Below are 72,089 nucleotides of genomic sequence, written 5' to 3' on the forward strand. Positions count from 1 at the left end.
GGTAGGCCTAGCGCCCGCGACAGGAAATGCCCCAAAACGCAACATGGACACATCACATTTTTTGAAAGAAAACAGAGGTGTTTTTTGCAAAATGCCTATCTGTAGATTTTGGCTTCTAGCTCAGCCGGCACATAGGGAAACCTACCAAACCTATGCATTTTTTTAAACTAGAGACCTAGGGAAATCAAAGATGGGGTGACTTGTGCGGCTCTGACCAGGTTTTGTTGCCCAGAATCCTTTGCAAACCTCAAAATTTGGCTAAAAAAACACATTTTCCTCACATTTTGGTGACAGAAAGTTCTGGAATCCTAGAGGAGCCACAAATTTCCTCCCAGCCAGCGTTTCCCCAAGTCTCCCGATAAAAATGATACCTCACTTGTGTGGGTAGGCCTAGCGCCCGCGACAGGAAATGCCACAAAATGCAACATGCACACATCACATTTTTTTAAAGAAAACAGAGGTGTTTTTTGCAAAGTGCCTACCTGTAGATTTTGGCGTCTAGCTCAGCCGGCACCTAGCGAAACCTACCAAACCTGTGCATTTCTGAAAACTAGGGACCTAGGGGAATCAAAGATGGGGTGACTTGTGGGGCTCTGACCAGGTTTTGTTACCCAGAATCCTTTGCAAACCTCAAAATTTGGCTAAAAAAAAGACATGTTCCTCACATTTTGGTGACAGAAAGTTCTGGAATCAGAGAGGAACCACAAATTTCCTTCCACCCAGCGTTCCCCCAAATCTCCCGATTAAAATGATACCTCACTTGTGTGGGTAGGCCTAGCGCCCGCGACAGGAGATGCCCCAAAATGCAACATGGACACATCACATTTTTTTAAAGAAAACAGAGGTGTTTTTTGCAAAATGCCTATCTGTAGATTTTGGCCTCTACCTCAGCCGGCACCTAGGGAAACCTACCAAACCTATGCATGTTTTTAAACTAGAGACCTAGGGAAATCCAAGATGGGGTGACTTGTGGGGCTCTGACCAGGTTTTGTTGCCCAGAATCCTTTGCAAACCTCAAAATTTCGCTAAAAAAGCACATTTTCCTCATATTTTGGTGACAGAAAGTTCTGGAATCCTAGAGAAGCCACAAATTTCCTTCCACCCAGCGTTTCCCCAAGTCTCCCAATAAAAATGAAACCTCACTTGTGTGGGTAGGCCTAGCGCCCGCAACAGGAAAGGCCACGAAACGCAACATACACACATCACATTTTTTGAAAGAAAACAGAGGTGTTTTTTGCAAAGTGCCTACCTGTAGATTTTGGCCTCTAGCTTAGCCGGCACCTAGGGAAACCTACCAAACCTGTGCATTTCTGAAAACTAGGGACCTAGGGGAATCAAAGATGGGATGACTTGTGGGGCTCTGACCAGGTTTTGTTACCCAGAATCCTTTGCAAACCTCAAAATTTGGCTAAAAAAACACATGTTCCTCACATTTTGGTGACAGAAAGTTCTGGAATCAGAGAGGAGCCACAAATTTCCTTCCACCCAGCGTTCCCCCAAGTCTCCCGATAAAAATTATACCTCACTTGTGTGGGTAGGCCTAGCGCCCGCGACAGGAAATGCCCCAAAACGCAACATGGACACATCACATTTTTTTAAAGAAAACAGAGGTGTTTTTTGCAAAATGCCTATCTGTAGATTTTGGCCTCTAGCTCAGCCGGCACCTAGGGAAACCTACCAAACCTATGCATTTTTTTAAACTAGAGACCTAGGGAAATCCAAGATGGGGTGACTTGTGCGGCTCTGACCAGGTTTTGTTGCCCAGAATCCTTTGCAAACCTCAAAAGTTGGCTAAAAAAAAAAAAATTCCTCATATTTTGGTGACAGAAAGTTCTGGAATCCTAGAGAAGCCACAAATTTCCTCCCACCCAGCGTTTCCCCAAGTCTCCCGATAAAAATGATACCTCACTTGTGTGGGTAGGCCTAGCGCCCGCGACAGGAAATGCCACGAAACGCAACATGCACACATCACATTTTTTTAAAGAAAACAGAGGTGTTTTTTGCAAAGTGCCTACCTGTAGATTTTGGCCTCTAGCTTAGCCGGCTCCTAGGGAAACCTACCAAACCTGTGCATTTCTGAAAACTAGGGACCTCGGGGAATCAAAGATGGGGTGACTTGTGGGGCTCTGACAAGGTTTTGTTACCCAGAATCCTTTGCAAACCTCAAAATTTGGCTAAAAAAAACACATGTTCCTCACATTTTGGTGACAGAAAGTTCTGGAATCAGAGGAGCCACAAATTTCCTTCCACCCAGCGTTCCCCCAAGTCTCCCGATTAAAATGATACCTCACTTGTGTGGGTAGGCCTAGCGCCCGCGACAGGAAATGCCCCAAAACGCAACGTACACACATCACATTTTTTGAAAGAAAACAGAGGTGTTTTTTGCAAAGTGCCTACCTGTAGATTTTGGCCTCTAGCTCAGCCGGCACCTAGGGAAACCTACCAAACCTTTGCATTTCTGAAAACTAGAGACCTAGGGGAATCCAAGATGGGGTGACTTGTGGGGCTCTGACCAGGTTCTGTTACCCAGAATCCTTTGCAACCCTCAAAATTTGGCTGAAAAAACACATTTTCCTCACATTTTGGTGACAGAAAGTTCTGGAATCAGAGAGGAGCCACAAATTTCCTTCCATCCAGCGTTTCCCCAAGTCTCCCGATAAAAATGATACCTCACTTGTGTGGGTAGGCCTAGTGCCCGCGACAGGAAATGCCCCAAAACGCAACGTGCACACATCACATTTTTTGAAAGAAAACAGAGGTGTTTTTTGCAAAATGCCTACCTGTAGATTTTGGCCTCTAGCTCAGCCGGCACCTAGGGAAACCTACCAACCCTGTGCATTTCTGAAAACTAGAGACCTAGGGGAATCCAAGATGGGGTGACTTGTGGGGCTCTGACCAGGTTCTGTTACCCAGAATCCTTTGCAAACCTCAAAATTTGGCTAAAAAAACAAATTTTCCTCACATTTTGGTGACAGAAAGTTCTGGAATCAGAGAGGAGCCACAAATTTCCTTCCACCCAGCGTTCCCCCAAGTCTCCCGATTAAAATGATACCTCACTTGTGTGGGTAGGCCTAGCGCCCACGACAGGAAATGCCCCAAAACGCGACATGGACACATCACATTTTTTTAAAGAAAACAGAGGTGTTTTTTGCAAAGTGTCTACCTGTAGATTTTGGCCTCTAGCTCAGCCGGCACCTAGGGAAACCTACCAAACCTATGCATTTTTTAAAACTAGAGATCTAGGGAAATCCAAGATGGGGTGACTTGTGGGGCTCTGACCAGGTTTTGTTGCCCAGAATCCTTTGCAAACCTCAAAATTTGGCTAAAAAAACACATTTTCCTCATATTTTGGTGACAGAAAGTTCTGGAATCCTAGAGAAGCCACAAATGTCCTTCCACCCAGCATTTCCCCAAGTCTCCCGATAAAAATGATACCTCACTTGTGTGGGTAGGCCTAGCGCCCGCAACAGGAAATGCCACGAAACGCAACATGCACACATCACATTTTTTTAAAGAAAACAGAGGTGTTTTTTGCAAAGTGCCTACCTGTAGATTTTGGCCTCTAGCTTAGCCGGCTCCTAGGGAAACCTACCAAACCTGTGCATTTCTGAAAACTAGGGACCTCGGGGAATCAATTATGGGGTGACTTGTGGGGCTCTGACCAGGTTTTGTTACCCAGAATCCTTTGCAAACCTCAGAATTTGGCTAAAAAAACACATGTTCCTCACATTTTGGTGACAGAAAGTTCTGGAATCAGAGAGGAGCCACAAATTTCCTTCCACCCAGCGTTCCCCCAAGTCTCCCGATAAAAATGATACCTCACTTGTGTGGGTAGGCCTAGCACCCGCGACAGGAAATGCCCCAAAACGCAACGTACACACATCACATTTTTTGAAAGAAAACAGAGGTGTTTTTTGCAAAGTGCCTACCTGTAGATTTTGGCCTCTAGCTCAGCCGGCACCTAGGGAAACCTACCAAACCTTTGCATTTCTGAAAACTAGAGACCTAGGGGAATCCAAGATGGGGTGACTTGTGGTGCTCTGACCAGGTTCTGTTACCCAGAATCCTTTGCAACCCTCAAAATTTGGCTGAAAAAACACATTTTCCTCACATTTTGGTGACAGAAAGTTCTGGAATCAGAGAGGAGCCACTAATTTCCTTCCATCCAGCGTTTCCCCAAGTCTCCCGATAAAAATGATACCTTACTTGTGTGGGTAGGCCTAGCGCCCGCGACAGGAAATGCCCCAAAACGCAACGTGCACACATCACATTTTTTGAAAGAAAACAGAGGTGTGTTTTGCAAAGTGCCTACCTGTAGATTCTGGCCTCTAGCTCAGCCGGCACCTAGGGAAACCTACCAAACCTGTGCATTTCTGAAAAGTAGAGACCTAGGGGAATCCAAGATGGGGTGACTTGTGGGGCTCTGACCAGGTTCTGTTACCCAGAATCCTTTGCAACCCTCAAAATTTGGCCAAAAAAACACATTTTCCTCACATTTTGGTGACAGAAATTTCTGGAATCAGAGAGGAGCCACAAATTTCCTTCCATCCAGCGTTCCCCCAAGTCTCCCGATAAAAATGATGCCTCACTTGTGTGGGTAGGCCTAGCGCCCGCAACAGGAAATGCCACGAAACGCAACATACACACATCACATTTTTTTAAAGAAAACAGAGGTGTTTTTTGCAAAGTGCCTACCTGTAGATTTTGGCCTCTAGCTTAGCCGGCACCTAGGGAAACCTACCAAACCTGTGCATTTCTGAAAACTAGAGACCTAGGGGAATCAAAGATGGGGTGACTTGTGGGGCTCTGACCAGGTTTTGTTACCCAGAATCCTTTGCAAACCTCAAAATTTGGCTAAAAAAACACATGTTCCTCACATTTTGGTGACAGAAAGTTCTGGAATCAGAGAGGAGCCACAAATTTCCTTCCACCCAGCGTTCCCCCAATTCTCCCGATAAAAATGATACCTCACTTGTGTGGGTAGGCCTAGCGCCCGCGACAGGAAATGCCCCAAAACGCAACATGGACACATCACATTTTTTGAAAGAAAACAGAGGTGTTTTTTGCAAAATGCCTATCTGTAGATTTTGGCTTCTAGCTCAGCCGGCACATAGGGAAACCTACCAAACCTATGCATTTTTTTAAACTAGAGACCTAGGGAAATCAAAGATGGGGTGACTTGTGCGGCTCTGACCAGGTTTTGTTGCCCAGAATCCTTTGCAAACCTCAAAATTTGGCTAAAAAAACACATTTTCCTCACATTTTGGTGACAGAAAGTTCTGGAATCCTAGAGGAGCCACAAATTTCCTCCCAGCCAGCGTTTCCCCAAGTCTCCCGATAAAAATGATACCTCACTTGTGTGGGTAGGCCTAGCGCCCGCGACAGGAAATGCCACAAAATGCAACATGCACACATCACATTTTTTTAAAGAAAACAGAGGTGTTTTTTGCAAAGTGCCTACCTGTAGATTTTGGCGTCTAGCTCAGCCGGCACCTAGCGAAACCTACCAAACCTGTGCATTTCTGAAAACTAGGGACCTAGGGGAATCAAAGATGGGGTGACTTGTGGGGCTCTGACCAGGTTTTGTTACCCAGAATCCTTTGCAAACCTCAAAATTTGGCTAAAAAAAAGACATGTTCCTCACATTTTGGTGACAGAAAGTTCTGGAATCAGAGAGGAACCACAAATTTCCTTCCACCCAGCGTTCCCCCAAATCTCCCGATTAAAATGATACCTCACTTGTGTGGGTAGGCCTAGCGCCCGCGACAGGAGATGCCCCAAAATGCAACATGGACACATCACATTTTTTTAAAGAAAACAGAGGTGTTTTTTGCAAAATGCCTATCTGTAGATTTTGGCCTCTACCTCAGCCGGCACCTAGGGAAACCTACCAAACCTATGCATGTTTTTAAACTAGAGACCTAGGGAAATCCAAGATGGGGTGACTTGTGGGGCTCTGACCAGGTTTTGTTGCCCAGAATCCTTTGCAAACCTCAAAATTTCGCTAAAAAAGCACATTTTCCTCATATTTTGGTGACAGAAAGTTCTGGAATCCTAGAGAAGCCACAAATTTCCTTCCACCCAGCGTTTCCCCAAGTCTCCCAATAAAAATGAAACCTCACTTGTGTGGGTAGGCCTAGCGCCCGCAACAGGAAATGCCACGAAACGCAACATACACACATCACATTTTTTGAAAGAAAACAGAGGTGTTTTTTGCAAAGTGCCTACCTGTAGATTTTGGCCTCTAGCTTAGCCGGCACCTAGGGAAACCTACCAAACCTGTGCATTTCTGAAAACTAGGGACCTAGGGGAATCAAAGATGGGATGACTTGTGGGGCTCTGACCAGGTTTTGTTACCCAGAATCCTTTGCAAACCTCAAAATTTGGCTAAAAAAACACATGTTCCTCACATTTTGGTGACAGAAAGTTCTGGAATCAGAGAGGAGCCACAAATTTCCTTCCACCCAGCGTTCCCCCAAGTCTCCCGATAAAAATTATACCTCACTTGTGTGGGTAGGCCTAGCGCCCGCGACAGGAAATGCCCCAAAACGCAACATGGACACATCACATTTTTTTAAAGAAAACAGAGGTGTTTTTTGCAAAATGCCTATCTGTAGATTTTGGCCTCTAGCTCAGCCGGCACCTAGGGAAACCTACCAAACCTATGCATTTTTTTAAACTAGAGACCTAGGGAAATCCAAGATGGGGTGACTTGTGCGGCTCTGACCAGGTTTTGTTGCCCAGAATCCTTTGCAAACCTCAAAAGTTGGCTAAAAAAAAAAAAATTCCTCATATTTTGGTGACAGAAAGTTCTGGAATCCTAGAGAAGCCACAAATTTCCTCCCACCCAGCGTTTCCCCAAGTCTCCCGATAAAAATGATACCTCACTTGTGTGGGTAGGCCTAGCGCCCGCGACAGGAAATGCCACGAAACGCAACATGCACACATCACATTTTTTTAAAGAAAACAGAGGTGTTTTTTGCAAAGTGCCTACCTGTAGATTTTGGCCTCTAGCTTAGCCGGCTCCTAGGGAAACCTACCAAACCTGTGCATTTCTGAAAACTAGGGACCTCGGGGAATCAAAGATGGGGTGACTTGTGGGGCTCTGACAAGGTTTTGTTACCCAGAATCCTTTGCAAACCTCAAAATTTGGCTAAAAAAACACATGTTCCTCACATTTTGGTGACAGAAAGTTCTGGAATCAGAGGAGCCACAAATTTCCTTCCACCCAGCGTTCCCCCAAGTCTCCCGATTAAAATGATACCTCACTTGTGTGGGTAGGCCTAGCGCCCGCGACAGGAAATGCCCCAAAACGCAACGTACACACATCACATTTTTTGAAAGAAAACAGAGGTGTTTTTTGCAAAGTGCCTACCTGTAGATTTTGGCCTCTAGCTCAGCCGGCACCTAGGGAAACCTACCAAACCTTTGCATTTCTGAAAACTAGAGACCTAGGGGAATCCAAGATGGGGTGACTTGTGGGGCTCTGACCAGGTTCTGTTACCCAGAATCCTTTGCAACCCTCAAAATTTGGCTGAAAAAACACATTTTCCTCACATTTTGGTGACAGAAAGTTCTGGAATCAGAGAGGAGCCACAAATTTCCTTCCATCCAGCGTTTCCCCAAGTCTCCCGATAAAAATGATACCTCACTTGTGTGGGTAGGCCTAGTGCCCGCGACAGGAAATGCCCCAAAACGCAACGTGCACACATCACATTTTTTGAAAGAAAACAGAGGTGTTTTTTGCAAAATGCCTACCTGTAGATTTTGGCCTCTAGCTCAGCCGGCACCTAGGGAAACCTACCAACCCTGTGCATTTCTGAAAACTAGAGACCTAGGGGAATCCAAGATGGGGTGACTTGTGGGGCTCTGACCAGGTTCTGTTACCCAGAATCCTTTGCAAACCTCAAAATTTGGCTAAAAAAACAAATTTTCCTCACATTTTGGTGACAGAAAGTTCTGGAATCAGAGAGGAGCCACAAATTTCCTTCCACCCAGCGTTCCCCCAAGTCTCCCGATTAAAATGATACCTCACTTGTGTGGGTAGGCCTAGCGCCCACGACAGGAAATGCCCCAAAACGCGACATGGACACATCACATTTTTTTAAAGAAAACAGAGGTGTTTTTTGCAAAGTGTCTACCTGTAGATTTTGGCCTCTAGCTCAGCCGGCACCTAGGGAAACCTACCAAACCTATGCATTTTTTAAAACTAGAGATCTAGGGAAATCCAAGATGGGGTGACTTGTGGGGCTCTGACCAGGTTTTGTTGCCCAGAATCCTTTGCAAACCTCAAAATTTGGCTAAAAAAACACATTTTCCTCATATTTTGGTGACAGAAAGTTCTGGAATCCTAGAGAAGCCACAAATGTCCTTCCACCCAGCATTTCCCCAAGTCTCCCGATAAAAATGATACCTCACTTGTGTGGGTAGGCCTAGCGCCCGCAACAGGAAATGCCACGAAACGCAACATGCACACATCACATTTTTTTAAAGAAAACAGAGGTGTTTTTTGCAAAGTGCCTACCTGTAGATTTTGGCCTCTAGCTTAGCCGGCTCCTAGGGAAACCTACCAAACCTGTGCATTTCTGAAAACTAGGGACCTCGGGGAATCAATTATGGGGTGACTTGTGGGGCTCTGACCAGGTTTTGTTACCCAGAATCCTTTGCAAACCTCAGAATTTGGCTAAAAAAACACATGTTCCTCACATTTTGGTGACAGAAAGTTCTGGAATCAGAGAGGAGCCACAAATTTCCTTCCACCCAGCGTTCCCCCAAGTCTCCCGATAAAAATGATACCTCACTTGTGTGGGTAGGCCTAGCACCCGCGACAGGAAATGCCCCAAAACGCAACGTACACACATCACATTTTTTGAAAGAAAACAGAGGTGTTTTTTGCAAAGTGCCTACCTGTAGATTTTGGCCTCTAGCTCAGCCGGCACCTAGGGAAACCTACCAAACCTTTGCATTTCTGAAAACTAGAGACCTAGGGGAATCCAAGATGGGGTGACTTGTGGTGCTCTGACCAGGTTCTGTTACCCAGAATCCTTTGCAACCCTCAAAATTTGGCTGAAAAAACACATTTTCCTCACATTTTGGTGACAGAAAGTTCTGGAATCAGAGAGGAGCCACTAATTTCCTTCCATCCAGCGTTTCCCCAAGTCTCCCGATAAAAATGATACCTTACTTGTGTGGGTAGGCCTAGCGCCCGCGACAGGAAATGCCCCAAAACGCAACGTGCACACATCACATTTTTTGAAAGAAAACAGAGGTGTGTTTTGCAAAGTGCCTACCTGTAGATTCTGGCCTCTAGCTCAGCCGGCACCTAGGGAAACCTACCAAACCTGTGCATTTCTGAAAAGTAGAGACCTAGGGGAATCCAAGATGGGGTGACTTGTGGGGCTCTGACCAGGTTCTGTTACCCAGAATCCTTTGCAACCCTCAAAATTTGGCCAAAAAAACACATTTTCCTCACATTTTGGTGACAGAAATTTCTGGAATCAGAGAGGAGCCACAAATTTCCTTCCATCCAGCGTTCCCCCAAGTCTCCCGATAAAAATGATGCCTCACTTGTGTGGGTAGGCCTAGCGCCCGCAACAGGAAATGCCACGAAACGCAACATACACACATCACATTTTTTTAAAGAAAACAGAGGTGTTTTTTGCAAAGTGCCTACCTGTAGATTTTGGCCTCTAGCTTAGCCGGCACCTAGGGAAACCTACCAAACCTGTGCATTTCTGAAAACTAGAGACCTAGGGGAATCAAAGATGGGGTGACTTGTGGGGCTCTGACCAGGTTTTGTTACCCAGAATCCTTTGCAAACCTCAAAATTTGGCTAAAAAAACACATGTTCCTCACATTTTGGTGACAGAAAGTTCTGGAATCAGAGAGGAGCCACAAATTTCCTTCCACCCAGCGTTCCCCCAATTCTCCCGATAAAAATGATACCTCACTTGTGTGGGTAGGCCTAGCGCCCGCGACAGGAAATGCCCCAAAACGCAACATGGACACATCACATTTTTTGAAAGAAAACAGAGGTGTTTTTTGCAAAATGCCTATCTGTAGATTTTGGCTTCTAGCTCAGCCGGCACATAGGGAAACCTACCAAACCTATGCATTTTTTTAAACTAGAGACCTAGGGAAATCAAAGATGGGGTGACTTGTGCGGCTCTGACCAGGTTTTGTTGCCCAGAATCCTTTGCAAACCTCAAAATTTGGCTAAAAAAACACATTTTCCTCACATTTTGGTGACAGAAAGTTCTGGAATCCTAGAGGAGCCACAAATTTCCTCCCAGCCAGCGTTTCCCCAAGTCTCCCGATAAAAATGATACCTCACTTGTGTGGGTAGGCCTAGCGCCCGCGACAGGAAATGCCACAAAATGCAACATGCACACATCACATTTTTTTAAAGAAAACAGAGGTGTTTTTTGCAAAGTGCCTACCTGTAGATTTTGGCGTCTAGCTCAGCCGGCACCTAGCGAAACCTACCAAACCTGTGCATTTCTGAAAACTAGGGACCTAGGGGAATCAAAGATGGGGTGACTTGTGGGGCTCTGACCAGGTTTTGTTACCCAGAATCCTTTGCAAACTTCAAAATTTGGCTAAAAAAAAGACATGTTCCTCACATTTTGGTGACAGAAAGTTCTGGAATCAGAGAGGAACCACAAATTTCCTTCCACCCAGCGTTCCCCCAAATCTCCCGATTAAAATGATACCTCACTTGTGTGGGTAGGCCTAGCGCCCGCGACAGGAGATGCCCCAAAATGCAACATGGACACATCACATTTTTTTAAAGAAAAAAGAGGTGTTTTTTGCAAAATGCCTATCTGTAGATTTTGGCCTCTACCTCAGCCGGCACCTAGGGAAACCTACCAAACCTATGCATGTTTTTAAACTAGAGACCTAGGGAAATCCAAGATGGGGTGACTTGTGGGGCTCTGACCAGGTTTTGTTGCCCAGAATCCTTTGCAAACCTCAAAATTTCGCTAAAAAAGCACATTTTCCTCATATTTTGGTGACAGAAAGTTCTGGAATCCTAGAGAAGCCACAAATTTCCTTCCACCCAGCGTTTCCCCAAGTCTCCCAATAAAAATGAAACCTCACTTGTGTGGGTAGGCCTAGCGCCCGCGACAGGAAATGCCCCAAAACGCAACATGGACACATCACATTTTTTTAAAGAAAACAGAGGTGTTTTTTGCAAAATGCCTATCTGTAGATTTTGGCCTCTAGCTCAGCCGGCACCTAGGGAAACCTACCAAACCTATGCATTTTTTTAAACTAGAGACCTAGGGAAATCCAAGATGGGGTGACTTGTGCGGCTCTGACCAGGTTTTGTTGCCCAGAATCCTTTGCAAACCTCAAAAGTTGGCTAAAAAAAAAAAAATTCCTCATATTTTGGTGACAGAAAGTTCTGGAATCCTAGAGAAGCCACAAATTTCCTCCCACCCAGCGTTTCCCCAAGTCTCCCGATAAAAATGATACCTCACTTGTGTGGGTAGGCCTAGCGCCCGCGACAGGAAATGCCACGAAACGCAACATGCACACATCACATTTTTTTAAAGAAAACAGAGGTGTTTTTTGCAAAGTGCCTACCTGTAGATTTTGGCCTCTAGCTTAGCCGGCTCCTAGGGAAACCTACCAAACCTGTGCATTTCTGAAAACTAGGGACCTCGGGGAATCAAAGATGGGGTGACTTGTGGGGCTCTGACAAGGTTTTGTTACCCAGAATCCTTTGCAAACCTCAAAATTTGGCTAAAAAAACACATGTTCCTCACATTTTGGTGACAGAAAGTTCTGGAATCAGAGGAGCCACAAATTTCCTTCCACCCAGCGTTCCCCCAAGTCTCCCGATTTAAATGATACCTCACTTGTGTGGGTAGGCCTAGCGCCCGCGACAGGAAATGCCCCAAAACGCAACGTACACACATCACATTTTTGGAAAGAAAACAGAGGTGTTTTTTGCAAAGTGCCTACCTGTAGATTTTGGCCTCTAGCTCAGCCGGCACCTAGGGAAACCTACCAAACCTTTGCATTTCTGAAAACTAGAGACCTAGGGGAATCCAAGATGGGGTGACTTGTGGGGCTCTGACCAGGTTCTGTTACCCAGAATCCTTTGCAACCCTCAAAATTTGGCTGAAAAAACACATTTTCCTCACATTTTGGTGACAGAAAGTTCTGGAATCAGAGAGGAGCCACAAATTTCCTTCCATCCAGCGTTTCCCCAAGTCTCCCGATAAAAATGATACCTCACTTGTGTGGGTAGGCCTAGTGCCCGCGACAGGAAATGCCCCAAAACGCAACGTGCACACATCACATTTTTTGAAAGAAAACAGAGGTGTTTTTTGCAAAATGCCTACCTGTAGATTTTGGCCTCTAGCTCAGCCGGCACCTAGGGAAACCTACCAACCCTGTGCATTTCTGAAAACTAGAGACCTAGGGGAATCCAAGATGGGGTGACTTGTGGGGCTCTGACCAGGTTCTGTTACCCAGAATCCTTTGCAAACCTCAAAATTTGGCTAAAAAAACAAATTTTCCTCACATTTTGGTGACAGAAAGTTCTGGAATCAGAGAGGAGCCACAAATTTCCTTCCACCCAGCGTTCCCCCAAGTCTCCCGATTAAAATGATACCTCACTTGTGTGGGTAGGCCTAGCGCCCACGACAGGAAATGCCCCAAAACGCGACATGGACACATCACATTTTTTTAAAGAAAACAGAGGTGTTTTTTGCAAAGTGTCTACCTGTAGATTTTGGCCTCTAGCTCAGCCGGCACCTAGGGAAACCTACCAAACCTATGCATTTTTTAAAACTAGAGATCTAGGGAAATCCAAGATGGGGTGACTTGTGGGGCTCTGACCAGGTTTTGTTGCCCAGAATCCTTTGCAAACCTCAAAATTTGGCTAAAAAAACACATTTTCCTCATATTTTGGTGACAGAAAGTTCTGGAATCCTAGAGAAGCCACAAATGTCCTTCCACCCAGCATTTCCCCAAGTCTCCCGATAAAAATGATACCTCACTTGTGTGGGTAGGCCTAGCGCCCGCAACAGGAAATGCCACGAAACGCAACATGCACACATCACATTTTTTTAAAGAAAACAGAGGTGTTTTTTGCAAAGTGCCTACCTGTAGATTTTGGCCTCTAGCTTAGCCGGCTCCTAGGGAAACCTACCAAACCTGTGCATTTCTGAAAACTAGGGACCTCGGGGAATCAATTATGGGGTGACTTGTGGGGCTCTGACCAGGTTTTGTTACCCAGAATCCTTTGCAAACCTCAGAATTTGGCTAAAAAAAACACATGTTCCTCACATTTTGGTGACAGAAAGTTCTGGAATCAGAGAGGAGCCACAAATTTCCTTCCACCCAGCGTTCCCCCAAGTCTCCCGATAAAAATGATACCTCACTTGTGTGGGTAGGCCTAGCACCCGCGACAGGAAATGCCCCAAAACGCAACGTACACACATCACATTTTTTGAAAGAAAACAGAGGTGTTTTTTGCAAAGTGCCTACCTGTAGATTTTGGCCTCTAGCTCAGCCGGCACCTAGGGAAACCTACCAAACCTTTGCATTTCTGAAAACTAGAGACCTAGGGGAATCCAAGATGGGGTGACTTGTGGTGCTCTGACCAGGTTCTGTTACCCAGAATCCTTTGCAACCCTCAAAATTTGGCTGAAAAAACACATTTTCCTCACATTTTGGTGACAGAAAGTTCTGGAATCAGAGAGGAGCCACTAATTTCCTTCCATCCAGCGTTTCCCCAAGTCTCCCGATAAAAATGATACCTTACTTGTGTGGGTAGGCCTAGCGCCCGCGACAGGAAATGCCCCAAAACGCAACGTGCACACATCACATTTTTTGAAAGAAAACAGAGGTGTGTTTTGCAAAGTGCCTACCTGTAGATTCTGGCCTCTAGCTCAGCCGGCACCTAGGGAAACCTACCAAACCTGTGCATTTCTGAAAAGTAGAGACCTAGGGGAATCCAAGATGGGGTGACTTGTGGGGCTCTGACCAGGTTCTGTTACCCAGAATCCTTTGCAAACCTCAAAATTTGGCTAAAAAAACACATTTTCCTCACATTTTGGTGACAGAAAGTTCTGGAATCAGAGAGGAGCCACAAATTTCCTTCCACCCAGCGTTCCCCCAAGTCTCCCGATTAACATGATACCTCACTTGTGTGGGTAGGCCTAGCGCCCGCGACAGGAAATGCCCCAAAACGCGACATGGACACATCAAATTTTTTTAAAGAAAACAGAGGTGTTTTTTGCAAAATGCCTATCTGTAGATTTTGGCCTCTAGCTCAGCCGGCACCTAGGGAAACTTACCAAACCCGTGAATTTCTGAAAACTAGGGACCTCGGGGAATCAAAGATGGGGTGACTTGTGGGGCTCTGACCAGGTTCTGTTACCCAGAATCCTTTGCAAACCTCAAAATTTGGCTAAAAAAACACATTTTCCTCACATTTTGGTCACAGAAAGTTCTGGAATCAGAGAGGAGCCACAAATTTCCTTCCACCCAGCGTTCCCCCAAGTCTCCCGATTAAAATGATACCTCACTTGTGTGGGTAGGCCTAGCGCCCTCGACAGGAAATGCCCCAAAACGCAACGTACACACATCACATTTTTTGAAAGAAAACAGAGGTGTTTTTTGCAAAGTGCCTACCTGTAGATTTTGGCCTCTAGCTCAGCCGGCACCTAGGGAAACCTACCAAACCTTTGCATTTCTGAAAACTAGAGACCTAGGGGAATCCAAGATGGGGTGACTTGTGGGGCTCTGACCAGGTTCTGTTACCCAGAATCCTTTACAACCCTCAAAATTTGGCTGAAAAAACACATTTTCCTCACATTTTGGTGACAGAAAGTTCTGGAATCAGAGAGGAGCCACAAATTTCCTTCCATCCAGCGTTTCCCCAAGTCTCCCGATAAAAATGATACCTCACTTGTGTGGGTAGGCCTAGTGCCCGCGACAGGAAATGCCCCAAAACGCAACGTGCACACATCACATTTTTTGAAAGAAAACAGAGGTGTTTTTTTTGCAAAATGCCTACCTGTAGATTTTGGCCTCTAGCTCAGCCGGCACCTAGGGAAACCTACCAAACCTGTGCATTTCTGAAAACTAGAGACCTAGGGGAATCCAAGATGGGGTGACTTGTGGGGCTCTGACCAGGTTCTGTTACCCAGAATCCTTTGCAAACCTCAAAATTTGGCTAAAAAAACACATGTTCCTCACATTTTGGTGACAGAAAGTTCTGGAATCAGAGAGGAGCCACAAATTTCCTTCCACCCAGCGTTCCCCCAAGTCTCCCGATAAAAATTATACCTCACTTGTGTGGGTAGGCCTAGCGCCCGCGACAGGAAATGCCCCAAAACGCAACATGGACACATCACATTTTTTTAAAGAAAACAGAGGTGTTTTTTGCAAAATGCCTATCTGTAGATTTTGGCCTCTAGCTCAGCCGGCACCTAGGGAAACCTACCAAACCTATGCATTTTCTTAAACTAGAGACCTAGGGAAATCCAAGATGGGGTGACTTGTGCGGCTCTGACCAGGTTTTGTTGCCCAGAATCCTTTGCAAACCTCAAAAGTTGACTAAAAAAAAAAATGTTCCTCATATTTTGGTGACAGAAAGTTCTGGAATCCTAGAGAAGCCACAAATTTCCTCCCACCCAGCGTTTCCCCAAGTCTCCCGATAAAAATGATACCTCACTTGTGTGGGTAGGCCTAGCGCCCGCGACAGGAAATGCCACGAAACGCAACATGCACACATCACATTTTTTTAAAGAAAACAGAGGTGTTTTTTGCAAAGTGCCTACCTGTAGATTTTGGCCTCTAGCTTAGCCGGCTCCTAGGGAAACCTACCAAACCTGTGCATTTCTGAAAACTAGGGACCTCGGGGAATCAAAGATGGGGTGACTTGTGGGGCTCTGACAAGGTTTTGTTACCCAGAATCCTTTGCAAACCTCAAAATTTGGCTAAAAAAACACATGTTCCTCACATTTTGGTGACAGAAAGTTCTGGAATCAGAGGAGCCACAAATTTCCTTCCACCCAGCGTTCCCCCAAGTCTCCCGATTAAAATGATACCTCACTTGTGTGGGTAGGCCTAGCGCCCTCGACAGGAAATGCCCCAAAACGCAACGTACACACATCACATTTTTTGAAAGAAAACAGAGGTGTTTTTTGCAAAGTGCCTACCTGTAGATTTTGGCCTCTAGCTCAGCCGGCACCTAGGGAAACCTACCAAACCTTTGCATTTCTGAAAACTAGAGACCTAGGGGAATCCAAGATGGGGTGACTTGTGGTGCTCTGACCAGGTTCTGTTACCCAGAATCCTTTGCAACCCTCAAAATTTGGCTGAAAAAACACATTTTCCTCACATTTTGGTGACAGAAAGTTCTGGAATCAGAGAGGAGCCACAAATTTCCTTCCATCCAGCGTTTCCCCAAGTCTCCCAATAAAAATGATAGCTTACTTGTGTGGGTAGGCCTAGCGCCCGCGACAGGAAATGCCCCAAAACGCAACGTGCACACATCACATTTTTTGAAAGAAAACAGAGGTGTGTTTTGCAAAGTGCCTACCTGTAGATTCTGGCCTCTAGCTCAGCCCGCACCTAGGGAAACCTACCAAACCTGTGCATTTCTGAAAAGTAGAGACCTAGGGGAATCCAAGATGGGGTGACTTGTGGGGCTCTGACCAGGTTCTGTTACCCAGAATCCTTTGCAAACCTCAAAATTTGGCTAAAAAAACACATTTTCCTCACATTTTGGTGACAGAAAGTTCTGGAATCAGAGAGGAGCCACAAATTTCCTTCCACCCAGCGTTCCCCCAAGTCTCCCGATTAACATGATACCTCACTTGTGTGGGTAGGCCTAGCGCCCGCGACAGGAAATGCCCCAAAACGCGACATGGACACATCAAATTTTTTTAAAGAAAACAGAGGTGTTTTTTGCAAAATGCCTATCTGTAGATTTTGGCCTCTAGCTCAGCCGGCACCTAGGGAAACTTACCAAACCCGTGAATTTCTGAAAACTAGGGACCTCGGGGAATCAAAGATGGGGTGACTTGTGGGGCTCTGACCAGGTTCTGTTACCCAGAATCCTTTGCAAACCTCAAAATTTGGCTAAAAAAACACATTTTCCTCACATTTTGGTCACAGAAAGTTCTGGAATCAGAGAGGAGCCACAAATTTCCTTCCACCCAGCGTTCCCCCAAGTCTCCCGATTAAAATGATACCTCACTTGTGTGGGTAGGCCTAGCGCCCTCGACAGGAAATGCCCCAAAACGCAACGTACACACATCACATTTTTTGAAAGAAAACAGAGGTGTTTTTTGCAAAGTGCCTACCTGTAGATTTTGGCCTCTAGCTCAGCCGGCACCTAGGGAAACCTACCAAACCTTTGCATTTCTGAAAACTAGAGGCCTAGGGGAATCCAAGATGGGGTGACTTGTGGGGCTCTGACCAGGTTCTGTTACCCAGAATCCTTTACAACCCTCAAAATTTGGCTGAAAAAACACATTTTCCTCACATTTTGGTGACAGAAAGTTCTGGAATCAGAGAGGAGCCACAAATTTCCTTCCATCCAGCGTTTCCCCAAGTCTCCCGATAAAAATGATACCTCACTTGTGTGGGTAGGCCTAGTGCCCGCGACAGGAAATGCCCCAAAACGCAACGTGCACACATCACATTTTTTGAAAGAAAACAGAGGTGTTTTTTGCAAAATGCCTACCTGTAGATTTTGGCCTCTAGCTCAGCCGGCACCTAGGGAAACCTACCAAACCTGTGCATTTCTGAAAACTAGAGACCTAGGGGAATCCAAGATGGGGTGACTTGTGGGGCTCTGACCAGGTTCTGTTACCCAGAATCCTTTGCAAACCTCAAAATTTGGCTAAAAAAAACACATTTTCCTCACATTTTGGTGACAGAAAGTTCTGGAATCAGAGAGGAACCACAAATTTCCTTCCACCCAGCGTTCCCCCAAGTCTCCCGATTAAAATGATAGCTCACTTGTGTGGGTAGGCCTAGCGCCCACGACAGGAAATGCCCCAAAACGCGACATGGACACATCACATTTTTTTAAAGAAAACAGAGGTGTTTTTTGCAAAGTGTCTACCTGTAGATTTTGGCCTCTAGCTCAGCCGGCACCTAGGGAAACCTACCAAACCTATGCATTTTTTAAAACTAGAGATCTAGGGAAATCCAAGATGGGGTGACTTGTGGGGCTCTGACCAGGTTTTGTTGCCCAGAATCCTTTGCAAACCTCAAAATTTGGCTAAAAAAACACATTTTCCTCATATTTTGGTGACAGAAAGTTCTGGAATCCTAGAGAAGCCACAAATTTCCTTCCACCCAGCATTTCCCCAAGTCTCCCGGTAAAAATGATACCTCACTTGTGTGGGTAGGCCTAGCGCCCGCAACAGGAAATGCCACGAAACGCAACATGCACACATCACATTTTTTTAAAGAAAACAGAGGTGTTTTTTGCAAAGTGCCTACCTGTAGATTTTGGCCTCTAGCTTAGCCGGCTCCTAGGGAAACCTACCAAACCTGTGCATTTCTGAAAACTAGGGACCTCGGGGAATCAATTATGGGGTGACTTGTGGGGCTCTGACCAGGTTTTGTTACCCAGAATCCTTTGCAAACCTCAGAATTTGGCTAAAAAAACACATGTTCCTCACATTTTGGTGACAGAAAGTTCTGGAATCAGAGAGGAGCCACAAATTTCCTTCCACCCAGCTTTCCCCCAAGTCTCCCGATAAAAATGATACCTCACTTGTGTGGGTAGGCCTAGCACCCGCGACAGGAAATGCCCCAAAACGCAACGTACACACATCACATTTTTTGAAAGAAAACAGAGGTGTTTTTTGCAAAGTGCCTACCTGTAGATTTTGGCCTCTAGCTCAGCCGGCACCTAGGGAAACCTACCAAACCTTTGCATTTCTGAAAACTAGAGACCTAGGGGAATCCAAGATGGGGTGACTTGTGGTGCTCTGACCAGGTTCTGTTACCCAGAATCCTTTGCAACCCTCAAAATTTGGCTGAAAAAACACATTTTCCTCACATTTTGGTGACAGAAAGTTCTGGAATCAGAGAGGAGCCACAAATTTCCTTCCATCCAGCGTTTCCCCAAGTCTCCCGATAAAAATGATACCTTACTTGTGTGGGTAGGCCTAGCGCCCGCGACAGGAAATGCCCCAAAACGCAACGTGCACACATCACATTTTTTGAAAGAAAACAGAGGTGTGTTTTGCAAAGTGCCTACCTGTAGATTCTGGCCTCTAGCTCAGCCGGCACCTAGGGAAACCTACCAAACCTGTGCATTTCTGAAAAGTAGAGACCTAGGGGAATCCAAGATGGGGTGACTTGTGGGGCTCTGACCAGGTTCTGTTACCCAGAATCCTTTGCAAACCTCAAAATTTGGCTAAAAAAACACATTTTCCTCACATTTTGGTGACAGAAAGTTCTGGAATCAGAGAGGAGCCACAAATTTCCTTCCACCCAGCGTTCCCCCAAGTCTCCCGATTAACATGATACCTCACTTGTGTGGGTAGGCCTAGCGCCCGCGACAGGAAATGCCCCAAAACGCGACATGGACACATCACATTTTTTTAAAGAAAACAGAGGTGTTTTTTGCAAAATGCCTATCTGTAGATTTTGGCCTCTAGCTCAGCCGGCACCTAGGGAAACTTACCAAACCCGTGAATTTCTGAAAACTAGGGACCTCGGGGAATCAAAGATGGGGTGACTTGTGGGGCTCTGACCAGGTTCTGTTACCCAGAATCCTTTGCAAACCTCAAAATTTGGCTAAAAAAACACATTTTCCTCACATTTTGGTCACAGAAAGTTCTGGAATCAGAGAGGAGCCACAAATTTCCTTCCACCCAGCGTTCCCCCAAGTCTCCCGATAAAAATGATACCTCACTTGTGTGGGTAGGCCTAGCACCCGCGACAGGAAATGCCCCAAAACGCAACGTACACACATCACATTTTTTGAAAGAAAACAGAGGTGTTTTTTGCAAAGTGCCTACCTGTAGATTTTGGCCTCTAGCTCAGCCGGCACCTAGGGAAACCTACCAAACCTTTGCATTTCTGAAAACTAGAGACCTAGGGGAATCCAAGATGGGGTGACTTGTGGGGCTCTGACCAGGTTCTGTTACCCAGAATCCTTTGCAACCCTCAAAATTTGGCTGAAAAAACACATTTTCCTCACATTTTGGTGACAGAAAGTTCTGGAATCAGAGAGGAGCCACAAATTTCCTTCCATCCAGCGTTTCCCCAAGTCTCCCGATAAAAATGATACCTCACTTGTGTGGGTAGGCCTAGTGCCCGCGACAGGAAATGCCCCAAAACGCAACGTGCACACATCACATTTTTTGAAAGAAAACAGAGGTGTTTTTTGCAAAATGCCTACCTGTAGATTTTGGCCTCTAGCTCAGCCGGCACCTAGGGAAACCTACCAAACCTGTGCATTTCTGAAAACTAGAGACCTAGGGGAATCCAAGATGGGGTGACTTGTGGGGCTCTGACCAGGTTCTGTTACCCAGAATCCTTTGCAAACCTCAAAATTTGGCTAAAAAAAACACATTTTCCTCACATTTTGGTGACAGAAAGTTCTGGAATCAGAGAGGAGCCACAAATTTCCTTCCACCCAGCGTTCCCCCAAGTCTCCCGATTAAAATGATAGCTCACTTGTGTGGGTAGGCCTAGCGCCCACGACAGGAAATGCCCCAAAACGCGACATGGACACATCACATTTTTTTAAAGAAAACAGAGGTGTTTTTTGCAAAGTGTCTACCTGTAGATTTTGGCCTCTAGCTCAGCCGGCACCTAGGGAAACCTACCAAACCTATGCATTTTTTAAAACTAGAGATCTAGGGAAATCCAAGATGGGGTGACTTGTGGGGCTCTGACCAGGTTTTGTTGCCCAGAATCCTTTGCAAACCTCAAAATTTGGCTAAAAAAACACATTTTCCTCATATTTTGGTGACAGAAAGTTCTGGAATCCTAGAGAAGCCACAAATTTCCTTCCACCCAGCATTTCCCCAAGTCTCCCGGTAAAAATGATACCTCACTTGTGTGGGTAGGCCTAGCGCCCGCAACAGGAAATGCCACGAAACGCAACATGCACACATCACATTTTTTTAAAGAAAACAGAGGTGTTTTTTGCAAAGTGCCTACCTGTAGATTTTGGCCTCTAGCTTAGCCGGCTCCTAGGGAAACCTACCAAACCTGTGCATTTCTGAAAACTAGGGACCTCGGGGAATCAATTATGGGGTGACTTGTGGGGCTCTGACCAGGTTTTGTTACCCAGAATCCTTTGCAAACCTCAGAATTTGGCTAAAAAAACACATGTTCCTCACATTTTGGTGACAGAAAGTTCTGGAATCCTAGAGAAGCCACAAATTTCCTTCCACCCAGCATTTCCCCAAGTCTCCCGGTAAAAATGATACCTCACTTGTGTGGGTAGGCCTAGCGCCCGCAACAGGAAATGCCACGAAACGCAACATGCACACATCACATTTTTTTAAAGAAAACAGAGGTGTTTTTTGCAAAGTGCCTACCTGTAGATTTTGGCCTCTAGCTTAGCCGGCTCCTAGGGAAACCTACCAAACCTGTGCATTTCTGAAAACTAGGGACCTCGGGGAATCAATTATGGGGTGACTTGTGGGGCTCTGACCAGGTTTTGTTACCCAGAATCCTTTGCAAACCTCAGAATTTGGCTAAAAAAACACATGTTCCTCACATTTTGGTGACAGAAAGTTCTGGAATCAGAGAGGAGCCACAAATTTCCTTCCACCCAGCGTTCCCCCAAGTCTCCCGATAAAAATGATACCTCACTTGTGTGGGTAGGCCTAGCACCCGCGACAGGAAATGCCCCAAAACGCAACGTACACACATCACATTTTTTGAAAGAAAACAGAGGTGTTTTTTGCAAAGTGCCTACCTGTAGATTTTGGCCTCTAGCTCAGCCGGCACCTAGGGAAACCTACCAAACCTTTGCAGTTCTGAAAACTAGAGACCTAGGGGAATCCAAGATGGGGTGACTTGTGGTGCTCTGACCAGGTTCTGTTACCCAGAATCCTTTGCAACCCTCAAAATTTGGGTGAAAAAACACATTTTCCTCACATTTTGGTGACAGAAAGTTCTGGAATCAGAGAGGAGCCACAAATTTCCTTCCATCCAGCGTTTCCCCAAGTCTCCCGATAAAAATGATACCTTACTTGTGTGGGTAGGCCTAGCGCCCGCGACAGGAAATGCCCCAAAACGCAACGTGCACACATCACATTTTTTGAAAGAAAACAGAGGTGTGTTTTGCAAAGTGCCTACCTGTAGATTCTGGCCTCTAGCTCAGCCGGCACCTAGGGAAACCTACCAAACCTGTGCATTTCTGAAAAGTAGAGACCTAGGGGAATCCAAGATGGGGTGACTTGTGGGGCTCTGACCAGGTTCTGTTACCCAGAATCCTTTGCAACCCTAAAAATTTGGCCAAAAAAACACATTTTCCTCACATTTAGGTGACAGAAATTTCTGGAATCAGAGAGGAGCCACAAATTTCCTTCCATCCAGCGTTCCCCCAAGTCTCCCGATAAAAATGATACCTCACTTGTGTGGGTAGGCCTAGCGCCCGCAACTGGAAATGCCCCAAAACACAACGTGCACACATCACATTTTTTGAAAGAAAACAGAGGTGAGTTTTGCAAAGTGCCTACCTGTAGATTCTGGCCTCTAGCTCAGCCGGCACCTAGGGAAACCTACCAAACCTGTGCATTTCTGAAAACTAGAGAACTATGGGAATCCAAGATGGGGTGACTTGTGGGGCTCTGACCAGGTTCTGTTACCCAGAATCCTTTGCAAACCTCAACATTTGGCTAAAAAAACACATTTTCCTCACATTTTGGTGACAGAAAGTTCTGGAATCAGAGAGGAGCCACAAATTTCCTTCCACCCAGCGTTCCCCCAAGTCTCCCGATTAACATGATACCTCACTTGTGTGGGTAGGCCTAGCGCCCGCGACAGGAAATGCCCCAAAACGCGACATGGACACATCACATTTTTTTAAAGAAAACAGAGGTGTTTTTTGCAAAATGCCTATCTGTAGATTTTGGCCTCTAGCTCAGCCGGCACCTAGGGAAACTTACCAAACCCGTGAATTTCTGAAAACTAGGGACCTCGGGGAATCAAAGATGGGGTGACTTGTGGGGCTCTGACCAGGTTTTGTTACCCAGAATCCTTTGCAAACCTCAAAATTTGGCTAAAAAAACACATGTTCCTCACATTTTGGTGACAGAAAGTTCTGGAATCAGAGAGGAGCCACAAATTTCCTTCCACCCAGCGTTCCCGCAAGTCTCCCGATAAAAATGATACCTCACTTGTGTGGGTAGGCCTAGCGCCCGCGACAGGAAATGCCCCAAAACGCAACATACACACATCACATTTTTTTAAAGAAAACAGAGGTGTTTTTTGCAAAGTGCCTACCTGTAGATTTTGGCCTCTAGCTCAGCCGGCACCTAGGGAAACCTACCAAATCTGTGCATTTCTGAAAACTAGAGACCTAGGGGAATCCAAGATGGGGTGACTTGTGGGGCTCTGACCAGGTTCTGTTACCCAGAATCCTTTGCAAACCTCAAAATTTGGCTAAAAAAACACATTTTCCTCACATTTTGGTCACAGAAAGTTTTGGAATCAGAGAGGAGCCACAAATTTCCTTCCACCCAGCGTTCCCCAAGTCTCCCGATTAAAATGATACCTCACATGTGTGGGTAGGCCTAGCGCCCGCCACAGGAAATGCCCCAAAACTCGACATGGACACATCAAATTTTTTTAAAGAAAACAGAGGTGTTTTTTGCAAAGTGCCTACCTGTAGATTTTGGCCTCTAGCTCAGCCGGCACCTAGGGAAACCTACCAAACCTGTGCATTTCTGAAAACTAGAGACCTGTGGGAATCCAAGATGGGGTGACTTGTGGGGCTCTGACCAGGTTCTGTTACCCAGAATCCTTTGCAAACCTCAAAATTTGGCTAAAAAAACACATTTTCCTCACATTTTGGTGACAGAAAGTTCTGGAATCAGAGAGAGCCACAAATTTCCTTCCACCCAGCGTTTCCCCAAGTCTCCCGATTAAAATGATACGTCACTTGTGTGGGTAGGCCTAGCGCCCGCGACAGGAAATGCCCCAAAACGCGACATGGACACATTACATTTTTTGAAAGAAAACAGAGGTGTTTTTTGCAAAGTGCCTACCTGTAGATTTTGGCCTCTAGCTCAGCCGGCACCTAGGGAAACCTACCAAACCTGTGCATTTCTGAAAACTAGAGACCTATGGGAATCCAAGATGGGGTGGCTTGTGGGGCTCTGACCAGGTTCTGTTACCCAGAATCCTTTGCAAACCTCAACATTTGGCTAAAAAAACACATTTTCCTCACATTTTGGTGACAGAAAGTGCTGGAATCAGAGAGAGCCACAAATTTCCTTCCACCCAGCGTTTCCCCAAGTCTCCCGATAAAAATGATGCCTCACTTGTGTGGGTAGGCCTAGCGCCCGCAACAGGAAATTCCACGAAACGCAACATGCACACATCACATTTTTTGAAAGAAAATAGAGGTGTTTTTTGCAAAGTGCCTACCTGTAGATTTTGGCCTCTAGCTTAGCGGGCACCAGGGAAACCTACCAAACCTGTGCATTTCTGAAAATTAGGGACCTAGGGGAATCAAAGATGGGGTGACTTGTGGGGCTCTGACCAGGTTTTGTTACCCAGAATCCTTTGCAAACCTCAAAATTTGGCTAAAAAAACACATGTTCCTCACATTTTGGTGACAGTAAGTTCTGGAATCAGAGAGGAGCCACAAATTTCCTTCCACCCAGCGTTCCCCCAAGTCTCCCGATAAAAATGATACCTCACTTGTGTGGGTAGGCCTAGCGCCCGCGACAGGAAATGCCCCAAAACGCAACGTGCACACATCACATTTTTTTAAAGAAAACAGAGGTGTTTTTTGCAAAGTGCCTACCTGTAGATTTTGGCCTCTAGCTCAGCCGGCACCTACGGAAACCTACCAAACCTGTGCATGTCTGAAAACTAGAGACAAGGGGAATCCATGATGGGGTGACTTGTGGGGCTCTGACCAGGTTCTGTTACCCAGAATCCTTTGCAAACCTCAAAATTTGGCTGAAAAAACACATTTTCCTCACATTTTGGTGACAGAAAGTTCTGGAATCAGAGAGGAGCCACAAATTTCCTTCCAGCCAGCGTTCCCCCAAGTCTCCCGATAAAAATGATACCTCACTTGTGTGGGTAGGCCTAGCGCCCGCGACAGGAAATGCCCCAAAACGCGACATGGACACATCACATTTTTTTAAAGAAAACAGAGGTGTTTTTTGCAAAATGCCTATCTGTAGATTTTGGCCTCTAGCTCAGCCGGCACCTAGGGAAACCTACCAAACCTATGCATTTTTTTTAAACTAGAGACCTAGGGAAATCCAAGATGGGGTGACTTGTGGGGCTCTGACCAGGTTTTGTTGCCCAGAATCCTTTGGGAACCTCAAAATTTGTCTAAAAAAACACATTTTCCTCACATTTTGGTGACAGAAATTTCTGGAATCAGAGAGGAGCCACAAATTTCCTTCCATCCAGCGTTCCCCCAAGTCTCCCGATAAAAATGATACCTCACTTGTGTGGGTAGGCCTAGCGCCCGCAACTGGAAATGCCCCAAAACACAACGTGCACACATCACATTTTTTGAAAGAAAACAGAGGTGAGTTTTGCAAAGTGCCTACCTGTAGATTCTGGCCTCTAGCTCAGCCGGCACCTAGGGAAACCTACCAAACCTGTGCATTTCTGAAAACTAGAGAACTATGGGAATCCAAGATGGGGTGACTTGTGGGGCTCTGACCTGGTTCTATTACCCAGAATCCTTTGCAAACCTCAAAATTTGGCTAAAAAAACACATTTTCCTCACATTTTGGTGACAGAAAGTTCTGGAATCAGAGAGGAGCCACAAATTTCCTTCCACCCAGCGTTCCCCAAGTCTCCCGATTAAAATGATACCTCACTTGTGTGGGTAGGCCTAGCGCCCGCGACAGGAAATGCCCCAAAACGCGACATGGACACATCACATTTTTTAAAGAAAACAGAGGTGTTTTTTGCAAAATGCCTATCTGTAGATTTTGGCCTCTAGCTCAGCCGGCACCTAGGGAAACCTACCAAACCTATGCATTTTTTTTAAACTAGAGACCTAGGGAAATCCAAGATGGGGTGACTTGTGGGGCTCTGACCAGGTTTTGTTGCCCAGAATCCTTTGGGAACCTCAAAATTTGTCTAAAAAAACACATTTTCCTCACATTTTGGTGACAGAAATTTCTGGAATCAGAGAGGAGCCACAAATTTCCTTCCATCCAGCGTTCCCCCAAGTCTCCCGATAAAAATGATACCTCACTTGTGTGGGTAGGCCTAGCGCCCGCAACTGGAAATGCCCCAAAACACAACGTGCACACATCACATTTTTTGAAAGAAAACAGAGGTGAGTTTTGCAAAGTGCCTACCTGTAGATTCTGGCCTCTAGCTCAGCCGGCACCTAGGGAAACCTACCAAACCTGTGCATTTCTGAAAACTAGAGAACTATGGGAATCCAAGATGGGGTGACTTGTGGGGCTCTGACCAGGTTCTGTTACCCAGAATCCTTTGCAAACCTCAAAATTTGGCTAAAAAAACACATTTTCCTCACATTTTGGTGACAGAAAGTTCTGGAATCAGAGAGGAGCCACAAATTTCCTTCCACCCAGCGTTCCCCCAAGTCTCCCAATTAACATGATACCTCACTTGTGTGGGTAGGCCTAGCGCCCGCGACAGGAAATGCCCCGAAACGCGACATGGACACATCACATTTTTTGAAAGAAAACAGAGGTGTTTTTTGCAAAATGCCTATCTGTAGATTTTGGCCTCTAGCTCAGCCGGCACCTAGGGAAACTTACCAAACCCGTGCATTTCTGAAAACTAGGGACCTCGGGGAATCAAAGATGGGGTGACTTGTGGGGCTCTGACCAGGTTTTGTTACCCAGAATCCTTTGCAAACCTCAAAATTTGGCTAAAAAAACACATGTTCCTCACATTTTGGTGACAGAAAGTTCTGGAATCAGAGAGGAGCCACAAATTTCATCCACCCAGCGTTCCCCCAAGTCTCCCGATAAAAATGATACCTCACTTGTGTGGGTAGGCCTAGCGCCCGCGACAGGAAATGCCCCAAAACGCAACATACACACATCACATTTTTTTTTAAGAAAACAGAGGTGTTTTTTGCAAAGTGCCTACCTGTAGATTTTGGCCTCTAGCTCAGCCGGCACCTAGGGAAACCTACCAAACCTGTGCATTTCTGAAAACTAGAGACCTATGGGAATCCAAGATGGGGTGACTTGTGGGTCTCTGACCAGATTCTGTTACCCAGAATCCTTTGCAAACCTCAAAATTTGGCTAAAAAAACACATTTTCCTCACATTTTGGTGACAGAAAGTTCTGGAATCAGAGAGAGCCACAAATTTCCTTCCACCCAGCGTTTCCCCAAGTCTCCCGATAAAAATGATGCCTCACTTGTGTGGGTAGGCCTAGCGCCCGCAACAGGAAATGCCACGAAACGCAACATGCACACATCACATTTTTTGAAAGAAAATAGAGGTGTTTTTTGCAAAGTGCCTACCTGTAGATTTTGGCCTCTAGCTTAGCCGGCACCTAGGGAAACCTACCAAACCTGTGCATTTCTGAAAACTAGGGACCTAGGGGAATCAAAGATGGGGTGACTTGTGGGGCTCTGACCAGGTTTTGTTACCCAGAATCCTTTGCAAACCTCAAAATTTGGCTAAAAAAACACATTTTCCTCACATTTTGGTGACAGAAAGTTCTGGAATCAGAGAGGAGCCACAAATTTCCTTCCACCCAGCGTTCCCCCAAGTCTCCCGATTAAAATGATACCTCACTTGTGTGGGTAGGCCTAGCGCCCGCGACAGGAAATGCCCCAAAACGCGACATGGACACATCACATTTTTTTAAAGAAAACAGAGGTGGTTTTTGCAAAGTGCCTACCTGTAGATTTTGGCCTCTAGCTCAGCCGGCACCTAGGGAAACCTACCAAACCTGTGCATTTCTGAAAACTAGAGACCTATGGGAATCCAAGATGGGGTGGCTTGTGGGGCTCTGACCAGGTTCTGTTACCCAGAATCCTTTGCAAACCTCAACATTTGGCTAAAAAAACACATTTTCCTCACATTTTGGTGACAAAAAGTGCTGGAATCAGAGAGAGCCACAAATTTCCTTCCGCCCAGCGTTTCCCCAAGTCTCCCGATAAAAATGATGCCTCACTTGTGTGGGTAGGCCTAGCGCCCGCGACAGGAAATGCCCCAAAACGCGACATGGACACATCACATTTTTTTAAAGAAAACAGAGGTGTTTTTTGCAAAATGCCTATCTGTAGATTTTGGCCTCTAGCTCAGCCGGCACCTAGGGAAACCTACCAAACCTATGCATTTTTTTAAACTAGAGACCTAGGGAAATCCAAGATGGGGTGACTTGTGGGACTCTGACCAGGTTTTATTGCCCAGAATCCTTTGCAAACCTCAAAATTTGTCTAAAAAAACACATTTTCCTCACATTTTGGTGACAGAAAGTTCTGGAATCCGAGAGAAGCCACAAATTTCCTTCCACCCAGCGTTTCCCCAAGTCTCCCGATAAAAATGATACCTCACTTGTGTGGGTAGACCTAGCGCCCGCAACAGGAAATGCCACGAAACGCAACATGCACACATCACATTTTTTTAAAGAAAACAGAGGTGTTTTTTGCAAACCTGTAGATTTTGGCCTCTAGCTCAGCCGGCACCTAGGGAAACCTGACAAACCTGTGCATTTCTGAAAACTAGGGACCTAGGGAAATCAAAGATGGGGTGACTTGTGGGGCTCTGACCAGGTTTTGTTACCCAGAATCCTTTGCAAACCTCAAAATTTGGCTAAAAAAACACATGTTCCTCACATTTTGGAGACAGAAAGGTCTGGAATCAGAGAGGAGCCACAAATTTCCTTCCACCCAGCGTTCCCCCAAGTCTCCCGATTAAAATGATACTTCACTTGTGTGGGTAGGCCTAGCGCCCGCGACAGGAAATGCCCCAAAACGCGACATGGACACATCACATTTTTTGAAAGAAAACAGAGGTGTTTTTTTGCAAAATGCCTATCTGTAGATTTTGGCCTCTAGCTCAGCCGGCACCTAGGGAAACTTACCAAACCTGTGCATTACTGAAAACTAGGGACCTCGGGGAATCAAAGATGGGGTGACTTGTGGGGCTCTGACCAGGTTTTGTTACCCAGAATCCTTTGCAAACCTCAAAATTTGGCTAAAAAAACACATGTTCCTCACATTTTGGTGACAGAAAGTTCTGGAATCAGAGAGGAGCCACAAATTTCCTTCCACCCTGCGTTCCCCCAAGTCTCCCGATAAAAATGATACCTCACTTGTGTGGGTAGGCCTAGCACCCGCGACAGGAAATGCCCCAAAACGCAACATACACACATCACATTTTTTTAAAGAAAACAGAGGTGTTTTTTGAAAAGTGCCTACCTGTAGATTTTGGCCTCTAGCTCAGCCGGCACCTAGGGAAACCTACCAAACCTGTGCATTTCTGAAAACTAGAGACCTAGGGGAATCCAAGATGGGGTGACTTGTGGGGCTCTGACCAAGTTCTATTACCCAGAATCCTTTGCAAACCTCAAAATTTGGCTAAAAAAACACATGTTCCTCACATTTTGGTGACAGAAAGTTCAGGAATCAGAGAGGAGCCACAAATTTCCTTCCACCCTGCGTTCCCCCAAGTCTCACGATAAAAATGATACCTCACTTGTGTGGGTAGGCCTAGTGCCCGCGACAGGAAATGCCCCAAAACGCAACATACACACATCACATTTTTTTAAAGAAAACAGAGGTGTTTTTTGCAAAGTGCCTACCTGTAGATTTTGGCCTCTAGCTCAGCCGGCACCTAGGGAAACCTACCAAACCTATGCATTTTTGAAAACTAGAGACCTAGGGAAATCCAAGATGGGGTGACTTGTGGGGCTCTCACCAGGTTCAGTTACCCAGAATCCTTTGCAAACCTCAAAATTTGGCTAAAAAAACACATTTTCCTCATATTTTGGTGACAGACAGTTCTGGAATCCGAGAGAAGCCACAAATTTCCTTCCACCCAGCGTTTCCCCAAGTCTCCCGATAAAAATTATACCTCACTTGTGTGGGTAGGCCTAGCGCCCGCGACAGGAAATGCCCCACAACGCAACGTACACACATCACATTTTTTAAAAGAAAACAGAGGTGTTTTTTGCAAAGTGCCTACCTGTAGATTTTGGCCTCTAGCTCAGCCGGCACCTAGGGAAACCTACCAAATCTGTGCATTTCTGAAAACTAGAGACCTAGGGGAATCCATGATGGGGTGACTTGTGGGGCTCTGACCAGGTTCTGTTACCCAGAATCCATTGCAAACCTCAACATTTGGCTAAAAAAACACATTTTCATCACATTTTGGTGACAGAAAGTTCTGGAATCAGAGAGGAGCCACAAATTTCCTTCCACCCAGCGTTCCCCCAAGTCTCCCGATTAAAATGATGCCTCACTTGTGTGGGTAGGCCTAGCGCCCGCAATAGGAAATGCCACGAAACGCAACATGCACACATCACATTTTTTGAAAGAAAACAGAGGTGTTTTTTGCAAAGTGCCTACCTGTAGATTTTGGCCTCTAGCTGAGCCGGCACATAGGGAAACCTACCAAACCTGTGCATTTCTGAAAACTAGGGACCTAGGGGAATCAAAGATGGGGTGACTTGTGAGGCTCTGACCAGGTTTTGTTCCCCAGAATCCTTTGCAAACCTAAAAATTTGGCTAAAAAAACACATGTTCCTCACATTTTGGTGACAGAAAGTTCTGGAATCAGAGAGGAGCCACAAATTTCCTTCCACCCAGCGTTCCCCCAAGTCTCCCGATAAAAATTATACCTCACTTGTGTGGGTAGGCCTAGCGCCCGCGACAGGAAATGCCCCAAAACGCAACGTACACACATCACATTTTTTTAAAGAAAACAGAGGTGTTTTTTGCAAAGTGCCTACCTGTAGATTTTGGCCTCTAGCTCAGCCGGCACCTAGGGAAACCTACCAAACCTGTGCATTTCTGAAAACTAGAGACCTAGGGGAATCCAAGATGGGGTGACTTGTGGGGCTCTGACCAGGTTCTGTTACCCAGAATCCTTTGCAAACCTCAACATTTGGCTAAAAAAACACATTTTCCTCACATTTTGGTGACAGAAAGTTCTGGAATCAGAGAGGAGCCACAAATTTCCTTCCACCCAGCGTTCCCCCAAGTCTCCCGATTAAAATGATACCTCACTTGTGTGGGTAGGCCTTGCGCCCGCGTCAGGAAATGCCCCAAAACGCGACATGGAAACATCACATTTTTTGAAAGAAAACAGAGGTGTTTTTTGCAAAATGCCTATCTGTAGATTTTGAGCTCTAGCTCAGCCGGCACCTAGGGAAACCTACCAAACCTATGCATTTTTTTAAACTAGAGACCTAGGGAAATCAAAGATGGGGTGACTTGTGCGGCTCTGACCAGGTTTTGTTGCCCAGAATCCTTTGCAAAACCTCAAAATTTGGCTAAAAAAACACATTTTACTCATTTTTTGGTGACAGAAAGTTCTGGAATCCGAGAGAAGCCACAAATTTCCTTCCACCCAGCGTTTCCCCAAGTCTCCCGATAAAAATGATGCCTCACTTGTGTGGGTAGGCCTAGCGCCCGCAACAGGAAATGCCACGAAACGCAACATACACACATCACATTTTTTGAAAGAAAACAGAGGTGTTTTTTGCAAAGTGCCTACCTGTAGATTTTGGCCTCTAGCTTAGCCGGCACCTAGGGAAACCTACCAAACCTGTGCATTTCTGAAAACTAGGGACCTAGGGGAATCAAAGATGGGGTGACTTGTGGGGCTCTGACCAGGTTTTGTTACCCAGAATCCTTTGCAAACCTCAAAATTTGGCTAAAAAAACACATGTTCCTCACATTTTGGTGACAGAAAGTTCTGGAATCAGAGAGGAGCCACAAATTTCCTTCCACCCAGCGTTCCCCCAAGTCTCCCGATAAAAATGATACCTCACTTGTGTGGGTAGGCCTAGCGCCCGCGACAGGAAATGCCCCAAAACGCAACATGGACACATCACATTTTTTGAAAGAAAACAGAGGTGTTTTTTGCAAAATGCCTATCTGTAGATTTTGGCTTCTAGCTCAGCCGGCACCTAGGGAAACCTACCAAACCTATGCATTTTTTTAAACTAGAGACCTAGGGAAATCAAAGATGGGGTGACTTGTGCGGCTCTGACCAGGTTTTGTTGCCCATAATCCTTTGCAAACCTCAAAATTTGGCTAAAAAAACACATTTTCCTCACATTTTGGTGACAGAAAGTTCTGGAATCCTAGAGAAGCCAGAAATTTCCTCCCAGCCAGCGTTTCCCCAAGTCTCCCGATAAAAATGATACCTCACTTGTGTGGGTAGGCCTAGCGCCCGCGACAGGAAATGCCACAAAACGCAACATGCACACATCACATTTTTTAAAGAAAACAGAGGTGTTTTTTGCAAAGTGCCTACCTGTAGATTTTGGCGTCTAGCTCAGCCGGCACCTAGCGAAACCTACCAAACCTGTGCATTTCTGAAAACTAGGGACCTAGGGGAATCAAAGATGGGGTGACTTGTGGGGCTCTGACCAGGTTTTGTTACCCAGAATCCTTTGCAAACCTCAAAATTTGGCTAAAAAAAAGACATGTTCCTCACATTTTGGTGACAGAAAGTTCTGGAATCAGAGAGGAACCACAAATTTCCTTCCACCCAGCGTTCCCCCAAGTCTCCCGATTAAAATGATACCTCACTTGTGTGGGTAGGCCTAGCGCCCGCGACAGGAGATGCCCCAAAATGCAACATGGACACATCACATTTTTTTAAAGAAAACAGAGGTGTTTTTTGCAAAATGCCTATCTGTAGATTTTGGCCTCTACCTCAGCCGGCACCTAGGGAAACCTAACAAACCTATGCATGTTTTTAAACTAGAGACCTAGGGAAATCCAAGATGGGGTGACTTGTGGGGCTCTGACCAGGTTTTGTTGCCCAGAATCCTTTGCAAACCTCAAAATTTCGCTAAAAAAGCACATTTTCCTCATATTTTGGTGACAGAAAGTTCTGGAATCCTAGAGAAGCCACAAATTTCCTTCCACCCAGCGTTTCCCCAAGTCTCCCAATAAAAATGAAACCTCACTTGTGTGGGTAGGCCTAGCGCCCGCAACAGGAAATGCCACGAAACGCAACATGCACACATCACATTTTTTAAAAGAAAACAGAGGTGTTTTTTGCAAAGTGCCTACCTGTAGATTTTGGCCTCTAGCTTAGCCGGCACCTAGGGAAACCTACCAAACCTGTGCATTTCTGAAAACTAGGGACCTAGGGGAATCAAAGATGGGGTGACTTGTGGGGCTCTGACCAGGTTTTGTTACCCAGAATCCTTTGCAAACCTCAAAATTTGGCTAAAAAAACACATGTTCCTCACATTTTGGTGACAGAAAGTTCTGGAATCAGAGAGGAGCCACAAATTTCCTTCCACCCAGCGTTCCCCCAAGTCTCCCGATAAAAATTATACCTCACTTGTGTGGGTAGGCCTAGCGCCCGCGACAGGAAATGCCCCAAAACGCAACATGGACACATCACATTTTTTTAAAGAAAACAGAGGTGTTTTTTGCAACATGCCTATCTGTAGATTTTGGCCTCTAGCTCAGCCGGCACCTAGGGAAACCTACCAAACCTATGCATTTTTTTAAACTAGAGACCTAGGGAAATCCAAGATGGGGTGACTTGTGCGGCTCTGACCAGGTTTTGTTGCCCAGAATCCTTTGCAAACCTCAAAATTTGGCTAAAAAAACAAATTTTCCTCATATTTTGGTGACAGAAAGTTCTGGAATCCTAGAGAAGCCACAAATTTCCTCCCACCCAGCGTTTCCCCAAGTCTCCCGATAAAAATGATACCTCACTTGTGTGGGTAGGCCTAGCGCCCGCGACAGGAAATGCCACGAAACGCAACATGCACACATCACATTTTTTTAAAGAAAACAGAGGTGTTTTTTGCAAAGTGCCTACCTGTAGATTTTGGCCTCTAGCTTAGCCGGCTCCTAGGGAAACCTACCAAACCTGTGCATTTCTGAAAACTAGGGACCTCGGGGAATCAAAGATGGGGTGACTTGTGGGGCTCTGACAAGGTTTTGTTACCCAGAATCCTTTGCAAACCTCAAAATTTGGCTAAAAAAACACATGTTCCTCACATTTTGGTGACAGAAAGTTCTGGAATCAGAGGAGCCACAAATTTCCTTCCACCCAGCTTTCCCCCAAGTCTCCCGATTAAAATGATACCTCACTTGTGTGGGTAGGCTTAGCGCCCGCGACAGGAAATGCCCCAAAACGCAACGTACACACATCACATTTTTTGAAAGAAAACAGAGGTGTTTTTTGCAAAGTGCCTACCTGTAGATTTTGGCCTCTAGCTCAGCCGGCACCTAGGGAAACCTACCAAACCTTTGCATTTCTGAAAACTAGAGACCTAGGGGAATCCAAGATGGGGTGACTTGTGGGGCTCTGACCAGGTTCTGTTACCCAGAATCCTTTGCAACCCTCAAAATTTGGCTGAAAAATCACATTTTCCTCACATTTTGGTGACAGAAAGTTCTGGAATCAGAGAGGAGCCACAAATTTCCTTCCACCCAGCGTTCCCCCAAGTCTCCCGATTAAAATGATACCTCACTTGTGTGGGTAGGCCTAGCGCCCACGACAGGAAATGCCCCAAAACGCGACATGGACACATCACATTTTTTTAAAGAAAACAGAGGTGTTTTTTGCAAAGTGTCTACCTGTAGATTTTGGCCTCTAGCTCAGCCGGAACCTAGGGAAACCTACCAAACCTATGCATTTTTTAAAACTAGAGATCTAGGGAAATCCAAGATGGGGTGACTTGTGGGGCTCTGACCAGGTTTTGTTGCCCAGAATCCTTTGGAAACCTCAAAATTTGGCTAAAAAAACACATTTTCCTCATATTTTGGTGACAGAAAGTTCTGGAATCCTAGAGAAGAGACAAATTTCCTTCCACCCAGCATTTCCCCAAGTCTCCCGATAAAAATGATACCTCACTTGTGTGGGTAGGCCTAGCGCCCGCAACAGGAAATGCCACGAAACGCAACATGCACACATCACATTTTTTTAAAGAAAACAGAGGTGTTTTTTGCAAAGTGCCTACCTGTAGATTTTGGCCTCTAGCTTAGCCGGCTCCTAGGGAAACCTACCAAACCTGTGCATTTCTGAAAACTAGGGACCTCGGGGAATCAATTATGGGGTGACTTGTGGGGCTCTGACCAGGTTTTGTTACCCAGAATCCTTTGCAAACCTCAAAATTTGGCTAAAAAAACACATGTTCCTCACATTTTGGTGACAGAAAGTTCTGGAATCAGAGAGGAGCCACAAATTTCCTTCCACCCGGCGTTCCCCCAAGTCTCCCGATAAAAATGATACCTCACTTGTGTGGGTAGGCCTAGCACCCGCGACAGGAAATGCCCCAAAACGCAACGTACACACATCACATTTTTTGAAAGAAAACAGAGGTGTTTTTTGCAAAGTGCCTACCTGTAGATTTTGGCCTCTAGCTCAGCCGGCACCTAGGGAAACCTACCAAACCTTTGCATTTCTGAAAACTAGAGACCTAGGGGAATCCAAGATGGGGTGACTTGTGGTGCTCTGACCAGGTTCTGTTACCCAGAATCCTTTGCAACCCTCAAAATTTGGCTGAAAAAACACATTTTCCTCACATTTTGGTGACAGAAAGTTCTGGAATCAGAGAGGAGCCACAAATTTCCTTCCATCCAGCGTTTCCCCAAGTCTCCCGATAAAAATGATACCTTACTTGTGTGGGTAGGCCTAGCGCCCGCGACAGGAAATGCCCCAAAACGCAACGTGCACACATCACATTTTTTTAAAGAAAATAGAGGTGTTTTTTGCAAAGTGCCTACCTGTAGATTTTGGCCTCTAGCTTAGCCGGCACCTAGGGAAACCTACCAAACCTGTGCATTTCTGAAAACTAGGGACCTAGGGGAATCAAATATGGGGTGACTTGTGGGGCTCTGACCAGGTTTTGTTACCCAGAATCCTTTGCAAACCTCAAAATTTGGCTAAAAAAACACATGTTCCTCACATTTTGGTGACAGTAAGTTCTGGAATCAGAGAGGAGCCACAAATTTCCTTCCACCCAGCGTTCCCCCAAGTCTCCCGATAAAAATGATACCTCACTTGTGTGGGTAGGCCTAGCGCCCGCGACAGGAAATGCCCCAAAACGCAACGTGCACACATCACATTTTTTTAAAGAAAACAGAGGTGTTTTTTGCAAAGTGCCTACCTGTAGATTTTGGCCTCTAGCTCAGCCGGCACCTAGGGAAACCTACCAAACCTGTGCATTTCTGAAAACTAGAGACCTAGGGGAATCCAAGATGGGGTGACTTGTGGGGCTCTGACCAGGTTCTGTTACCCAGAATCCTTTGCAAACCTCAAAATTTGGCTAAAAAAACACATTTTCCTCACATTTTGGTGACAGAAAGTTCTGGAATCAGAGAGGAGCCACAAATGTCCTTCCACCCAGCGTTCCCCCAAGTCTCCCGATTAAAATGATACCTCACTTGTGTGGGAAGGCCTAGCGCCCGCGACAGGAAATGCCCCAAAACGCGACATGGACACATCACATTTTTTGAAAGAAAACAGAGGTGTTTTTTGCAAAATGCCTATCTGTAGATTTTGGCCTCTAGCTCAGCCGGCACCTAGGGAAACTTACCAAACCTGTGCATTACTGAAAACTAGGGACCTGGGGAGTCAAAGATGGGGTGACTTGTGGGGCTCTGACCAGGTTTTGTTACCCAGAATCCTTTGCAAACCTCAAAATTTGGCTAAAAAAACACATGTTCCTCACATTTTGGTGACAGAAAGTTCTGGAATCAGAGAGGAGCCACAAATTTCCTTCCACCCTGCGTTCCCCCAAGTCTCCCGATAAAAATGATACCTCACTTGTGTGGGTAGGCCTAGCACCCGTGACAGGAAATGCCCCAAAACGCAACATACACACATCATATTTTTTTAAAGAAAACAGAGGTGTTTTTTGAAAAGTGCCTACCTGTAGATTTTGGCCTCTAGCTCAGCCGGCACCTAGGGAAACCTACCAAACCTGTGCATTTCTGAAAACTAGAGACCTAGGGGAATCCAAGATGGGGTGACTTGTGGGGCTCTCACCAGGTTCTATTACCCAGAATCCTTTGCAAACCTCAAAATTTGGCTAAAAAAACACATGTTCCTCACATTTTGGTGACAGAAAGTTCTGGAATCAGAGAGGAGCCACAAATGTCCTTCCACCCTGCGTTCCCCCAAGTCTCCCGATTAAAATGATACCTCACTTGTGTGGGTAGGCCTAGTGCCCGCGACAGGAAATGCCCCAAAACGCAACATACACACATCACATTTTTTTAAAGAAAACAGAGGTGTTTTTTGCAAAGTGCCTACCTGTAGATTTTGGCCTCTAGCTCAGCCGGCACCTAGGGAAACCTACCAAACCTATGCATTTTTGAAAACTAGAGACCTAGGGAAATCCAAGATGGGGTGACTTGTGGGGCTCTGACCAGGTTCAGTTACCCAGAATCCTTTGCAAACCTCAAAATTTGGCTAAAAAAACACATTTTCCTCATATTTTGGTGACAGACAGTTCTGGAATCCGAGAGAAGCCACAAATTTCCTTCCACCCAGCGTTTCCCCAAGTCTCCCGATAAAAATTATACCTCACTTGTGTGGGTAGGCCTAGCGCCCGCGACAGGAAATGCCCCAAAACGCAACGTACACACATCACATTTTTTAAAAGAAAACAGAGGTGTTTTTTGCAAAGTGCCTACCTGTAGATTTTGGCCTCTAGCTCAGCCGGCACCTAGGGAAACCTACCAAATCTGTGCATTTCTGAAAACTAGAGACCTAGGGGAATCCATGATGGGGTGACTTGTGGGGCTCTGACCAGGTTCTGTTACCCAGAATCCATTGCAAACCTCAACATTTGGCTAAAAAAACACATTTTCCTCACATTTTGGTGACAGAAAGTTCTGGAATCAGAGAGGAGCCACAAATTTCCTTCCACCCAGCGTTCCCCCAAGTCTCCCGATTAAAATGATGCCTCACTTGTGTGGGTAGGCCTAGCGCCCGCAATAGGAAATGCCACGAAACGCAACATGCACACATCACATTTTTTGAAAGAAAACAGAGGTGTTTTTTGCAAAGTGCCTACCTGTAGATTTTGGCCTCTAGCTGAGCCGGCACGTAGGGAAACCTACCAAACCTGTGCATTTCTGAAAACTAGGGACCTAGGGGAATCAAAGATGGGGTGACTTGTGGGGCTCTGACCAGGTTTTGTTCCCCAGAATCCTTTGCAAACCTAAAAATTTGGCTAAAAAAACACATGTTCCTCACATTTTGGTGACAGAAAGTTCTGGAATCAGAGAGGAGCCACAAATTTCCTTCCACCCAGCGTTCCCCCAAGTCTCCCGATAAAAATTATACCTCACTTGTGTGGGTAGGCCTAGCGCCCGCGACAGGAAATGCCCCAAAACGCAACATACACACATCACATTTTCTTAAAGAAAACAGAGGTGTTTTTTGCAAAGTGCCTACCTGTAGATTTTGGCCTCTAGCTCAGCCGGCACCTAGGGAAACCTACCAAACCTGTGCATTTCTGAAAACTAGAGACCTAGGGGAATCCAAGATGGGGTGACTTGTGGGGCTCTGACCAGGTTCTGTTACCCAGAATCCTTTGCAAACCTCAAAATTTGGCTAAAAAAACACATTTTCCTCACATTTTGGTGACAGAAAGTTCTGGAATCAGAGAGGAGCCACAAATTTCCTTCCACCCAGCGTTCCCCCAAGTCTCCCGATTAAAATGATACCTCACTTGTGTGGGTAGGCCTAGCGCCCGCAACAGGAAATGCCCCAAAACGCGACATGGAAACATCACATTTTTTGAAAGAAAACAGAGGTGTTTTTTGCAAAATGCCTATCTGTAGATTTTGAGCTCTAGCTCAGCCGGCACCTAGGGAAACTTACCAAACCTATGCATTTTTTAAAACTAGAGACCTAGGGAAATCCAAGATGGGGTGACTTGTGGGGCTCTGACCAGGTTTTGTTGCACAGAATCCTTTGCAAACCTCAAAATTTGGCTAAAAAAACACATTTTCCTCATATTTTGGTGACAGAAAGTTCTGGAATCCGAGAGAAGCCACAAATTTCCTTCCACCCAGCGTTTCCCCAAGTCTCCCGATAAAAATGATGCCTCACTTGTGTGGGTAGGCCTAGCGCCCGCAACAGGAAATGCCACGAAACGCAATATACACACATCACATTTTTTGAAAGAAAACAGAGGTGTTTTTTGCAAAGTGCCTACCTGTAGATTTTGGCCTCTAGCTTAGCCGGCACCTAGGGAAACCTACCAAACCTGTGCATTTCTGAAAACTAGGGACCTAGGGGAATCAAAGATGGGGTGACTTGTGGGGCTCTGACCAGGTTTTGTTACCCAGAATCCTTGGCAAACCTCAAAATTTGGCTAAAAAAACACATGTTCCTCACATTTTGGTGACAGAAAGTTCTGGAATCAGAGAGGAGCCACAAATTTCCTTCCACCCAGCGTTCCCCCAAGTCTCCCGATAAAAATGATACCTCACTTGTGTGGGTAGGCCTAGCGCCCGCGACAGGAAATGGCCCAAAACGCAACATACACACATCACATTTTTTGAAAGAAAACAGAGGTGTTTTTTGCAAAATGCCTATCTGTAGATTTTGGCTTCTAGCTCAGCCGGCACCTAGGGAAACCTACCAAACCTATGCATTTTTTTAAACTAGAGACCTAGGGAAATCAAAGATGGGGTGACTTGTGCGGCTCTGACCAGGTTTTGTTGCCCAGAATCCTTTGCAAACCTCAAAATTTGGCTAAAAAAACACATTTTCCTCACATTTTGGTGACAGAAAGTTCTGGAATCCTAGAGAAGCCACAAAATTCCTCCCACCCAGCGTTTCCCCAAGTCTCCCGATAAAAATGATACCTCACTTGTGTGGGTAGGCCTAGCGCCCGCGACAGGAAATGCCACAAAACGCAACATGCACACATCACATTTTTTTAAAGAAAACAGAGGTGTTTTTTGCAAAGTGCCTACCTGTAGATTTTGGCGTCTAGCTCAGCCGGCACCTAGCGAAACCTACCAAACCTGTGCATTTCTGAAAACTAGGGACCTAGGGGAATCAAAGATGGGGTGACTTGTGGGGCTCTGACCAGGTTTTGTTACCCAGAATCCTTTGCAAACCTCAAAATTTGGCTAAAAAAAAGACATGTTCCTCACATTTTGGTGACAGAAAGTTCTGGAATCAGAGAGGAACCACAAATTTCCTTCCACCCAGCGTTCCCCCAAGTCTCCCGATAAAAATGATACCTCACTTGTATGGGTAGGCCTAGCGCCCGCGAGAGGAAATGCCCCAAAACGCAACGTGCACACATCAAATTTTTTTAAAGAAAACAGAGGTGTTTTTTGCAAAGTGCCTACCTGTAGATTTTGGCCTCTAGCTCAGCCGGCACCTAGGGAAACCTACCAAACCTGTGCATTTCTGAAAACTAGAGACCTAGGGGAATCCATGATGGGGTGACTTGTGGGGCTCTGACCAGGTTCTGTTACCCAGAATCCTTTGCAAACCTCAAAATTTGGCTAAAAAAACACATTTTCCTCACATTTTGGTGACAGAAAGTTCTGGAATCAGAGAGGAGCCACAAATTTCCTTCCACCCAGCGTTCCCCCAAGTCTTCCGATTAAAATGATACCTCACTTGTGTGGGTAGGCCTAGCGCCCGCGACAGGAGATGCCCCAAAATGCAACATGGACACATCACATTTTTTTAAAGAAAACAGAGGTGTTTTTTGCAAAATGCCTATCTGTAGATTTTGGCCTCTACCTCAGCCGGCACCTAGGGAAACCTACCAAACCTATGCATGTTTTTAAACTAGAGACCTAGGGAAATCCAAGATGGGGTGACTTGTGGGGCTCTGACCAGGTTTTGTTGCCCAGAATCCTTTGCAAACCTCAAAATTTCGCTAAAAAAGCACATTTTCCTCATATTTTGGTGACAGAAAGTTCTGGAATCCTAGAGAAGCCACAAATTTCCTTCCACCCAGCGTTTCCCCAAGTCTCCCAATAAAAATGAAACCTCACTTGTGTGGGTAGGCCTAGCGCCCGCAACAGGAAAAGCCACGAAACGTAACATGCACACATCACATTTTTTTAAAGAAAACAGAGGTGTTTTTTGCAAAGTGCCTACCTGTAGATTTTGGCCTCTAGCTTAGCCGGCACCTAGGGAAACCTACCAAACCTGTGCATTTCTGAAAACTAGGGACCTAGGGGAATCAAAGATGGGGTGACTTGTGGGGCTCTGACCAGGTTCTGTTACCCAGAATCCTTTGCAAACCTCAAAATTTGGCTAAAAAAACACATGTTCCTCACATTTTGGTGACAGAAAGTTCTGGAATCAGAGAGGAGCCACAAATTTCCTTCCACCCAGCGTTCCCCCAAGTCTCCCGATAAAAATTATACCTCACTTGTGTGGGTAGGCCTAGCGCCCGCGACAGGAAATGCCCCAAAACGCAACATGGACACATCACATTTTTTTAAAGAAAACAGAGGTGTTTTTTGCAAAATGCCTATCTGTAGATTTTGGCCTCTAGCTCAGCCGGCACCTAGGGAAACCTACCAAACCTATGCATTTTTTTAAACTAGAGACCTAGGGAAATCCAAGATGGGGTGACTTGTGCGGCTCTGACCAGGTTTTGTTGCCCAGAATCCTTTGCAAACCTCAAAATTTGGCTAAAAAAACAAATTTTCCTCATATTTTGGTGACAGAAAGTTCTGGAATCCTAGAGAAGCCACAAATTTCCTCCCACCCAGCGTTTCCCCAAGTCTCCCGATAAAAATGATACCTCACTTGTGTGGGTAGGCCTAGCGCCCGCGACAGGAAATGCCACGAAACGCAACATGCACACATCACATTTTTTTAAAGAAAACAGAGGTGTTTTTTGCAAAGTGCCTACCTGTAGATTTTGGCCTCTAGCTTAGCCGGCTCCTAGGGAAACCTACCAAACCTGTGCATTTCTGAAAACTAGGGACCTCGGGGAATCAAAGATGGGGTGACTTGTGGGGCTCTGACAAGGTTTTGTTACCCAGAATCCTTTGCAAACCTCAAAATTTGGCTAAAAAAACACATGTTCCTCACATTTTGGTGACAGAAAGTTCTGGAATCAGAGAGGAGCCACAAATTTCCTTCCACCCAGCGTTCCCCCAAGTCTCCCGATAAAAATGATACCTCACTTGTGTGGGTAGGCCTAGCGCCCGCAACAGGAAATGCCACGAAACGCAACATGCACACATCACATTTTTTTAAAGAAAACAGAGGTGTTTTTTGCAAAATGCCTATCTGTAGATTTTGGCCTCTAGCTCAGCCGGCACCTAGGGAAACTTACCAAACCTATGCATTTTTTAAAACTAGAGACCTAGGGAAATCCAAGATGGGGTGACTTGAGGGGTTCTGACCAGGTTTTGTTACCCAGAATCCTTTGCAAACCTCAAAATTTGGCTAAAAAAACACATGTTCCTCACATTTTGGTGACAGAAAGTTCTGGAATCAGAGAGGAGCCACAAATTTCCTTCCACCCAGCGTTCCCCCAAGTCTCCCGATAAAAATGATACCTCACTTGTGTGTGTAGGCCTAGCTCCCGCGACAGGAAATGCCCCAAAACGCAACGTGCACACATCACAATTTTTTAAAGAAAACAGAGGTGTTTTTTTGCAAAATGCCTATCTGTAGATTTTGGCCTCTAGCTCAGCCGGCACCTAGGGAAACTTACCAAACCTATGCATTTTTGAAAACTAGAGACCTAGGGGAATCCAAGATGGGGTGACTTGTGGGGCTCTGACCAGGTTTTGTTACCCAGAATCTTTTGCAAACCTCAAAATCTAGCTAAAAAAACAAATTTTCCTCACATTTTGGTGACAGAAAGTTCTGGAATCAGAGAGGAGCCACAAATTTCCTTCCACCCGGCGTTCCCCCTAGTCTCCCGATAAAAATGATACCTCCCTTGTGTGGGTAGGCCTAGCGCCCGTGACAGGAAATGCCACAAAACGCAACATGCACACATCACATTTTTTTAAAGAAAACAGAGGTGTTTTTTGCAGAGTGCCTACCTGTAGATTTTGGCCTCTAGCTCAGCCGGCTCCTAGGGAAACCTACCAAACCTATGCATTTTTGAAAACTAGAGACCTAGGGGAATCCAAGATGGGGTGACTTGTGGGTCTCTGACCAGGTTTTGTTACCCAGAATTCTTTGCAAACCTCAAAATTTGGCTAAAAAACACACATTTTCCTCATATTTTGGTGACAGAAAGTTCTGGAATCAGAGAGGAGCAACACATTTCCTTCCACCTAGCGTTCCTCCAAGTCTCCCGATAAAAATTATACCTCACTTGTGTGGGTAGGCCTAGCGCCCGCTACAGGAAATGCCCCAAAACGCAATGTGCACACATCACATTTTTTTAAAGAAAACAGGTGTATTTTGGAAAGTGCCTACCTGTAGATTTTGGCCTCTAGCTCACCTAGGGAAACCTACCAAACCTGTGCATTTTTGAAAACTAGAGACCTAGGGGAATCCAAGATGGGGTGACTTGTGGGGCTCTGACCAGGTTCTGTTACCCAGAATCTTTGCAAACCTCAAAATCTGGCTAAAAAAACAAATTTTCCTCACATTTTGGTGACAGAAAGTTCTGGAATCAGAGAGGAGCCACGAATTTCCTTCCACGCAGCGTTCCCCCAAGTCTCCCGATAAGAATGATACTTCACTTGTGTGGGTAGGCCTAGCACCCGCAACAGGAATTGCCCCAAAAAACAACGTAGACACATCACATTTTTTTAAAGAAAACAGAGGTGTTTTTTGCAAGGTGCCTACCTGTAGATTTTGGCCTCTAGCTCAGCCGGCACCTAGGGAAACCTACCAAACCTATGCATTTTTAAAAACTAGAGACCTAGGGGAATCCAAGATGGGGTGACTTATGGGGCTCTGACCAGGTTTTGTTACCCAGAATTCTTTTCAAACCTCAAAATTTGGCTAAAAAACACATTTTCCTCAAATTTTGGTCACAGAAAGTTCTGGAATCAGAGAGGAGCCACACATTTCCTTCCACCCAGCGTTCCTCCAAGTCTCCCGATAAAAATTATACCTCACTTGTGTGGGTAGGCCTAGCGCCCGCGATAGGAAATGCCCCAAAACGCAACATGCACACATCACATTTTTTTAAAGAAAACAGAGGTGTTTTTTGCAAAATGCCTACCTGTAGATTTTGGCCTCTAGCTCAGCCGGCACCTAGGGAAACCTACCAAACCTATGCATTTTTTTAAACTAGAGACCTAGGGAAATCCAAGATGGGGTGACTTGTGGGGCTCTGACCAGGTTTTGTTGCCCAGAATCCTTTGCAAACCTCAAAATTTGGCTAAAAAAACACATTTTCCTCATATTTTGGTGACAGAAAGTTCTGGAATCCTAGAGAAGCCACAAATTTCCTCCCACCCAGCGTTTCCTCAAGTCTCCCGATAAAAATGATACCTCACTTGTGTGGGTAGGCCTAGCGCCCGCGACAGGAAATGCCACAAAACGCAACATGCACACATCACATTTATTTAAAGAAAACAGAGGTGTTTTTTGCAAAGTGCCTACCTGTAGATTTTGGCCTCTAGCTCAGCCGGCACCTAGGGAACCCTACCAAACCTGTGCATTTCTGAAAACTAGGGACCTAGGGGAATCAAAGATGGGGTGACTTGTGGGGCTCTGACCAGGTTTTGTTACCCAGAATCCTTTGCAAACCTCAAAATCTGGCTAAAAAAACACATTTTCCTCACATTTTGGTGACAGAAAGTTCTGGAATCAGAGAGGAGCCACGAATTTCCTTCCACCCAGCGTTCCCCCAAGTCTCCCGATAAGAATGATACTTCACTTGTGTGCGTAGGCCTAGCACCTGCAACAGGAAATGCCCCAAAAAGCAACGTAGACACATCAAATTTTTTTAAAGAAAACAGAGGTGTTTTTTGCAAGGTGCCTACCTGTAGATTTTGGCCTCTAGCTCAGCCGGCACCTAGGGAAACCTACCAAACCTATGCATTTTTAAAAACTAGAGACCTAGGGGAATCCAAGATGGGGTGACTTATGGGGCTCTGACCAGGTTTTGTTACCCAGAATTCTTTTCAAACCTCAAACTTTGGCTAAAAAACACATTTTCCTCAAATTTTGGTCACAGAAAGTTCTGGAATCAGAGAGGAGCCACACATTTCCTTCCACCCAGCGTTCCTCCAAGTCTCCCGATAAAAATTATACCTCACTTGTGTGGGTAGGCCTAGCGCCCGCGATAGGAAATGCCCCAAAACGCAACATGCACACATCACATTTTTTTAAAGAAAACAGAGGTGTTTTTTGCAAAGTGCCTACCTGTAGATTTTGGCCTCTAGCTCAGCCGGCACCTAGGGAAACCTACCAAACCTATGCATTTTTTTAAACTAGAGACCTAGGGAAATCCAAGATGGGGTGACTTGTGGGGCTCTGACCAGGTTTTGTTGCCCAGAATCCTTTGCAAACCTAAAAATTTGGCTAAAAAAACACATTTCCTCATATTTTGGTGACAGAAAGTTCTGGAATCCTAGAGAAGCCACAAATTTCCTCCCACCCAGCGTTTCCCCAAGTCTCCCGATAAAAATGATACCTCACTTGTGTGGGTAGGCCTAGCGCCCGCGACAGGAAATGCCACAAAACGCAACATGCACACATCACATTTATTTAAAGAAAATAGAGGTGTTTTTTGCAAAGTGCCTACCTGTAGATTTTGGCCTCTAGCTCAGCCGGCACCTAGGGAAACCTACCAAACCTGTGCATTTCTGAAAACTAGGGACCTAGTGGAATCAAAGATGGGGTGACTTGTGGGGCTCTGACCAGGTTTTGTTACCCAGAATCCTTTGCAAACCTCAATATTTGGCTAAAAAAACACATGTTCCTCACATTTTGGTGACAGAAAGTTCTGGAATCAGAGAGGAGCCACACATTTCCTTCCACCCAGCGTTCCTCCAAGTCTCCCGATAAAAATTATACCTCACTTGTGTGGGTAGGCCTAGCGCCCGCGACAGGAAATGCCCCAAAACGCAATGTGCACACATCACATTTTTTGAAAGAAAACAGGTGTATTTTGGAAAGTGCCTACCTGTAGATTTTGGCCTCTAGCTCACCTAGGGAAACCTACCAAACCTATGCATTTTTGAAAACTAGAGACCTAGGGGAATCCAAGATGGGGTGACTTGTGGGGCTCTGACCAGGTTCTGTTACCCAGAATCTTTTGCAAACCTCAAAATCTGGCTAAAAAAACACATTTTCCTCACATTTTGGTCACAGAAAGTTCTGGAATCAGAGAGGAGCCACACATTCCCTTCCACCCAGCGTTCCTCCAAGTCTCCCGATAAAAATTATAGCTCACTTGTGTGGGTAGGCCTAGCGCCCGCGACAGGAAATGCCCCAAAACGCAACATGCACACATCACATTTCTTTAAAGAAAACAGAGGTGTTTTTTGCAAGGTGCCTACCTGTAGATTTTGGCCTCTAGCTCTGCCGGCACCTAGGGAAACCTACCAAACCTATGCATTTTTTAAAACTAGAGACCTAGGGAAATCCAAGATGGGGTGACTTGTGGGGCTCTGACCAGGTTTTGTTGCCCAGAATCCATTGCAAACCTCAAAATTCGGCTAAAAAAACACATTTTCCTCATATTTTGGTGACAGAAAGTTCTGGAATCCTAGAGAAGCCACAAATTTCCTCCCACCCAGCGTTTCCCCAAGTCTCACGATAAAAATGATACCTCACTTGTGTGGGTAGGCCTAGCGCCCGCAACAGGAAATGCCACAAAACGCAACATGAACACATCACATTTATTTAAAGAAAACAGAGGTGTTTTTTGCAAAGTGCCTACCTGTAGATTTTGGCCTCTAACTCAGCCGGCGCCTAGGGAAACCTACCAAACCTGTGCATTTCTGAAAACTAGGGAAATAGTGGAATCAAAGATGGCGTGACTTGTGGGGCTCTGACCAGGTTTTGTTACCCAGAATCCTTTGCAAACCTCAAAATTTGACTAAAAAAACACATGTTCCTCACATTTTGGTGACAGAAAGTTCTGGAATCAGAGAGCAGCCACAAATTTCCTTCCACCCAGCGTTCCTCCAAGTCTCCCGATAAAAATTATACCTCACTTGTGTGGGTAGGCCTAGCGCCCGCGACAGGAAATGCCCCAAAACGCAACATGCACACATCACATTTTTTTAAAGAAAACAGAGGTGTTTTTTGCAAAGTGCGTACCTGTAGAATTTGGCCTCTAGCTCAGCCGGCACCTAGGGAAACCTACCAAACCTGTGCATTTCTGAAAACTAGAGACCTAGGGGAATCCAAGATGGGGTGACTTGTGGGGCTCTGACCAGTTTGTGTTACCCAGAATCCTTTGCAAACCTCAAAATTTGGCAAATAAAACACATTTTCCTCACATTTTGGTGACAGAAAGTTCTGGAATCAGAGAGGAGCCATAAATGTCCTTCCACCCAGCGTTCCGGCAAGTCTCCCGATAAAAATGATACCTCACTTGTGTGGGTAGGCCTAGCGCCCGCGACAGGAAATGCCCCAAAACGCAAGGTGGACACATCACATTTTTTCAAAGAAAACAGAGGTGTTTTTTGCAAAGTGCCTACCTGTAGATTTTGGCCTCTAGCTCAGTCGGCACCTAGGGAAACCTACCAAACCTGTGCATTTTTTAAAACTAGAGACCTACGGGAATCGAAGATGGGGTGACTTGTGGGGCTCTGACCAGGTTCTGTTACCCAGAATCCTTTGCAAACCTCAAAAGCTGGCTAAAAAACACATTTTCCTCAAATTTTGGTGACAGAAAGTTCTGGAATCAGAGAGGAGCCACAAATTTCATTCCCCCCGGCATTCCCCTAAGTCTCCCGATAAAAATGATACCTCACTAGTGTGCGTAGGCCTAGTACCCGCGACAGGAAATGCCCCAAAAAGCAATGTGGACACATCACATTTTTTTAAAGAAAACAGAGGTGTTTTTTGCAGAGTGCCTACCTGTAGATTCTGGCCTCTAGCTCAGCCGGCTCCTAGGGAAACCTACCAAACCTATGCATTTTTTAAAACTAGAGACCTAGGGAAATCCAAGATGGGGTGACTTGTGGGGCTCTGACCAGGTTTTGTTGCCCAGAATCCTTTGCAAACCTCAAAATCTGGCTAAAAAAACACATTTTCCTCATATTTTGGTGACAGAAAGTTCTGGAATCAGAGAGTAGCCACAAATTTCCTTCCACCCGGCGTCCCCCCATGTCTCCCGATAAAAATGATACCTCACTTGTGTGGGTAGGCCTAGCGCCCGCGACAGGAAATGCCACAAAACGCAACATGCACACATCACATTTTTTGAAAGAAAACAGAGGAGTTTTTTGCAAAGTGCCTACCTGTAGATTTTGGCCTCTAGCTCAGCCGGCACCTAGGGAAACCTACCAAAGCTGTGCATTTTTTAATACTAAAGACCTAGGGGAATCCAAGTTGGGTGACTTGTGGGGCTCTGACCAGGTTCTGTTACCCAGAATCCTTTGCAAACCTCTAAATCTGGCTAAAAAAACAAATTTTCCTCAAATTTTGGTGACAGAAAGTTCTGGAATCAGAGAGGAGCCACAAATTTCCACCCCCCGGCATTCCCCTAAGTCTCCCGATAAAAATGATACCTCACTTGTGTGGGTAGGCCTAGCACCCGCGACAGGAAATGCCCCAAAAAGCAACGTGGACACATTACATTTTTTTAAAGAAAAGAGAGGTGTTTTTTGCAAAGTGCCTACCTGTAGATTTTGGCCTCTAGCTCAGCCGGCACCTAGGGAAACCTACCAAACCTGTGCATTTTTTAAAACTAGAGACCTATGGAAATCCAAGATGGGGTGACTTTTGGGGCTCTGACCAGGTTTTGTTGCCCAGAATCCTTTGCAAACCTCAAAATTTGGCTAAAAAAACACATTTTCCTCATATTTTGGTGACAGAAAGTTCTGGAATCCTAGAGAAGCCACAAATTTCCTCCCACCCAGCGCTTCCCCAAGTCTCCCTATAAAAATGATACCTCACTTGTGTGGGTAGGCCTAGCGCCCGCGACAGGAAATGCCACAAAACGCAACATGTACACATCACATTTTTTTAAAGAAAACAGAGGTGTTTTTTGCAAAGTGCCTACCTGTAGATTTTGGCCTCTAGCTCAGCCGGCACCTAGGGAAACCTACCAAACCTGTGCATTTCTGAAAACTAGGGACCTAGGGGAATCAAAGATGGGGTGACTTGTGGGGCTCTGACCAGGTTTTGTTACCCAGAATCCTTTGCAAACCTCAAAATTTGGCTAAAAAACACATGTTCCTCAGATTTTGTTGACAGAAAGTTCTGGAATCAGAGAGGAGCCACAAATTTCCTTCCACCCAGCGTTCCTCCAAGTCTCCCGATAAAAATGATACTTCACTTGTGTGGGTAGGCCTAGCGCACGCGAAAGGAAATGCCCCAAAACGCAACGTGCACACATCACATTTTTTTAAAGAAAACAGAGGTGTTTTTTGCAAAGTGCCTACCTGTAGATTTTGGTCTCTAGCTCAGCCGGCACCTAGGGAAACCTACCAAACCTGTGCATTTCTGAAAACTAGAGACCTAGGGGAATCCAAGATGGGTTGACTTGTAGGGCTCTGACCAGGTTCTGTTACCCAGAATCCTTAGCAAACCTCAAAATTTGGCTAAAAAACACATTTTCCTCACATTTTGGTGACAGAAAGCTCTGGAATCAGAGAGGAGCCACACATTTCCTTCCACCCAGCGTTCCTCCAAGTCTCCCGATAAAAATTATACCTCACTTGTGTGGGTAGGCCTAGCGCCCGCGACAGGAAATGCCCCAAAACGCAATGTGCACACATCACATTTTTTTAAAGAAAACAGGTGTATTTTGGAAAGTGCCTACCTGTAGATTTTGGCCTCTAGCTCTGCCGGCACCTAGGGAAACCTACCAAACCTATGCATTTTTTAAAACTAGAGACCTAGGGAAATCCAAGATGGGGTGACTTGTGGGGCTCTGACCAGGTTTTGTTGCCCAGAATCCATTGCAAACCTCAAAATTTGGCTAAAAAAACACATTTTCCTCATATTTTGGTGACAGAAAGTTCTGGAATCCTAGAGAAGCCACAAATTTCCTCCCACCCAGCGTTTCCCCAAGTCTCACGATAAAAATGATACCTCACTTGTGTGGGTAGGCCTAGCGCCCGCAACAGGAAATGCCACAAAACGCAACATGAACACATCACATTTATTTAAAGAAAACAGAGGTGTTTTTTGCAAAGTGCCTACCTGTAGATTTTGGCCTCTAACTCAGCCGGCGCCTAGGGAAACCTACCAAACCTGTGCATTTCTGAAAACTAGGGACCTAGGGGAATCAAAGATGGGGTGACTTGTGGGGCTCTGACCAGGTTTTGTTACCCAGAATCCTTTGCAAACCTCAAAATTTGACTAAAAAAACACATGTTCCTCACATTTTGGTGACAGAAAGTTCTGGAATCAGAGAGCAGCCACAAATTTCCTTCCACCCAGCGTTCCTCCAAGTCTCCCGATAAAAATTATACCTCACTTGTGTGGGTAGGCCTAGCGCCCGCGACAGGAAATGCCCCAAAACGCAACATGCACACATCACATTTTTTTAAAGAAAACAGAGGTGTTTTTTGCAAAGTGCGTACCTGTAGAATTTGGCCTCTAGCTCAGCCGGCACCTAGGGAAACCTACCAAACCTGTGCATTTCTGAAAACTAGAGACCTAGGGGAATCCAAGATGGGATGACTTGTGGGGCTCTGACCAGTTTGTGTTACCCAGAATCCTTTGCAAACCTCAAAATTTGGCAAATAAAACACATTTTCCTCACATTTTGGTGACAGAAAGTTCTGGAATCAGAGAGGAGCCACAAATGTCCTTCCACCCAGCGTCCCGGCAAGTCTCCCGATAAAAATGATACCTCACTTGTGTGGGTAGGCCTAGCGCCCGCGACAGGAAATGCCCCAAAACGCAAGGTGGACACATCACATTTTTTCAAAGAAAACAGAGGTGTTTTTTGCAAAGTGCCTACCTGTAGATTTTGGCCTCTAGCTCAGTCGGCACCTAGGGAAACCTACCAAACCTGTGCATTTTTTAAAACTAGAGACCTACGGGAATCCAAGATGGGGTGACTTGTGGGGCTCTGACCAGGTTCTGTTACCCAGAATCCTTTGCAAACCTCAAAAGCTGGCTAAAAAACACATTTTCCTCAAATTTTGGTGACAGAAAGTTCTGGAATCAGAGAGGAGCCACAAATTTCCTTCCCCCCGGCATTCCCCTAAGTCTCCCGATAAAAATGATACCTCACTAGTGTGGGTAGGCCTAGCACCCGCGACAGGAAATGCCCCAAAAAGCAACGTGGACACATCACATTTCTTTAAAGAAAACAGAGGTGTTTTTTGCAGAGTGCCTACCTGTAGATTCTGGCCTCTAGCTCAGCCGGCTCCTAGGGAAACCTACCAAACCTATGCATTTTTTAAAACTAGAGACCTAGGGAAATCCAAGATGGGGTGACTTGTGGGGCTCTGACCAGGTTTTGTTGCCCAGAATCCTTTGCAAACCTCAAAATATTGCTAAAAAACACATGTTCCTCACATTTTGGTGACAGAAAGTTCTGGAATCAGAGAGGATCCACACATTTCCTTCCACCTAGCGTTCCTCCAAGTCTCCCGATAAAAATTATACCTCACTTGTGTGGGTAGGCCTAGCGCCCGCGACAGGAAATGCCCCAAAACGCAATGTGCACACATCACATTTTTTTAAAGAAAACAGGTGTATTTTGGAAAGTGCCTACCTGTAGATTTTGGCCTCTAGCTCTGCCGGCACCTAGGGAAACCTACCAAAACTATGCATTTTTTAAAACTAGAGACCTAGGGAAATCCAAGATGGGGTGACTTGTGGGGCTCTGACCAGGTTTTGTTGCCCAGAATCCATTGCAAACCTCAAAATTTGGCTAAAAAAACACATTTTCCTCATATTTTGGTGACAGAAAGTTCTGGAATCCTAGAGAAGCCACAAATTTCCTCCCACCCAGCGTTTCCCCAAGTCTCACGATAAAAATGATACCTCACTTGTGTGGGTAGGCCTAGCGCCCGCAACAGGAAATGCCACAAAACGCAACATGAACACATCACATTTATTTAAAGAAAACAGAGGTGTTTTTTGCAAAGTGCCTACCTGTAGATTTTGGCCTCTAACTCAGCCGGCGCCTAGGGAAACCTACCAAACCTGTGCATTTCTGAAAACTAGGGACCTAGGGGAATCAAAGATGGGGTGACTTGTGGGGCTCTGACCAGGTTTTGTTACCCAGAATCCTTTGCAAACCTCAAAATTTGACTAAAAAAACACATGTTCCTCACATTTTGGTGACAGAAAGTTCTGGAATCAGAGAGCAGCCACAAATTTCCTTCCACCCAGCGTTCCTCCAAGTCTCCCGATAAAAATTATACCTCACTTGTGTGGGTAGGCCTAGCGCCCGCGACAGGAAATGCCCCAAAACGCAACATGCACACATCACATTTTTTTAAAGAAAACAGAGGTGTTTTTTGCAAAGTGCGTACCTGTAGAATTTGGCCTCTAGCTCAGCCGGCACCTAGGGAAACCTACCAAACCTGTGCATTTCTGAAAACTAGAGACCTAGGGGAATCCAAGATGGGATGACTTGTGGGGCTCTGACCAGTTTGTGTTACCCAGAATCCTTTGCAAACCTCAAAATTTGGCAAATAAAACACATTTTCCTCACATTTTGGTGACAGAAAGTTCTGGAATCAGAGAGGAGCCACAAATGTCCTTCCACCCAGCGTCCCGGCAAGTCTCCCGATAAAAATGATACCTCACTTGTGTGGGTAGGCCTAGCGCCCGCGACAGGAAATGCCCCAAAACGCAAGGTGGACACATCACATTTTTTCAAAGAAAACAGAGGTGTTTTTTGCAAAGTGCCTACCTGTAGATTTTGGCCTCTAGCTCAGTCGGCACCTAGGGAAACCTACCAAACCTGTGCATTTTTTAAAACTAGAGACCTACGGGAATCCAAGATGGGGTGACTTGTGGGGCTCTGACCAGGTTCTGTTACCCAGAATCCTTTGCAAACCTCAAAAGCTGGCTAAAAAACACATTTTCCTCAAATTTTGGTGACAGAAAGTTCTGGAATCAGAGAGGAGCCACAAATTTCCTTCCCCCCGGCATTCCCCTAAGTCTCCCGATAAAAATGATACCTCACTAGTGTGGGTAGGCCTAGCACCCGCGACAGGAAATGCCCCAAAAAGCAACGTGGACACATCACATTTCTTTAAAGAAAACAGAGGTGTTTTTTGCAGAGTGCCTACCTGTAGATTCTGGCCTCTAGCTCAGCCGGCTCCTAGGGAAACCTACCAAACCTATGCATTTTTTAAAACTAGAGACCTAGGGAAATCCAAGATGGGGTGACTTGTGGGGCTCTGACCAGGTTTTGTTGCCCAGAATCCTTTGCAAACCTCAAAATCTGGCTAAAAAAACACATTTTCCTCATATTGTGGTGACAGAAAGTTCTGGAATCAGAGAGTAGCCACAAATTTCCTTCCACCCGGCGTCCCCCCATGTCTCCCGATAAAAATGATACCTCACTTGTGTGGGTAGGCCTAGCGCCCGCGACAGGAAATGCCACAAAACGCAACATGCACACATCACATTTTTTGAAAGAAAACAGAGGAGTTTTTTGAAAAGTGCCTACCTGTAGATTTTGGCCTCTAGCTCAGCCGGCACCTAGGGAAACCTACCAAAGCTGTGCATTTTTTAATACTAGAGACCTAGGGGAATCCAAGTTGGGTGACTTGTGGGGCTCTGACCAGGTTCTGTTACCCAGAATCCTTTGCAAACCTCTAAATCTGGCTAAAAAAACAAATTTTCCTCAAATTTTGGTGACAGAAAGTTCTGGAATCAGAGAGGAGCCACAAATTTCCTCCCCCCGGCATTCCCCTAAGTCTCCCGATAAAAATGATACCTCACTTGTGTGGGTAGGCCTAGCACCCGCGACAGGAAATGCCCCAAAAAGCAACGTGGACACATTACATTTTTTTAAAGAAAAGAGAGGTGTTTTTTGCTAAGTGCCTACCTGTAGATTTTGCGCCTCTAGCTCAGCCGGCACCTTGGGAAACCTACCAAACCTGTGCATTTTTTAAAACTAGAGACCTATGGAAATCCAAGATGGGGTGACTTGTGGGGCTCTGACCAGGTTTTGTTGCCCAGAATCCTTTGCAAACCTCAAAATTTGGCTAAAAAAACACATTTTCCTCATATTTTGGTGACAGAAAGTTCTGGAATCCTAGAGAAGCCACAAATTTCCTCCCACCCAGCGCTTCCCCAAGTCTCCCTATAAAAATGATACCTCACTTGTGTTGGTAGGCCTAGCGCCCGCGACAGGAAATGCCACAAAACGCAACATGTACACATCACATTTTTTTAAAGAAAACAGAGGTGTTTTTTGCAAAGTGCCTACCTGTAGATTTTGGCCTCTAGCTCAGCTGGCACCTAGGGAAACCTACCAAACCTGTGCATTTCTGAAAACTAGAGACCTAGGGGAATCCAAGATGGGTTGACTTGTGGGGCTCTGACCAGGTTCTGTTACCCAGAATCCTTTGCAAACCTCAAAATTTGGCTAAAAAACACATTTTCCTCACATTTTGGTGACAGAAAGTTCTGGAATCAGAGAGGAGCCACAAATTTCCTTCCTCCCGGCGTTCCCCCAAGTCTCCCGATAAAAATGATACCTCACTTGTGTGGGTAGGCCTAGCGCCCGCGATAGGAAATGCCACAAAACGCAACATGCACACATCACATTTTTTTCAAGAAAACAGAGGAGTTTTTTGCAAAGTGCCTACCTGTAGATTTTGGCCTCTAGCTCAGCCGGCAACTAGGGAAACCTACCAAACCTGTCCATTTCTGAAAACTAGAGACCTAGGGGAATCCAAGATGGGGTGACTTGTAGGGCTCTGACCAGTTTCTGATACCCAGAATCCTTTGCAAACCTCAAAATTTGGCAAACAAAACACATTTTCCTCATATTTTGGTGACAGAAAGTTCTGGAATCCTAGAGAAGCCACAAATTTCCTCCCACCCAGCGCTTCCCCAAGTCTCCCTATAAAAATGATACCTCACTTGTGTGGGTAGGCCTAGCGCCCGCGACAGGAAATGCCACAAAAAGCAACATGTACACATCACATTTTTTTAAAGAAAACAGAGGTGTTTTTTGCAAAGTGCCTACCTGTAGATTTTGGCCTCTAGCTCAGCCGGCACCTGGGGAAACCTACCAAACCTGTGCATTTCCGAAAACTAGGGACCTAGGGGAATCAAAGATGGGGTGACTTGTGGGGCTCTGACCAGGTTTTGTTACCCAGAATCCTTTGCAAACCTCAAAATTTGGCTAAAAAACACATGTTACTCATATTTTGTTGACAGAAAGTTCTGGAATCAGAGAGGAGCAACAAATTTCCTTCCACCCAGCGTTCCTCCAAGTCTCCCGATAAAAATGATACCTCACTTGCGTGGGTAGGCCTAGCGCCCGCGACAGGAAATGCCACAAAACGCAACATGCACACATCACATTTTTTTCAAGAAAACAGAGGAGTTTTTTGCAAAGTGCCTACCTGTAGATTTTGGCCTCTAGCTCAGCCGGCAACTAGGGAAACCTACCAAACCTGTCCATTTCTGAAAACTAGAGACCTAGGGGAATCCAAGATGGGGTGACTTGTAGGGCTCTGACCAGTTTCTGATACCCAGAATCCTTTGCAAACCTCAAAATTTGGCAAAAAAACCACATTTTCCTCACATTTTGGTGACAGAAAGTTCTGGAATCAGAGAGGAGCCATAAATGTCCTTCCACCCAGCGTTCCGGCAAGTCTCCCGATAAAAATGATACCTCACTTGTGTGGATAGGCCTAGCGCCCGCGACAGGAAATGCCCCAAAACGCAAGGTGGACACATCACATTTTTTTAAAGAAAACAGAGGTGTTTTTTGCACAGTGACTACCTGTAGATTTTGGCCTCTAGCTCAGCCGGCACCTAGGGAAACCTACCAAACCTGTGCATTTTTTAAAACTAGAGACCTAGGGGAATCCATGATGGGGTGACTTGTGGGGCTCTGACCAGGTTGTGTTACCCAGAATCGTTTGCAAACCTCAAAATCTGGCTAAAAAAACACATGTTCCTCACATTTTGGTGACAAAGTTCTGGAATCAGAGAGGAGCCACAAATTTCCTTCCACCCGGCGTTCCTCCAAGTCTCCTGATTAAAATTATACCTCACTTGTGTGGGTAGGCCTAGCGCCCGCGACAGGAAATGCCCCAAAACGCAATGTGCACACATCACATTTTCTTAAAGAAAACAGGTGTATTTTGGAAAGTGCCTACCTGTAGATTTTGGCCTCTAGCTCACCTAGGGAAACCTACCAAACCTGTGCATTTTTTAAAACTAGAGGAATCCAAGATGGGGTGACTTGTGTGGCTCTGACCAGGTTCTGTTACCCAGAATCTTTTGCAAACCTCAAAATCTGGCTAAAAAGACACATTTTCCTCACATTTTGGTGACAGAAAGTTCTGGAATCAGAGAGGAGCCACAAATTTCCTTCCACCCGGCGTTCCCCCAAGTCTCCCGATAAAAATGATACTTCACTTGTGTGGGTAGGCATAGCGCCCGCGACAGGAAATGCCACAAAACGCAACATGCACACATCAAATTTTTTTCAAGAAAACAGAGGAGTTTTTTGCAAAGTGCCTACCTGTAGATTTTGGCCTCTAGCTCAGCCGGCACCCAGGGAAACCTACCAAACCTTTGCATTTCTGAAAACTAGAGACCTAGGGGAATCCAAGATGGGGTGACTTGTGGTGCTCTGACCAGGTTCTGTTACCCAGAATCCTTTGCAACCCTCAAAATATGGCTAAAAAAACACATGTTCCTCACATTTTGGTGACAGAAAGTTCTGGAATCAGAGAGGAGCCACAAATTTCCTTCAACCCGGCGTTCCCCCAAGTCTCCCGATAAAAATGATACCTCACTTGTGTGGGTAGGCCTAGCGCCCGCGACAGGAAATGCCACAAAACGCAACATGCACACATCACATTTTTTTCAAGAAAACAGAGGAGTGTTTTGCAAAGTGCATACCTGTAGATTTTGGCCTCTAGCTCAGCCGGCACCTAGGGAAACCTACCAAACCTGTGCATTTCTGAAAACTAGGGACCTAGGGGAATCCAAGATGGGGTGACTTGTGGGGCTCTGACCAGGTTCTGTTACCCAGAATCCTTTGCAAACCTCAAAATCTGGCTAAAAAAACACATTTTCCTCATATTGTGGTGACAGAAAGTTCTGGAATCAGAGAGTAGCCACAAATTTCCTTCCACCCGGCGTCCCCCCATGTCTCCCGATAAAAATGATACCTCACTTGTGTGGGTAGGCCTAGCGCCCGCGACAGGAAATGCCACAAAACGCAACATGCACACATCACATTTTTTGAAAGAAAACAGAGGAGTTTTTTGAAAAGTGCCTACCTGTAGATTTTGGCCTCTAGCTCAGCCGGCACCTAGGGAAACCTACCAAAGCTGTGCATTTTTTAATACTAGAGACCTAGGGGAATCCAAGTTGGGTGACTTGTGGGGCTCTGACCAGGTTCTGTTACCCAGAATCCTTTGCAAACCTCTAAATCTGGCTAAAAAAACAAATTTTCCTCAAATTTTGGTGACAGAAAGTTCTGGAATCAGAGAGGAGCCACAAATTTCCTCCCCCCGGCATTCCCCTAAGTCTCCCGATAAAAATGATACCTCACTTGTGTGGGTAGGCCTAGCACCCGCGACAGGAAATGCCCCAAAAAGCAACGTGGACACATTACATTTTTTTAAAGAAAAGAGAGGTGTTTTTTGCTAAGTGCCTACCTGTAGATTTTGGCCTCTAGCTCAGCCGGCACCTTGGGAAACCTACCAAACCTGTGCATTTTTTAAAACTAGAGACCTATGGAAATCCAAGATGGGGTGACTTGTGGGGCTCTGACTAGGTTTTGTTGCCCAGAATCCTTTGCAAACCTCAAAATTTGGCTAAAAAAACACATTTTCCTCATATTTTGGTGACAGAAAGTTCTGGAATCCTAGAGAAGCCACAAATTTCCTCCCACCCAGCGCTTCCCCAGGTCTCCCTATAAAAATGATACCTCACTTGTGTGGGTAGGCCTAGCGCCCGCGACAGGAAATGCCACAAAACGCAACATGTACACATCACATTTTTTTAAAGAAAACAGTGGTGTTTTTTGCAAAGTGCCTACCTGTAGATTTTGGCCTCTAGCTCAGCCGGCACCTAGAGAAACCTACCAAACCTGTGCATTTCTGAAAACTAGAGACCTAGGGGAATCCAAGATGGGTTGACTTGTGGGGCTCTGACCAGGTTCTGTTACCCAGAATCCTTTGCAAACCTCAAAATTTGGCTAAAAAACACATTTTCCTCACATTTTGGTGACAGAAAGTTCTGGAATCAGAGAGGAGCCACAAATTTCCTTCCTCCCGGCGTTCCCCCAAGTCTCCCGATAAAAATGATACCTCACTTGTGTGGGTAGGCCTAGCGCCCGCGATAGGAAATGCCACAAAACGCAACATGCACACATCACATTTTTTTCAAGAAAACAGAGGAGTTTTTTGCAAAGTGCCTACCTGTAGATTTTGGCCTCTAGCTCAGCCGGCAACTAGGGAAACCTACCAAACCTGTCCATTTCTGAAAACTAGAGACCTAGGGGAATCCAAGATGGGGTGACTTGTAGGGCTCTGACCAGTTTCTGATACCCAGAATCCTTTGCAAACCTCAAAATTTGGCAAACAAAACACATTTTCCTCATATTTTGGTGACAGAAAGTTCTGGAATCCTAGAGAAGCCACAAATTTCCTCCCACCCAGCGCTTCCCCAAGTCTCCCTATAAAAATGATACCTCACTTGTGTGGGTAGGCCTAGCGCCCGCGACAGGAAATGCCACAAAAAGCAACATGTACACATCACATTTTTTTAAAGAAAACAGAGGTGTTTTTTGCAAAGTGCCTACCTGTAGATTTTGGCCTCTAGCTCAGCCGGCACTTGGGGAAACCTACCAAACCTGTGCATTTCTGAAAACTAGGGACCTAGGGGAATCAAAGATGGGGTGACTTGTGGGGCTCTGACCAGGTTTTGTTACCCAGAATCCTTTGCAAACCTCAAAATTTGGCTAAAAAACACATGTTCCTCATATTTTGTTGACAGAAAGTTCTGGAATCAGAGAGGAGCCACAAATTTCCTTCCACCCAGCGTTCCTCCAAGTCTCCCGATAAAAATGATACCTCACTTGCGTGGGTAGGCCTAGCGCCCGCGACAGGAAATGCCACAAAACGCAACATGCACACATCACATTTTTTTCAAGAAAACAGAGGAGTTTTTTGCAAAGTGCCTACCTGTAGATTTTGGCCTCTAGCTCAGCCGGCAACTAGGGAAACCTACCAAACCTGTCCATTTCTGAAAACTAGAGACCTAGGGGAATCCAAGATGGGGTGACTTGTAGGGCTCTGACCAGTTTCTGATACCCAGAATCCTTTGCAAACCTCAAAATTTGGCAAAAAAAACACATTTTCCTCATATTTTGGTGACAGAAAGTTCTGGAATCAGAGAGGAGCCATAAATGTCCTTCCACCCAGCGTTCCGGCAAGTCTCCCGATAAAAATGATACCTCACTTGTGTGGATAGGCCTAGCGCCCGCGACAGGAAATGCCCCAAAACGCAAGGTGGACACATCACATTTTTTTAAAGAAAACAGAGGTGTTTTTTGCACAGTGACTACCTGTAGATTTTGGCCTCTAGCTCAGCCGGCACCTAGGGAAACCTACCAAACCTGTGCATTTTTTAAAACTAGAGACCTAGGGGAATCCATGATGGGGTGACTTGTGGGGCTCTGACCAGGTTCTGTTACCCAGAATCGTTTGCAAACCTCAAAATCTGGCTAAAAAAACACATGTTCCTCACATTTTGGTGACAAAGTTCTGGAATCAGAGAGGAGCCACAAATGTCCTTCCACCCGGCGTTCCTCCAAGTCTCCTGATTAAAATTATACCTCACTTGTGTGGGTAGGCCTAGCGCCCGCGACAGGAAATGCCCCAAAACGCAATGTGCACACATCACATTTTTTTAAAGAAAACAGGTGTATTTTGGAAAGTGCCTACCTGTAGATTTTGGCCTCTAGCTCACCTAGGGAAACCTACCAAACCTGTGCATTTTTTAAAACTAGAGGAATCCAAGATGGGGTGACTTGTGTGGCTCTGACCAGGTTCTGTTACCCAGAATCTTTTGCAAACCTCAAAATCTGGCTAAAAAGACACATTTTCCTCACATTTTGGTGACAGAAAGTTCTGGAATCAGAGAGGAGCCACAAATTTCCTTCCACCCGGCGTTCCCCCAAGTCTCCCGATAAAAATGATACTTCACTTGTGTGGGTAGGCCTAGCGCCCGCGACAGGAAATGCCACAAAACGCAACATGCACACATCACATTTTTTTCAAGAAAACAGAGGATTTTTTTGCAAAGTGCCTACCTGTAGATTTTGGCCTCTAGCTCAGCCGGCACCTAGGGAAACCTACCAAACCTTTGCATTTCTGAAAACTAGAGACCTAGGGGAATCCAAGATGGGGTGACTTGTGGTGCTCTGACCAGGTTCTGTTACCCAGAATCCTTTGCAACCCTCAAAATATGGCTAAAAAAACACATGTTCCTCACATTTTGCTGACAGAAAGTTCTGGAATCAGAGAGGAGCCACAAATGTCCTTCCACCCAGCGTTCCGGCAAGTCTCCCGATAAAAATGATACCTCACTTGTGTGGGTAGGCCTAGCGCCCGCGACAGGAAATGCCCCAAAACGCAACGTGGACACATCACATTTTTTGAAAGAAAACAGAGGTGTTTTTTGCAAAGTGCCTACCTGTAGATTTTGGCCTCTAGCTCAGCCGGCTCCTAGGGAAACCTACCAAACCTATGCATTTTTTAAAACTAGAGACCTAGGGGAATCCAAGAGGGGGTGACTTGTGGGGCTCTGACGAGGTTCTGTTACCCAGAATCCTTTGCAAACCTCAAAATCTGGCTAAAAAAACACATTTTCCTCAAATTTTGGTGACAGAAAGTTCTGGAATCAGAGAGGAGCCACAAATTTCCTTCCCCCCGGCATTCCCCTAAGTCTCCCGATAAAAATGATACCTCACTTGTGTGGGTAGGCCTAGCGCCCGCGACAGGAAATGCCCCAAAACGCAATGTGCACACATCACATTTTTTTAAAGAAAACAGGTGTATTTTGGAAAGTGCCTACCTGTAGATTTTGACCTCTAGCTCACCTAGGGAAACCTACCAAACCTGTGCATTTTTGAAAACTAGAGACCTAGGGGAATCCAAGATGGGGTGACTTGTGGGGCTCTGACCAGGTTCTGTTACCCAGAATCTTTTGCAAACCTCAAAATCTGGCTAAAAAGACACATTTTCCTCACATTTTGGTGACAGAAAGTTCTGGAATCAGAGAGGAGCCACAAATTTCCTTCCACCCGGCGTTCCCCCAAGTCTCCCGATAAAAATGATACCTCACTTGTGTGGGTAGGCCTAGCGCCCGCGACAGGAAATGCCACAAAACGCAACATGCACACATCACATTTTTTTCAAGAAAACAGAGGAGTTTTTTGCAAAGTGCCTACCTGTAGATTTTGGCCTCTAGCTCAGCCGGCACCTAGGGAAACCTACCAAACCTGTGCATTTCTGAAAACTAGGGACCTAGGGGAATCCAAGATGGGGTGACTTGTGGGGCTCTGACCAGGTTCTGTTACCCAGAATCCTTTGCAAACCTCAAAATATGGCTAAAAAAACACATGTTCCTCACATTTTGCTGACAGAAAGTTCTGGAATCAGAGAGGATCCACAAATGTCCTTCCACCCAGCGTTCCGGCAAGACTCCCGATAAAAATGATACCTCACTTGTGTGGGTAGGCCTAGCGCCCGCGACAGGAAATGCCCCACAACGCAAAGTGGACACATCACATTTTTTGAAAGAAAACAGAGGTGTTTTTTGCAAAGTGCCTACCTGTAGATTCTGGCCTCTAGCTCAGCCGGCACCTAGGGAAACCTACCAAACCTGTGCATTTTTTAAAACTAGAGACCTAGGGGAATCCAAGATGGGGTGACTTGTGGGGCTCTGACGAGGTTCTGTTACCCAGAATCCTTTGCAAACCTCAAAATCTGGCTAAAAAAACACATTTTCCTCAAATTTTGGTGACAGAAAGTTCTGGAATCAGAGAGGAGCCACAAATTTCCTTCCCCCCGGCATTTCCCTAAGTCTCCCGATAAAAATGATACCTCACTTGTGTGGGTAGGCCTAACACCCGCGACAGGAAATGCCCCAAAAAGCAACGTGGACACATCACATTTTTTTAAAGAAACCAGAGGTGTTTTTTGCAAAGTGCCTACCTGTAGATTTTGGCCTCTAGCTCAGCCGGCTCCTAAGGAAACCTACCAAACCTATGCATTTTTGAAAACTAGAGACCTAGGGGAATCCAAGAGGGGGTCGACTTGTGGGGCTCTGACCAGGTTCTGTTACCCAGAATCCTTTGCAAACCTCAAAATATGGCTAAAAAAACACATGTTCCTCACATTTTGGTGACAGAAAGTTCTGGAATCAGAGAGGAGCCACACATTTCCTTCCACCCAGCGTTCCTCCAAGTCTCCCGATAAAAATTATACCTCACTTGTGTGGGTAGGCCTAGCGCCCGCGACAGGAAATGCCCCAAAACGCAATGTGCACACATCACATTTTTTGAAAGAAAACAAGTGTATTTTGGAAAGTGCCTACCTGTAGATTTTGGCCTCTAGCTCACCTAGGGAAACCTACCAAACCTGTGCATTTTTGAAAACTAGAGACCTAGGGGAATCCAAGATGGGGTGACTTGTGGGGCTCTGACCAGGTTCTGTTACCCAGAATCTTTTGCAAACCTCAAAATCTGGCTAAAAAGACTCATTTTCCTCACATTTTGGTGACAGAAAGTTCTGGAATCAGAGAGGAGCCACAAATTTCCTTCCACCCGGCGTTCCCCCAAGTCTCCCGATAAAAATGATACCTCACTTGTGTGGGTAGGCCTAGCGCCCGCGACAGGAAATGCCACAAAACGCAACATGCACACATCACATTTTTTTCAAGAAAACAGAGGAGTTTTTTGCAAAGTGCCTACTTGTAGATTTTGGCCTCTAGCTCAGCCGGCACCTAGGGAAACCTACCAAAACTGTGCATTTCTGAAAACTAGGGACCTAGGGGAATCCAAGATGGGGTGACTTGTGGGGCTCTGACCAGGTTCTGTTACCCAGAATCCTTTGCAAACCTCAAAATATGGCTAAAAAAACACATGTTCCTCACATTTTGGTGACAGAAAGTTCTGGAATCAGAGAGGAGCCACAAATGTCCTTCCACCCAGCGTTCCGGCAAGTCTCCCGATAAAAATGATACCTCACTTGTGTGGGTAGGCCTAGCGCCCGCGACAGGAAATGCCCCAAAACGCAACGTGGACACATCACATTTTTTGAAAGAAAACAGAGGTGTTTTTTGCAAAGTGCCTACCTGTAGATTTTGGCCTCTAGCTCAGCCGGCACCTAGGGAAACCTACCAAACCTGTGCATTTTTTAAAACTAGAGACCTAGGGGAATCCAAGATGGGGTGACTTGTGGGGCTCTGACGAGGTTCTGTTACCCAGAATCCTTTGCAAACCTCAAAATCTGGCTAAAAAAACACATTTTCCTCAAATTTTGGTGACAGAAAGTTCTGGAATCAGAGAGGAGCCACAAATTTCCTTCCCCCCGGCATTCCCCTAAGTCTCCCGATAAAAATGATACCTCACTTGTGTGGGTAGGCCTAACACCCGCGACAGGAAATGCCCCAAAAAGCAACGTGGACACATCACATTTTTTTAAAGAAACCAGAGGTGTTTTTTGCAGAGTGCCTACCTGTAGATTTTGGCCTCTAGCTCAGCCGGCTCCTAGGGAAACCTACCAAACCTATGCATTTTTTAAAACTAGAGACCTAGGGGAATCCAAGATGGGGTGACTTGTGGGGCTCTGACTAGGTTCTGTTACCCAGAATCCTTTGCAAACCTCAAAATATGGCTTCAAAAAACACATGTTCCTCACATTTTGGTGACAGAAAGTTCTGGAATCAGAGAGGAGCCACACATTTCCTTCCACCCAGCGTTCCTCCAAGTCTCCCGATAAAAATTATACCTCACTTGTGTGGGTAGGCCTAGCGCCCGCGACAGGAAATGCCCCAAAACGCATTGTGCACACATCACATTTTTTGAAAGAAAACAGGTGTATTTTGGAAAGTGCCTACCTGTAGATTTTGGCCTCTAGCTCACCTAGGGAAACCTACCAAACCTGTGCATTTTTGAAAACTAGAGACCTAGGGGAATCCAAGATGGGGTGACTTGTGGGGCTCTGACCAGGTTCTGTTACCCAGAATCTTTTGCAAACCTCAAAATCTGGCTAAAAAGACACATTTTCCTCACATTTTGGTGACAGAAAGTTCTGGAATCAGAGAGGAGCCACAAATTTCCTTCCACCCGGCGTTCCCCCAAGTCTCCCGATAAAAATGATACCTCACTTGTGTGGGTAGGCCTAGCGCCCGCGACAGGAAATGCCACAAAACGCAACATGCACACATCACATTTTTTTCAAGAAAACAGAGGAGTTTTTTGCAAAGTGCCTACCTGTAGATTTTGGCCTCTAGCTCAGCCGGCACCTAGGGAAACCTACCAAACCTGTGCATTTCTGAAAACTAGGGACCTAGGGGAATCCAAGATGGGGTGACTTGTGGGGCTCTGACCAGGTTCTGTTACCCAGAATCCTTTGCAAACCTCAAAATATGGCTAAAAAAACACATGTTCCTCACATTTTGCTGACAGAAAGTTCTGGAATCAGAGAGGAGCCACAAATGTCCTTCCACCCAGCGTTCCGGCAAGTCTCCTGATAAAAATGATACCTCACTTGTGTGGGTAGGCCTAGCGCCCGCGACAGGAAATGTCCCAAAACGCAACGTGGACACATCACATTTTTTGAAAGAAAACAGAGGTGTTTTTTGCAAAGTGCCTACCTGTAGATTTTGGCCTCTAGCTCAGCCGGCACCTAGGGAAACCTACCAAACCTGTGCATTTTTTAAAACTAGAGCCCTAGGGGAATCCAAGATGGGGTGACTTGTGGGGCTCTGACGAGGTTCTGTTACCCAGAATCCTTTGCAAACCTCAAAATCTGGCTAAAAAAACACATTTTCCTCAAATTTTGGTGACAGAAAGTTCTGGAATCAGAGAGGAGACACAAATTTCCTTCCCCCCGGCATTCCCCTAAGTCTCCCGATAAAAATGATACCTCACTTGTGTGGGTAGGCCTAACACCCGCGACAGGAAATGCCCCAAAAAGCAACGTGGACACATCACATTTTTTTAAAGAAACCAGAGGTGTTTTTTGCAGAGTGCCTACCTGTAGATTTTGGCCTCTAGCTCAGCCGGCTCCTAAGGAAACCTACCAAACCTATGCATTTTGGAAAACTAGAGACCTAGGGGAATCCAAGAGGGGGTCGACTTGTGGGGCTCTGACCAGGTTCTGTTACCCAGAATCCTTTGCAAACCTCAAAATATGGCGACAAAAACACATGTTCCTCACATTTTGGTGACAGAAAGTTCTGGAATCAGAGAGGAGCCACACATTTCCTTCCACCCAGCGTTCCTCCAAGTCTCCCGATAAAAATTATACCTCACTTGTGTGGGTAGGCCTAGCGCCCGCGACAGGAAATGCCCCAAAACGCAATGTGCACACATCACATTTTTTGAAAGAAAACAAGTGTATTTTGGAAAGTGCCTACCTGTAGATTTTGGCCTCTAGCTCACCTAGGGAAACCTACCAAACCTGTGCATTTTTGAAAACTAGAGACCTAGGGGAATCCAAGATGGGGTGACTTGTGGGGCTCTGACCAGGTTCTGTTACCCAGAATCTTTTGCAAACCTCCAAATCTGGCTAAAAAGACACATTTTCCTCACATTTTGGTGACAGAAAGTTCTGGAATCAGAGAGGAGCCACAAATTTCCTTCCACCCGGCGTTCCCCCAAGTCTCCCGATAAAAATGATACCTCACTTGTGTGGGTAGGCCTAGCGCCCGCGACAGGAAATGCCACAAAACGCAACATGCACACATCACATTTTTTTCAAGAAAACAGAGGAGTTTTTTGCAAAGTGCCTACTTGTAGATTTTGGCCTCTAGCTCAGCCGGCACCTAGGGAAACCTACCAAAACTGTGCATTTCTGAAAACTAGGGACCTAGGGGAATCCAAGATGGGGTGACTTGTGGGGCTCTGACCAGGTTCTGTTACCCAGAATCCTTTGCAAACCTCAAAATATGGCTAAAAAAACACATGTTCCTCACATTTTGGTGACAGAAAGTTCTGGAATCAGAGAGGAGCCACAAATGTCCTTCCACCCAGCGTTCCGGCAAGTCTCCCGATAAAAATGATACCTCACTTGTGTGGGTAGGCCTAGCGCCCGCGACAGGAAATGCCCCAAAACGCAACGTGGACACATCACATTTTTTGAAAGAAAACAGAGGTGTTTTTTGCAAAGTGCCTACCTGTAGATTTTTGCCTCTAGCTCAGTCGGCACCTAGGGAAACCTACCAAACCTGTGCATTTTTTAAAACTAGAGACCTAGGGGAATCCAAGATGGGGTGACTTGTGGGGCTCTGACGAGGTTCTGTTACCCAGAATCCTTTGCAAACCTCAAAATCTGGCAAAAAACACATTTTCCTCAAATTTTGGTGACAGAAAGTTCTTAAATCAGAGAGGAGCCACAAATTTCCTTCCCCCCGGCATTCCCCTAAGTCTCCCGATAAAAATGATACCTCACTTGTGTGGGTAGGCCTAACACCCGCGACAGGAAATGCCCCGAAAAGCAACGTGGACACATCACATTTTTTTAAAGAAACCAGAGGTGTTTTTTTGCAGAGTGCCTACCTGTAGATTTTGGCCTCTAGCTCAGCCGGCTCCTAAGGAAACCTACCAAACCTATGCATTTTGGAAAACTAGAGACCTAGGGGAATCCAAGAGGGGGTCGACTTGTGGGGCTCTGACCAGGTTCTGTTACCCAGAATCCTTTGCAAACCTCAAAATATGGCGACAAAAACACATGTTCCTCACATTTTGGTGACAGAAAGTTCTGGAATCAGAGAGGAGCCACACATTTCCTTCCACCCAGCGTTCCTCCAAGTCTCCCGATAAAAATTATACCTCACTTGTGTGGGTAGGCCTAGCGCCCGCGACAGGAAATGCCCCAAAACGCAATGTGCACACATCACATTTTTTGAAAGAAAACAAGTGTATTTTGGAAAGTGCCTACCTGTAGATTTTGGCCTCTAGCTCACCTAGGGAAACCTACCAAACCTGTGCATTTTTGAAAACTAGAGACCTAGGGGAATCCAAGATGGGGTGACTTGTGGGGCTCTGACCAGGTTCTGTTACCCAGAATCTTTTGCAAACCTCCAAATCTGGCTAAAAAGACACATTTTCCTCACATTTTGGTGACAGAAAGTTCTGGAATCAGAGAGGAGCCACAAATTTCCTTCCACCCGGCGTTCCCCCAAGTCTCCCGATAAAAATGATACCTCACTTGTGTGGGTAGGCCTAGCGCCCGCGACAGGAAATGCCACAAAACGCAACATGCACACATCACATTTTTTTCAAGAAAACAGAGGAGTTTTTTGCAAAGTGCCTACTTGTAGATTTTGTCCTCTAGCTCAGCCGGCACCTAGGGAAACCTACCAAAACTGTGCATTTCTGAAAACTAGGGACCTAGGGGAATCCAAGATGGGGTGACTTGTGGGGCTCTGACCAGGTTCTGTTACCCAGAATCCTTTGCAAACCTCAAAATATGGCTAAAAAAACACATGTTCCTCACATTTTGGTGACAGAAAGTTCTGGAATCAGAGAGGAGCCACAAATGTCCTTCCACCCAGCGTTCCGGCAAGTCTCCCGATAAAAATGATACCTCACTTGTGTGGGTAGGCCTAGCGCCCGCGACAGGAAATGCCCCAAAACGCAACGTGGACACATCACATTTTTTGAAAGAAAACAGAGGTGTTTTTTGCAAAGTGCCTACCTGTAGATTTTTGCCTCTAGCTCAGTCGGCACCTAGGGAAACCTACCAAACCTGTGCATTTTTTAAAACTAGAGACCTAGGGGAATCCAAGATGGGGTGACTTGTGGGGCTCTGACGAGGTTCTGTTACCCAGAATCCTTTGCAAACCTCAAAATCTGGCAAAAAACACATTTTCCTCAAATTTTGGTGACAGAAAGTTCTTAAATCAGAGAGGAGCCACAAATTTCCTTCCCCCCGGCATTCCCCTAAGTCTCCCGATAAAAATAATACCTCACTTGTGTGGGTAGGCCTAACACCCGCGACAGGAAATGCCCCGAAAAGCAACGTGGACACATCACATTTTTTTAAAGAAACCAGAGGTGTTTTTTTGCAGAGTGCCTACCTGTAGATTTTGGCCTCTAGCTCAGCCGGCTCCTAGGGAAACCTACCAAACCTATGCATTTTTGAAAACTAGAGACCTAGGGGAATCCAAGATGGGGTGACTTGTGGGGCTCTGACCAGGTTCTGTTACCCAGAATCCTTTGCAAACCTCAAAATATGGCTTAAAAAAACACATGTTCCTCACATTTTGGTGACAGAAAGTTCTGGAATCAGAGAGGAGCCACACATTTCCTTCCACCCAGCGTTCCTCCAATTCTCCCGATAAAAATTATACCTCACTTGTGTGGGTAGGCCCAGAGCCCGCGACAGGAGATGCCCCAAAACGCAATGTGCACACATCACATTTTTTGAAAGAAAACAGGTGTATTTTGGAAAGTGCCTACCTGTAGATTTTGGCCTCTAGCTCACCTAGGGAAACCTACCAAACCTGTGCATTTTTTAAAACTAGAGACCTAGGGGAATCCAAGATGGGGTGACTTGTGGGGCTCTGACCAGGTTCTGTTACCCAGAATCTTTTGCAAACCTCAAAATCTGGCTAAAAAGACACATTTTCCTCACATTTTGGTGACAGAAAGTTCTTAAATCAGAGAGGAGCCACAAATTTCCTTCCCCCCAGCATTCCCCTAAGTCTCCCGATAAAAATGATACCTCACTTGTGTGGGTAGGCCTAACACCCGCGACAGGAAATGCCCCGAAAAGCAACGTGGACACATCACATTTTTTTAAAGAAACCAGAGGTGTTTTTTGCAGAGTGCCTACCTGTAGATTTTGGCCTCTAGCTCAGCCGGCACCTAGGGAAACCTACCAAACCTGTGCATTTTTTTAAACTAGAGACCTAGGGGAATCCAAGATGGGGTGACTTGTGGGGCTCTGACGAGATTCTGTTACCCAGAATCCTTTGCAAACCTCAAAATCTGGCAAAAAAAACACATTTTCCTCAAATTCTGGTGACAGAAAGTTCTTAAATCAGAGAGGAGCCACAAATTTCCTTCCCCCCGGCATTCCCCTAAGTCTCCCGATAAAAATGATACCTCACTTGTGTGGGTAGGCCTAACACCCGCGACAGGAAATGCCCCGAAAAGCAACGTGGACACATCACATTTTTTTAAAGAAACCAGAGGTGTTTTTTGCAGAGTGCCTACCTGTAGATTTTGGCCTCTAGCTCAGCCGGCTCCTAGGGAAACCTACCAAACCTATTCATTTTTGAAAACTAGAGACCTAGGGGAATCTAAGATGGGGTGACTTGTGGGGCTCTGACCAGGTTCTGTTACCCAGAATCCTTTGCAAACCTCAAAATATGGCTTAAAAAAACACATGTTCCTCACATTTTGGTGACAGAAAGTTCTGGAATCAGAGAGGAGCCACACATTTCCTTCCACCCAGCGTTCCTCCAAGTCTCCCGATAAAAATTATACCTCACTTGTGTGGGTAGGCCTAGAGCCCGCGACAGGAAATGCCCCAAAACGCAATGTGCACACATCACATTTTTTTTAAGAAAACAGGTGTATTTTGGAAAGTGCCTACCTGTAGATTTTGGCCTCTAGCTCAACTAGGGAAACCTACCAAACCTGTGCATTTTTTTAACACTAGAGACCTAGGGGAATCCAAGATGGGGTGACTTGTGGGGCTCTGACCAGGTTCTGTTACCCAGAATCTTTTGCAAACCTCAAAATCTGGCTAAAAAGACACATTTTCCTCACATTTTGGTGACAGAAAGTTCTGGAATCAGAGAGGAGCCACAAATTTCCTTCCACCCGGCGTTCCCCCAAGTCTCCCGATAAAAATGATACCTCACTTGTGTGGGTAGGCCTAGCGCCCGCGACAGGAAATGCCACAAAACGCAACATGCACACATCACATTTTTTTCAAGAAAACAGAGGAGTTTTTTGCAAAGTGCCTACCTGTAGATTTTGGCCTCTAGCTCAGCCGGCACCTAGGGAAACCTACCAAACCTGTGCATTTCTGAAAACTAGGGACCTAGGGGAATCCAAGATGGGGTGACTTGTGGGGCTCTGACCAGGTTCTGTTACCCAGAATCCTTTGCAAACCTCAAAATATGGCTAAAAAAACACATGTTCCTCACATTTTGCTGACAGAAAGTTCTGGAATCAGAGAGGAGCCACAAATGTCCTTCCACCCAGCGTTCCGGCAAGTCTCCCGATAAAAATGATACCTCACTTGTGTGGGTAGGCCTAGCGCCTGCGACAGGAAATGCCCCAAAACGCAACGTGGACACATCACATTTTTTTAAAGAAAACAGAGGTGTTTTTTGCAAAGTGCCTACCTGTAGATTTTGGCCTCTAGCTCAGCCGGCACCTAGTGAAACCTACCAAACCTGTGCATTTTTTAAAACTAGAGACCTAGTGGAATCCAAGATGGGGTGACTTGTGGGGCTCTGACGAGGTTCTGTTAACCAGAATCCTTTGCAAACCTCAAAATCTGGCTAAAAAAACACATTTTCCTCAAATTTTGGTGACAGAAAGTTCTGGAATCAGAGAGGAGCCACAAATTTCCTTCCCCTCGGCATTCCCCTAAGTCTCCCGATAAAAATGATACCTCACTTGTGTGGGTAGGCCTAACACCCGTGACAGGAAATGCCCCAAAAAGCAACGTGGACACATCACATTTTTTTAAAGAAACCAGAGGTGTTTTTTGCAGAGTGCCTACCTGTAGATTTTGGCCTCTAGCTCAGCCGGCTCCTAAGGAAACTTACCAAACCTATGCATTTTTTAAAACTAGAGACCTAGGGGAATCCAAGAGGGGGTCGACTTGTGGGGCTCTGACCAGGTTCTGTTACCCAGAATCCTTTGCAAACCTCAAAATATGGCTAAAAAAACACATGTTCCTCACATTTTGGTGACAGAAAGTTCTGGAATCAGAGAGGAGCCACACATTTCCTTCCACCCAGCGTTCCTCCAAGTCTCCCGATAAAAATTATACCTCACTTGTGTGGGTTGGCCTAGCGCCCGCGACAGGAAATGCCCCAAAACGCAATGTGCTCACATCACATTTTTTGAAAGAAAACAAGTGTATTTTGGAAAGTGCCTACCTGTAGATTTTGGCCTCTAGCTCACCTAGGGAAACCTACCAAACCTGTGCATTTTTGAAAACTAGAGACCTAGGGGAATCCAAGATGGGGTGACTTGTGGGGCTCTGACCAGGTTCTGTTACCCAGAATCTTTTG

The sequence above is a fragment of the Pleurodeles waltl genome, chromosome 4_2 (genome assembly GCF_031143425.1).
Source record: "Pleurodeles waltl isolate 20211129_DDA chromosome 4_2, aPleWal1.hap1.20221129, whole genome shotgun sequence".
In the NCBI taxonomy this organism is placed as follows: Eukaryota; Metazoa; Chordata; class Amphibia; order Caudata; family Salamandridae; genus Pleurodeles; species Pleurodeles waltl.